General features: G+C 32.3%; 7 protein-coding genes and 1 long non-coding RNA gene across 12 annotated transcripts; 4 read left to right on the top strand and 4 right to left on the bottom strand.

Annotated features, from left to right (window-relative positions):
• Positions 1–2,146: 2,146 nt before the first annotated feature.
• LOC25493485 (probable WRKY transcription factor 15) lies at positions 2,147–3,922 on the top strand. The gene is made up of 3 exons (XM_013601992.3): positions 2,147–2,999; positions 3,135–3,263; positions 3,550–3,922. The coding sequence occupies exons 1-3, from the start codon at positions 2,272–2,274 to the stop codon at positions 3,707–3,709; spliced, it is 1,017 nt and encodes a 338-aa protein (XP_013457446.1). The 5' UTR covers positions 2,147–2,271; the 3' UTR covers positions 3,710–3,922.
• Positions 3,923–9,547: 5,625 nt separating this feature from the next.
• On the top strand, positions 9,548–12,338 carry LOC25493484 (tRNA-dihydrouridine(16/17) synthase [NAD(P)(+)]-like). Its single transcript, XM_013601991.3, has 3 exons — positions 9,548–10,044; positions 10,121–10,227; positions 11,274–12,338. Exons 1-3 carry the CDS (start codon positions 9,682–9,684, stop codon positions 12,016–12,018), a joined length of 1,215 nt encoding a protein of 404 aa, XP_013457445.2. The 5' UTR covers positions 9,548–9,681; the 3' UTR covers positions 12,019–12,338.
• A 331-nt stretch (positions 12,339–12,669) lies between these two features.
• Positions 12,670–18,410, bottom strand: LOC25493482 (probable 2-oxoglutarate-dependent dioxygenase At3g50210). 2 transcript variants are annotated; one of them, XM_039833117.1, is made up of 12 exons: positions 18,197–18,410; positions 17,924–18,039; positions 17,108–17,226; positions 16,949–17,012; positions 16,674–16,741; positions 16,263–16,321; positions 16,032–16,173; positions 15,867–15,886; positions 15,736–15,782; positions 15,463–15,543; positions 15,302–15,391; positions 12,670–12,816 (listed from the first exon to the last, which is right to left on the bottom strand). In XM_039833117.1, the coding sequence occupies exons 1-12, from the start codon at positions 18,228–18,230 to the stop codon at positions 12,685–12,687; spliced, it is 972 nt and encodes a 323-aa protein (XP_039689051.1). In that variant the 5' UTR covers positions 18,231–18,410; the 3' UTR covers positions 12,670–12,684. The 2 variants fall into 2 exon arrangements, with proteins under 2 accessions (XP_039689051.1, XP_024638550.1); XM_024782782.2 differs by lacking the exon at positions 12,670–12,816 and adding an exon at positions 14,804–15,219 and having other exon boundaries at positions 18,197–18,407.
• A 2,003-nt stretch (positions 18,411–20,413) lies between these two features.
• On the bottom strand, positions 20,414–24,381 carry LOC25493481 (caffeoyl-CoA O-methyltransferase). The gene is made up of 5 exons (XM_013601988.3): positions 24,130–24,381; positions 23,477–23,556; positions 22,200–22,344; positions 21,121–21,252; positions 20,414–20,891 (listed from the first exon to the last, which is right to left on the bottom strand). Exons 1-5 carry the CDS (start codon positions 24,223–24,225, stop codon positions 20,598–20,600), a joined length of 747 nt encoding a protein of 248 aa, XP_013457442.1. The 5' UTR covers positions 24,226–24,381; the 3' UTR covers positions 20,414–20,597.
• A 2,652-nt stretch (positions 24,382–27,033) lies between these two features.
• LOC25493480 (protein IRX15-LIKE) lies at positions 27,034–28,605 on the bottom strand. The gene has a single exon (XM_013601986.3). It carries the CDS (start codon positions 28,311–28,313, stop codon positions 27,402–27,404), a length of 912 nt encoding a protein of 303 aa, XP_013457440.1. The 5' UTR covers positions 28,314–28,605; the 3' UTR covers positions 27,034–27,401.
• A 17,260-nt stretch (positions 28,606–45,865) lies between these two features.
• Positions 45,866–49,895, top strand: LOC25493478 (probable inactive receptor kinase At5g67200). The gene is made up of 2 exons (XM_013601984.3): positions 45,866–47,673; positions 48,970–49,895. Exons 1-2 carry the CDS (start codon positions 46,329–46,331, stop codon positions 49,527–49,529), a joined length of 1,905 nt encoding a protein of 634 aa, XP_013457438.1. The 5' UTR covers positions 45,866–46,328; the 3' UTR covers positions 49,530–49,895.
• A 647-nt stretch (positions 49,896–50,542) lies between these two features.
• Positions 50,543–61,178, bottom strand: LOC25493477 (kinesin-like protein KIN-4A). 3 transcript variants are annotated; one of them, XM_024781429.2, is made up of 26 exons: positions 60,606–61,178; positions 59,260–59,406; positions 59,008–59,173; positions 58,541–58,800; positions 57,942–58,129; positions 57,685–57,809; positions 57,402–57,438; positions 56,583–56,674; positions 56,353–56,460; positions 56,148–56,261; positions 55,871–55,964; positions 55,518–55,630; positions 55,050–55,145; positions 54,838–54,951; positions 54,611–54,727; positions 54,435–54,515; positions 53,965–54,036; positions 53,731–53,824; positions 53,618–53,649; positions 53,168–53,265; positions 52,985–53,080; positions 52,653–52,874; positions 52,131–52,293; positions 51,622–51,774; positions 51,241–51,540; positions 50,543–50,915 (listed from the first exon to the last, which is right to left on the bottom strand). In XM_024781429.2, the coding sequence occupies exons 1-25, from the start codon at positions 60,659–60,661 to the stop codon at positions 51,328–51,330; spliced, it is 3,051 nt and encodes a 1,016-aa protein (XP_024637197.1). In that variant the 5' UTR covers positions 60,662–61,178; the 3' UTR covers positions 50,543–50,915; positions 51,241–51,327. The 3 variants fall into 3 exon arrangements, with proteins under 3 accessions (XP_024637197.1, XP_013457437.1, XP_024637196.1); XM_013601983.3 differs by having other exon boundaries at positions 59,008–59,157; positions 60,606–61,177; XM_024781428.2 differs by having other exon boundaries at positions 53,168–53,244; positions 59,008–59,157; positions 60,606–61,176.
• A 442-nt stretch (positions 61,179–61,620) lies between these two features.
• LOC112421212 (uncharacterized) lies at positions 61,621–64,412 on the top strand. 2 transcript variants are annotated; one of them, XR_003011385.2, is made up of 2 exons: positions 61,621–61,828; positions 64,026–64,412. It is a non-coding gene; the product is annotated as an uncharacterized lncRNA (long non-coding RNA). The 2 variants fall into 2 exon arrangements; XR_003011386.2 differs by having other exon boundaries at positions 64,013–64,412.
• Positions 64,413–71,113: the final 6,701 nt, after the last annotated feature.

The following is a 71,113-nucleotide window of genomic DNA, read 5'->3' as shown; positions in this document are numbered from 1 at the left end:
TTGTTGCCAATAGAGTTTCTTACTTTGTAATCTAGAATAAGATGAGAATGACAACAAGAAGAGATTAAGAGCTTGATACCCAAAATTATGTATACTTGTTGGATTGAAATAAGAGAGTAATACCAAGAGTTTCGTAAGTCATTGGAAAAATTTCAAACAACAAAAAATGCAAGTAAATAAATAAATAAATTGCGGTATTGAAAATTTGAAAGAAGAAACAATTTATCAATATAGCGGAGTATACATAGATAAACATATATGGATCGATCTAGCTGGCATAGTAGGCTTTTGTAAGCATTAGTCAAGCCTATCTTAGATTAATAAGTTTTTTAAAAAAATTGAACATGACAGATTTAATAAATAAGTTAGACCGAATTAGGGTTTAGTTAGGCTAAGTCATAGGCCCTTAACGAACGATCTGACTTATTTCCACTCCTAAGTCCAACTATTCCATAAAAAGTGACTCGTTTAAACATTTCATAGAGTAAATAAGTGTAGAAATGAAATTGATAGGATATTTCTCTTACTAAATTACTCCCTCCATCCCATAATAACTGAGTCATTTGTAAAAAAAAATATACTAAAATAATTGAGTCATTTCACTTATTAATACAATACTCTAATTAATTATTTTTTCCCTTTATAACTTTAATTAATAATACTTTCATCACTCTCAATTTAATATATTCCATTTTACATTTATGATAGTAAAGAATGCACGAATAGTGCTTAACAAGAGCACTTAAAATCATTTTCTCTCTCATTCACTTATACATTTTTTTTAATATGTGTGAAATAAGCAAATGACTCAATTAATCCGGAACGGAAGAGTACATTGATCAAGTACCTATGAATTAATCATTACCATCAATCAAAAGTGAAAGATACAAATATCAAAGTGATAAAAATAATATTAATTAAATATTATAATTAAAAAATAATTAGGTTGAATTATAATTTTAGTCTCCATATTTTCACCGTTTTGTGACACTAATCTTCTTATTTTAAAACTTAATAGTTATGATATCTCCTTCAAATATTTTGTCTAAATTACGGTAATATTACTCATTTTAAATCCTTTTTAAAAAAAAATGATTCACTTTAAATGAAGTTTTAAAAAGATTTTCTTACAATTTCATCGATTGATATTTTCTCATCATCATATCATACCGTTCCATTTAAATTATATCACAACATTATCAATATTTTAGTTCAAAAATACGGTAAATGACCAAAACGCTAGGATTTTAAAATAAAATGATAAAATCCACAAAATAGTCAAAATAAGAGGACAAAATTTGCGCTTAAATCAAGTAATTAATATCATATTAAAAATTAAAATGATGATGCATTTTAAGACAAACCTTTTTGCAAATATATCATTCATAATAGGACGAAGCAAATATTTTAGATAAAACAAGCTACTTTAACATGAATTGAGATTTATTCTATTTTATTTTTGTTGACAAGTGAGATTTATTCTATTTATCTACCATTCATTCATAAAAGAGATAATATCATTTAGTAAAATCCATTTTGATTATTGAATCTCTATAATGGTGTCACTAATTTCCCCATTATATCTATCTTTTTCACTAGAGGAATATAGCTAAGACTACTTTAGAATACATTAGTACTAGTTAGAATTTCTTTTTGACTAAAATTCTTTTTAAAAAATTATTAAGAAAACATTTATTTACATAACATAGAGTCATAACAAATCTCGCTAAGAATAATTCATTTTAAGACAAAATATTTTTACAAATAAAACTTTTATAGTAAGACAGAGCAAATATTTTAGACCAAACAAATTACTTTAACAAAAATGAATAGAGATAAACTGGTGATACGATATCAATGAAATTCATTTTAATTAGCGAATCTCTTTAGTTCATATTATGTTTATTTCTTTCTTAAATGATAATAGATGAATGTAATAAATAAAGAGTAAATTTAAGAACACTTGTTACTAGGAACATTTTCTTTTTGACTAAAATTCTTTTTGAAAATAAAATCAAGAAAATTAAGATTTTGAAAATAAAATTAAGAAATTTAAGATTGTTTTTGACTAATATATTTTCCTTGACCAAATATTTTTTTTCAAGAAAACATTTATTTACATAACATAAAGTCATAAACATAACCCCTTTTTCTTTTCTTTGTCAACACACACCCTCTCTCTTTCTACCTCTTTATTCTCACCCGTTTTATTTTCTCTCTCTCATCCTCTTCTTCAACTTCTTCTTCTTCTATGGTCTTGTTGCCACAACAATGGCCGTGGAGCTCATGACAGGCTACAACAGAAACCAATCTTTCACTACCAAAGCAGAAGAAAATGCTGTCCAAGAAGCAGCTTCTGGTTTAGAAAGTGTTGAAAAACTCATAAAACTTCTCTCAGAAGCACGTCACAAATACCAACCTTCTTCATCTTCTTCCTCTTCCTTTTCACCTTCAAACCCTAACAACAATAACAACAACCCTACTATGGATATAGAAAGAGATTGCAAAGCTGTTGCAGACATAGCTGTTTCCAAGTTCAAACGTGTTATTTCACTGCTTGAAAAAACTAGAACTGGTCATGCTCGTTTCAGAAAAGCTCCTTTACCACAACCACAACCACCACCATCACAAACCCTACAATTTCAACCTTCTGAACCAATGATTTTCAACGCTACACCTTTGCAACAGATTCCACCAACTGTTTCTACTACCCTTCACCGTCCTATAATCAAGAGAAATGATTCTTCAAAAACTCTTAATTTTTCATACTCTTCTGCTGGTAATTCTTTCATTTCTTCACTCACTGGCGACGACAACAACAAACAACCGTCGATGTCGTCTCCGGCGGGTGCTTTTCAGATTACAAATCTGTCTCATGTTTCATCTGTTGGTAAGCCACCACTCTCTTCTTCTTCATTGAAAAGGAAGTGTAGCTCTGAAACTTTGGGTTCTGGAAAGTGTGGTAGTTCTTCTAGCCGTTGTCATTGTTCCAAAAAAAGGTATGTGAAATCTTCATATTTCACCTAAACTTTCTTCAAAAGAATCATAACCCTTTATTTATTTTTCCATTTTGTAAATGAAAAATGAGTTTTTTTTAGATGTTTTTTCTGATATTCTAAATTGGGTTGTTACAGTAGGAAAATGAGATTGAAGAGAGTTGTTCGGGTTCCTGCAATTAGCTTGAAGATGGCTGATATTCCACCAGATGATTATTCTTGGAGAAAATATGGTCAGAAACCTATTAAAGGTTCACCTCATCCAAGGTACTTTCAATTCAATTACATCATAAATTGATCTTTTTTTCTTCACCTATGTACGAACCTATTTATTTTATGTATTTGTGCTAGATTAGATTTCTATTTTTGTGCTAGATTTTATATGTATTTATGCTAGACAATAGCTAGATGAGTTGAGTGGACCAAATGTTTATGAATGATTGTAAGATATTTTTTTATTTGACTTTTTTTGTGTAATGGATTTTTTAGTCTATGATGATGAATCTTGTGAGTGAATGATGCTGATTTTGTGTAATTTTTGGAACAATGACAGGGGATACTACAAGTGTAGCAGTGTGAGAGGGTGTCCAGCAAGAAAGCATGTAGAGAGAGCTCTTGATGATGCTTCTATGCTGGTAGTTACCTATGAAGGAGAGCACAATCACTCTCTTTCTGCAGCTGATGCTAGCAATCTCATTTTAGAATCATCATAGTCAATGTTAGTACATTTTCAAAATGGTAGTAAATTGTTGGTTGGTTATGGTTTGTAGAATTAATGATGTTTTACTCAATGTTGAAGGAAATTGGTAGTTGTTTAATTTTAAAGTACAATCCATAAAAAATAGTCAAGATGGTGGATTTGGTAAACGGATTTGAATCTTCAAAGTTAAAGAAAAGAAAGTGGGGTTTTATTTCTTTTTTTCCAATTAGTTTGTTTTTCTCTATTTGTTTACTTTATTATCTTTGGATTCTCCTTGTTGTATTTTAATGCTCAACGGGTTGTTTTTCCTTCTTTGAAATTGTAAAAAGAGTAAAGTGAAAAAACAAAAGCAATGAAAAGGACTTAGTCAAAGAATTGAACAGAAGAGGAGGGACATGTCGTGTACAGGACGGTTGACTAAAAAAGATTGAAAGAGAAAGAGGGGTTGGAAGTTGCTAGTTGGACGGCTAAACGTGTGAATGAAATCAATGAATGAAAGTGGGTGGAGAGTTGGGAAAAGGAAAGGGTTAATTAAAATTTTTTTTTAGAGTGTTAAAAGTCTAACAACGAAACTCACACATTTTAAATATTGAGAAATATTTATCGTAGATTTGATTATGAGCTTGAGGTATCAAATATATATTTCTTGACATTTTACTATTAAGTAGTACTTACTTGCAGTCGATGAGTTTAACTCACTTAGTAAGGAATAATACATAATATATGCAGGGTCAGAGTTTGAATTTGAACACCCTTTTTATTCATCTTTAAGGTGAATATTCTCCCCTCTTTTATTTATAAGAAACATTTGAGTAAATAAAAGTTGGTTTATATAGTTTAAAATACGGGTCAGATATATCCACTTTTGTTGACCAAGATTTATCATATAAATAGGATCGGAGGGAATGAGACGAGAATTAATTAGAGAGTTTGTATTTTTAAATGAAAATATTTTGTTGGACCATTTGGATTCTAGGTAAAAGTTTGGGTATAGGAAATGAGGTGCATTGAAGAGAGGTTGGAAGGTTTTGAATGGCTCTTGTGGGAAAACCGATGGGAAAGTCAAAATGGGTGGGTGTGAGAATTGATAAGTTTTAGCACTGAAAAATGGGTCCTACATTTGTTTGCAAATTTGTTCTTTTGCTTGCTTTGCCTTTGCCTTAACGTCAACTTTGTTCCACACATAGGTCCCTCTTTCTTCATTCATCATTATCTATTTCATTATTTGCACGCATGTGGTATACCTCAATCATGCATATAAAATACTACTAGTATATCAATCTTCTCTCTTGTTTTTTCTTCACGTTGCTTCTGGCAATCCAAGTGATGACAATAGCTAATTTTATCTATGTGATTTGATTTAAGTATGAACACATTTTTATCAATTATGTGAACAAATTCAGAGTAATTCACATTAGCGGCGCCAACACTATAGTATAGTATGAAGTGTTTTGTTGCTTAGTATTTTGCTGAAAAGCTTTAAAGTTGTGTCAACTCTTTTGTACTATAGCTAAACTCCATGTTTTACCTTCTAATTGGCATTTGTTAAAAATGTCAATCCAATAATTGGAATTAAGATGAGAAGAACAGAAGTGGCCTTTTGAAGCAATCAAAAGTTATTGGCATTATCACGAAAGGTCATGATAACACAAATTTAACATAGAGGTAGATTAATTTATTTCTCTTTTTTGAGTGGGTGAGATCGAAAAATTCAGAGTGACTTAATTAAAATTAAGTTTAGGTATCTAATAAAGTGAAATGAAACGAGATTAAGTGTGTTCCTTGGATATCTTATCAATCAAATGACCCAACTCAAGTCAACGTGTTTGGTTTCTTTTTTCTTTTTCTTAGTGAGAGTCGATTGCAAATACACTACTAGACCAAAACAAAAGTGGTTTGGTTCACATAACAAGTTAGTCGAATCAAAATAAAAGAAACAGGTCTCAAGCGAGGATAAAAAAAGAGAGTTGTGTCGCACAATTGACAATCAACATAAAACTTAGTCGAATTCTTATAGAATAGATCCAATACATTATAATGTAAATGTTAGGTCGTTGTCAAGAAACAATATACTGTAAAGATCAACCATAATGTCAAATGAGTAAGAACAGTTGCATCGCTGCTTGAATGCAGTGAAAAATAAGTAATGATTCTTATCACATCTTTATGAACGAATGCCGGTAAATTAGTTAATTCATGAGAGTAGATTTTGTTTTGAAACACGAAACATAGACACTATAACTAAGATAAGGATCAATTTCACGTGCCTACAAGAAACTAAGTGGGAGAATGAAAAGGCGGAAGAATCAGACAATTCGTATTTTAAGCTTTGTTACCCATACAAAATTAAGTTGAGAAATTGGACAGACATTATAGTTTATAAGTGGAAGAAGGATATTGTGGAGGTAAGAAAGATAGGAGATGTCATCACAACCCTTAAATTTGTAGTGAGTAAAGACATAATCAACAATGCTTAATTCAAGAAATACCTCTAGTAGAAAATATTTCTACAACGAGATCTAAATATGTATGCAAGGAGTGTATTGAGAGGTTTTATTGGAAGATAGACTTCACATTTTTATGTGATACAAAAGTACCTACCTACCAAGTTGAAGAGAAAATTTCACCGTGCAACTACTAGAAATGATGTTGTATGAGACGAAGTTTTAGGCAATAATGAATATGAGTATGTTGCATTGGATGTGTGGTCAAAATAAATAGCATAAGATTAGAAATGACAATATTAAAGAGAGTATGGGTAGCACCTAATGTAGAAAAAGATGGTGTGGAAACTTAGCTTACATGGTTGAAGATGGTGTAGAAACTTAGACATGTAGATCATATGAAGGATAGTCAAATTACCAGAGGTAGAAGAAAATCTAGAGAAACTATAAGATAAACTATTAAAAAATATATATAGATTAATGACTTGGGTAGAGATATGATAGAACATTAGGGTGAGACGATTATGCTCCCGTTCAAGGTGAGAAGATAAATTACGGTTCGAAGAACGCTTAAAAAAGATTTTACATTTATCTCGCTCCAAGGAGAGTAGCAAAGCATTTTTAATTTTTGTAGGGGTTAATGTTTTGTTTTGTTTTGTATGAGTAACTAAATAATATATAAATATAAAAATGAAAGTTTATTTATAGTTGGCTCATTATTATAAATTTCAAAAAACATTGAGGTAAAAATATAATATTAAAAGTAAATGGTTCAAAATGAATATTTTAAATACTTGGCACAAATTTGAAATTTTAGGGATCATTTAAAAAAAATTGAAAAAAAATAAATATATGAATATTTTTGAAAATATTTAAACATACAGGGACTAATTTAGATAATTTGGAAAAACTATATGGCCAATTAAAATTCAAATTATTAGTTTTTAGGTAGTAATGAAATTGTCTAAATATGCCTTCTTCAACAAAACATCTCATTCTCTCAAAAAAAAAATAAAAAACTCATAAAATCCTTTCAAGTGCATTTGATCAGCTGAAAACTAAGAGACAACTCCAATTGCATTATGTTTGATTTTAAAATTGGTCATGAAATTAGACAAAAGCATAAATTTTGCCCCTCACAAAATAAGTTTCAATGTTATAGTCTCTTCTATTAAGTATATGCTAACTTTATTTTCCAACTTTGAGGTGAAGTTTATCAGGCGTCAAGTGAACGTGGCTGCTCATACGATTGCTAGGGTAGCATGTTCTTGGCCTAGACGCCATGTTTTTGAGATTTGTCCTCCTTGTATTGAATATTTTTTAATTAATCAGTTAAGTTTGCTTTGGTAAAAAAAAAGTTTCAACGTTGGAGAAACTAATTGAATTGCGATATTTCCATTTTAATGACACGAATATTAAGAAAAATCTACTGTTGTGATCTAATGACTATAGCATTTTGATGTTTCTTATAATGCATTTTATCTCACGGGCACAAAATGCTTTGTTTCCTACATTTCAATGATCAATGTAGACAATCATTATTGTTCTGTATTTTCAACCAATGAATGTCATTATTTGAGGTCGTTCTTTTAAAACTGTAATCATCATATCTTTTCATTTTTCAATGCATTGCTAATTTTAAACGTTTATTGTCGTATTATTTCAATGTGAATTTTGATATAGCGTCATCATAACACTTATTTGACAAGTGTGCGCACACACATTTTTCGATGTAAGATTTTCAACCAAAATATGTACTAGGGATAAAACTATACTCATTGGCATATACTATTACACCTATATTTCCTTTTGGAAAATTTGCTTGTCCCTGTGCATAAGACACTTTGATATTTATTTATTACTTATTTTTCAAATATATTTTTATTAATACTACCATTTTGATTTAGCATGTAAAAAATTATTATTGAATGCATTTATACATAAAGGGAATGTTACATGTAATATTCATGCTTAAATTTGACAAATTAATTGCACTAACATTTTTTTTTTCATATACGTAAAAAGTGTCATTGAGTCTTATAAATAGAGGCAGATGAAGTATTTATCCTATATAAATGACTCGTAAATTGTACGAGTTAATGTTCTAATTTCTATAATACTAAAATAACATTTTAATTTCCTACTTAATCTTCTCCTCTCTCTCTCTCTCTCTCTCTCTCTCTCTCTATCCCTCATCTTTTTTGCTCCTTTATCTTTTGATATATTAATACTCGCATAAAGACATGTATGTGTGTGTGTGTATATATATATTATGAAATAATCAATTAAGAATATTGTAGTATATTTCATGTCAATCATCTTTCAAATATTCAATTCAATCCTCTTCTTTTGAAAATTATCATCAATCTTAGCCAAAATCGTCTCAATATATTGGTGAGTATGAGCCATATTACCTGCCATAGTAATCTTAGCCGAATATAATCAACAAAATGACTCTCTCTGTTCCTAAAAAAAATGTGTATAATAGGAAACGTTCGGGCAAGGTTATGAGTGACTATATTAGCTTGCCCTAATATATGCGAGCATAACTAGCATTAGATAAAAGTAAAGTCCTACAATTAGAGAGTAAACTTCCTAGTTCATTCATATATGAGCTATTATTAAGGACTGCATTCACCACTTGTTGACAATCACTTTCAAATACTACCTGATTCAGGCCAAGGTGAAGATCAATTTGGAGGCCTTGTTGTAGAGCGGTAGCTTCACACTCAGCTCCGATAGTAAGAAAAGAAAATACCATAGAGTTAGCTTGGATAAGATATCCAAGGTTGTCTCGAAAATAGATACCAATACCAAATTTTTCTTCGGCTTCGAAAAGGGCACAATCAACGTTACACTTGATCTAATCTGCATGTGGTTTAGACCAAACTGGAGTAGCAGACTCCACATCATCATTGAGACGACGACACCACATGTAATCGCGAACTGTATCCAGGGCTAGAACACAAGATGCATGAACATTGACAAATTTTTGCTCCATAAACAAGCATTACGCGCACGCCAAATACTTCATAAAATAGCGACAAATCTAGCATGATTGTCCACTTCAAGCGCTCTAAGAATGACAAAGATAATATATGAAAAACTACCGCTTAACATCATGTACAACTCTATCTTGCCCCAAAAGTTTGCCTCTTTCCAACAATCAATAGCAAACTTGCATTGCATAAACATGTGCATTTCATCTTTCATGTCATTATTGCAAACCACACAAGGTGACTCGCAATGGAATCCACGACTTTGCAAGGAAACCGTTTATTTTATTTTTGTGACAAATAGGAAACCGTTTAATTATTTAAGCCTTTATTTTATTTAGAAAAGTTTGGTAAATTGTTTTCTCAATAGTAATTTCTCGCAGTCCTATTTTTTAGGAGCACAAAACGCAAAAGCCGTTTGTAAATCTAAAAAACAAGAAGAAAATATCCCGCAACTTGACTGGTCACTAACTTCAAGTTATCACACACTGTCTGGCGGCGATGGGTTGGTTAACAAAACCCTTAATCATCATTCTGATTCTCTCATGAAACAACCAAAACCCTTCTCTTCCTTCTTCTCTCACTTTCATATCAAATCTTTCGTTCTTCAACCATATTCATCATATTCAGTTATGGCCCAAACCCGAACTTCTCCGGATCCCGAAAACGAACACCCTCCACGTAACCTAACCCTCACCGCAGATGCACGCGTTGAACGCGCGTGGGCTCATTGGACCAAACTGGGTCGACCCAAATTGATTGTTGCTCCGATGGTTGATAATTCGGAGTTACCGTACCGGATGCTGTGTCGGAAGTACGGTGCTCAAGCTGCGTATACTCCAATGTTGCATGGGAGGATTTTCACTGAAGCTGAAAAGTATAGAAATGAAGAATTCACCACTTGCAAGGTATTTTTAATGATTCTACTATTACAACTAGTGTTGTTATTGTAGTTCTATTGTGACCTTGGGAGTTTTTTTTTAGGAGGATCGACCACTTTTTGTTCAATTTTGTGCCAATGATCCTGATATTTTGTTGGAAGCTGCACGGAGAGTTGAGCCTTTTACTGATTACGTTGATATCAATCTTGGGTAATGTTTTGTTTCTTTGCATTGTCTTTGTTATTGATTTCATTCATATCTATTTGTGTTTGCCACGTATGAGTAGAGGAAATGGATTGGATATGGTAGGGAATTAATGAGTGGTTGACTAGAACAAAATTTGTTTCAATCTGTGGTTTTTGTTGTATTAAGTCATGGTTATATAATCATTGGTTTTCTCTGTTGATACACTAGATGGTTATGCAGAGGGCTGTATCTTAGGCAGGGCGAAGAGGGCGACCGCCCTAGGCCCAAAAAAATAAGTACAAAATTTGGGCCCCAACTTTTTTTTAGTTAGGACCCAAATTGTAGGTTCACCAAAATCTCAGAAACAGTCCTGGCTATGTGTGGAACATTGATACCGACATCGGTCACAACACTGACAACAACAACATGTAGACACTGAAAATATATTTCAGAAAATGAAATTGATTGAATTGAGTGTATACATGCCTGTGTCGGACTCCAGACGCACTTTCAATCTAAAATGTTGGTGCTGCATAGGTTGTTATACTATAAATCCTTTGTTATTCTTGGAATAAATTTTTTAAAGCTCTATTTAATGCATACTGTAACATTCTAGTGCATATTATGGGAGATAGTGAATGATCCATGCTATTGAAGTGTGATACATTTGGCAGATAATCTAGTTTCCTCAGCATGTGGTCAAAAGTTTGATCTTATTAAACTGATATGTGTAGAAGAACATCTGTAGACGTTTTTTAGAGAGATCTAAGCCCCTTAATTTGGTCTTTGTACCTTGAGGGATTAGTTTCGGCTAGAGGATACCATGAGTGCGCAAAAAAAGTGTTATACTCCCTCTGTTTCAAATTAAGAGTTATGGTTTCTATACAAATCTTAAGAAAAACAATAAATTGGCTAATGGACATAGTTTAAGTATGATTTTCTTAGGTAAAAAAAGTACTGGAGTGTTTTGGTATTGCTCGACAATGCGAATGATCTAGCCCTTTTGGATGTTACATTTTTGTGATCGTAAGGTTTTGGTGGATTTATTTTCATATTTGGTGATTCTATAGGTGTCCTCAGAGGATTGCTAAAAAGGGAAACTATGGTGCTTTCTTGATGGATAACCTTCCTCTCGTGAAATCTTTAGTGGAAAAGCTGGCTCTCAACCTCGAAGTTCCTGTTTCATGCAAGATCAGACTCTTTCCGAAATTAGAGGACACATTGAAGTATGCTAAAATGCTTGAGGAGGCTGGTTGTTTGCTTTTAGCTGTTCATGGGAGGACGAGGGATGAGAAGGATGGGAGTAAATTTCGAGCAGACTGGAAAGCCATTAAGGCTGTGAAGGAAGCAGTCAGAATCCCAGTTCTCGCCAATGGGAACATAAGGCATATGGATGATGTTAAAGACTGTTTGGAAGCGACTGGTGTAGAAGGTGTGCTTTCTGCCGAGACTCTGCTTGAAAATCCAGCACTCTTTGCCGGATTTCGTACGGAGGAATGGGTGTCCGGCTGTGAAGAAGGAACCTTTGTAGATGGGAAATTGGACCAGGCAGATCTGTTAATAGAGTATTTGAATCTTTGTGAAAAGTACCCTGTGCCATGGAGAATAATACGCTCCCATGTTCATAAATTGTTGGGAGACTGGTTCAGCCTTCAGCCACACATCAGGGAAGATTTTAATAAACAATATAAAGTTACCTTTGAGTATCTTTATGACATGGTGGATCAACTTAGGGAGACAGGTACTAGAATTCCACTTTACCGCAAATCTACAGAGATGGAACCCACAGAAAGTTACACAGATCAACACAACTAGCATCAAATGAACATTCGGTGGTTCAAAGTTAAACTGGGACAGTGAAATATAGTCTACGAACGGCAGACATGGTTCTGCCAAGCAAAGCAAACATATCTACACAGATAATTTCTTTACAATTTTGTAACAATTAGAAAGTAGATTGGTTCAAATCACTGATTTCTTGTGTTGTATTTGACTTCATTCTTATGGCAATTGCCAATTGACAGTGGTGTTGTACACATAACTGTTAAAACAAAGATCTTTTGCTGAGCCGACAAATTTGTGTTTGTCTTCAACATTTCATAGCTTGGATTGGTGCATGTTTTTGACGGTATTAACATATCGATATCATATGATTGCTTGTTGGACTTGATTGGTTTTATTTGTTCTAATTTGTTCATTTCATCATTAGCATTTTATAGTTTGGATTAGCGTTTTATACGTGAAAAGCAGGGTCAAGATTCATAATATATTGGATGATATCGTACAACTGAGTGCCCCACGTCTAGTCTTGAAAATGAAAGTGTTCTCAGGCATAAGTTTTAAGAATGGAGTCGTTAATAATTTGATAGATAATAAACATTTGACTTTAACTAAACATTATTCTTAGTAGATCTGGACATGCAAGCAGGAGCTTATAAACAAGATGCTTAACTTATTGTTCATTTTGAAAGAGAAAAACAGTCACTCGTAAACAAAATTTGTAAGGACCTTCTTGACTAGATGCTCTCCGTAGACAGCTCTTTCAAACTTATAGTCACCATTTGTCCTTGTTTTATGAGTATCTAATGGCTCTACCGCAGCATCAAAGTTTGTCTGTGAATGCAGTAGTGGAAAATGGTATAAGCAACTAAAAAAACTAGTAAAAAAGTCCGATATAAACAAATTAGAGCTAACCTCGTAAAAATATACTACACTGACTCTATATTTCTTGTAACTCTTTTGTAACACTTTCATCATAGTGGATTGGAGGGCTGCTCTCTCCCCCAGATTAGGTCATATTGGACCGAACTGGGTCAACAATCTTGGTGTGTTTGTTCCTTTCTTTCATTGCTTATCTTTATTGTTTTGATTATGCCTGTGGTGTTGCTCTACACTTAGATTTAGGTCTGTTTTTTGTTGTTGTTGTTTGGAGACACTTTATCTATTGATTACCACTTCATTCGCTCCACACATCTTTATTATTCATTGGTGTGATTTTGTCCGAATTCACAACCTCGTGGTTAAATAACGGTGTCACAAATTCAATTCAAGACACATGTGAATACATGATATTTGATGGTTGGTTGCCTTTGTTTGACACACTAGATGCTATGTATAGGACACTGATACCAACATCAGACACAACATTGTCAGTAACACGTAGACATTAGTAATAATTTCAGAAAGTGAGAGTGATTGAATTGAGTGTATACACGCTCGTGTTGGACACCAAGACTTTCAATCTAAAATGTTGGTGCTGCATAGGTTGCTTTACTACAAATCCTTTGTTGTTCTTAGAATGAAAATATTAAAGCTCTATTTAAGGCATATTGTAACATTCAAGTGCAAATTATGGGAGATAGTGAATAATCCATGCAATTAAACTGTGATGCATTTGGCAAATAATCTAGTTCCCTAAGCAAGTGGTCAATAGTTTGAACTTATTAACTGATATGTGTAGAAGAACATCTGTAGAGGTATTGTAGAGAGATGTCATCCCCTTAATTTGGTCTTTGTACCTTGATGGATTAGTTTCGGCTAGAGGATACCATGAGTGCGCAAAAAAGTGTTATACTCCCCCTATTTCAAATTAACAGTCGTTTAAGGTTTGTATACAATTCTTAAGAAAAACAATAAATTGGCTAATGGACATAGTTTAAGTATGATTTTCTTAAGTAAAAAAAGTTCAGGAGTGTTTTGGTATTGCTCGACAATGTGAATGATCTAGCCCTTTTGGATGGTACATTTTTGTGATCGTAAGGTTTTGGTGGATTTATTTTCATATTTTGTGATTCTATAGGTGTCCTCAGCGAATTGCTAAACAAGGAAACTATGGTGCTTTCTTGATGGATAACCTTCCTCTTGTGAAATGTTTAGTGGAAAAACTGGCTCTCAACCTCGAAGTTCCTGTTTCATGCAAGATCAGATTCTTTCCAAAATTAGAGGACACCTTGAAGTATGCTAAAGATGCTTGAGGAGGCTGGTTGTTTGCTTTTAGCTGTTCACGGGAGGATGAGGAACAAGAAGGATGGGCATAAATTTCGAGCGGATTGGAAAACCATCAAGGCTGTGAAGGAAGCAGTCAGAATCCCAGTCCACGCCAATGGGAACATAAGGCATATGGATGATGTTAAAGACTGTTTGAAAGCGACTGGTGTAGAAGGTGTGCTTTCGGCCGAGACTCTGCTAGAAAATCCAGCCCTCTTTGCCGGATTTTGTACGGAGGAATATGTGTCCGGCTGTGCCATGGAGAATAATACGCTCCCATGTTCATAAATTGTTGGGAGACTGGTTCAGCCTTCAGCTACACATCAGGGAAGATTTTAATAAACAATTTAAAGTTACCTTTGATTATCTTTATGACATGGTGCATCAACTTAGGGAGACAGGTACTAGAATTCCACTTTATCACAAATCTACCGAGATCGAACCCACAGAAAGTTACACAGATCAACACAGCTAGCTCCAGACGAACATTCGGTGGTTCAAAGTTAAACCGGGACAGTGAAATATAGTCTGCAAGTGGCAGACATGATTCTGCCAAGCAAAGTAAACATATCTACACAGATAATTTATTTACACTTTTGTAACAATTAGAATGTAGATTGGTTCAAATCACTGATTTCTTTGTGTTGTATTTGACTCATTCTTATGGCAATTGCCAATTAACAGTGGTGTTGTACACATAACTGTTAAAACACAGATTCTTTTGCTTAGCGGACAAATTTGTGTTTGTCTCTGTGTTGTATTTGACGTTAATAATTTGATAGATAATAAACACTTGATTTTGACTTAAAATTATTCTTAGTAGATTTGGACATGCAAGCAGGAGCTTATCAACATACAAGATGCTTAACTTATTATTCACTAGAAAGAGAAAAACAGTCACCCATCAACAAAATTTGTGAGGACCTTCTTGACTAGATGCTCTCCGTAGATGGCTCTTTCAAACTTCTTGTCACCATTTATCGTTGTTTTGTATGTATTCAACGGCTCTACCGCAGCATCAAAGTTTGTCTGTGAATGCAGCAGTGGAAAATGATATAAGCAACTAAAAAAATCCAGTAAAAAAGACTGATACAAACCAATTAGGGCTAACCTCGTAAAAATATACTACACTGACTCTATATTTTGAGGAGTTGTTTATCACCCGATGCAAAGTTGACTCGTACAAACCGTTGGAGTATATCTGCAGTTGCATATCTTCCACACTTAATCAAATGGTCACCAAATCTCAGGTAGTATTCAAGTGTAAGATACCTTAAGCATGTCGCCAATGTTGCACACAAATGTCCCAGGAACTGGAGGTGCGGATATCCACTCGCCAGATAGGTTTCTTACCTGAAACAATTTTACAACATAAATGGGGTTGAAGAAAAAAGTGAAAATACGAAGGAAAAAAAACTAAGGAATCTGACAAAATTAAAAGATTTGCACTGCTCACTAATCGAAATTTTGTAAACAGAACTTTGTGCTTTTAAATATAGTCACAATTAGCCATATATTGCAAGAAAGGACCAATATGTTGCAAACCTGAAGAGCATTTATATCATCATCCTGGTTCAACAAAGTCAATAAACCTGTTGAGCAGCAGCTAAACTCATTAACAAGGACTAAAAATATATTCAAGACTTATCATAATGTAAAGGGTAAGATATATGTACCATAATCTGTGTGAGCTCCACTGGATTTGTTTTGATTGAAAGAAGTGGAAGACCAAAAAGAGAAAAAATGAAAAAGAGGTCAATAATGTAAGGTCTAACAAACATAGGAAAAAAAAAAAAGAGACAAACATTAGATAGCTTCATGTTTTGGATTGATTTCATTACCATCCAATGTCATCACTGGATACACCAGGGTAACCAATTATACGCATCACCCAAAATGGATCACCAGCTCGATCACCTTCAAATTCGTATGGTGATCCACCTAATGCTAAAGCAATTCCGCGCATGATTTTCTTGGCAAGATCTGCTCTAACCAAAAGAACAATATAAGAAAAACAACTTTGGCCAGAGTTTATGCGTTGAAATAGTTAAATAGGGTAGGAGAAAACATGCCTTTGCAGAGGCTAATATATTCCTCCATAAGAAATTTGAACTTTGGAGGATTTTGTGGCCTGTAAAATGAAACAAAAAGTGAAAGAAGATCGAAAGCAAAGGTAAGCCTTGGCATCCATCTAATTGAGTGAATATTCTTTGGACTGGTTTGGATTGACATATTTGAGCATATCTACTAATATAAACACTAATAAAACTGTTTGGGAGAGCTTATATAAACAATTTATTTCCACAAGCTCTCATTTATGAAAACAACTTAATTAAGTTGTTTATCTAAATAGGGCCAATTAACCAGACATTTAGGATTAAAAGCATATCATAATATTCATTTATTCAGCTAAAAATTGAAGGGAGAGTGTGGTTATTTGTGTGGAGGAATGAAGATAAATAGAAACTCCTATTTCTTCATACCACTGGTTGAATCCTTCCATAACTTTGCCAAGATCTCCATACATGCCCTTAGTCACTTCCCTATAGCACTGTTAAAGGAAAATAATGAGAAAATTTATTGCTTGATAGAAACATAAGAAGCAGAATAAATCATTGAACCTGCTATGCTAGGTTCAATTAGAGAAAGAAAATGTACTTAGAAAATCTCATCTTTAATAAAGCATATCTATTATATAATAAGAAACTACTAGGAACATAGACTTCTAATTTAATGTGAAGGAACAATTAAGACTTACATCAATAGCTTCGTGCATATCAGGTGCACCTTCAGTTATATTTTCTCCAATCTTCTCATATCCTCTATAGCAGAAGTTAGCCAGGTATTAGTATAACCATTAACTGATGAGTATGTACTGAAGTGATGCTTATATAGGGATCAATGCAACCAATAAAACCTGAAACCATTAGCCGGAGTCATTTTGATCTTCGCCTTTTCTTCATATGGAAGTTCGAAGAATCTACGCGTTATATCTCGAACCCCTTTAAGAAGACTATCAGGAATGCCATGGCCTTTCTGTCAATCAAGGACCAAAGCGATTGAAATTAATCTTATAACACAAAAGGACAGAGTAGTTGATCAATTTCTTGAGTTGAACTACAGAAGTTGAATCAAAAGAGTGTCCATGACAATGGATTGGCTAAAGTTTCCATAATCTAACTTATCAAATTAACTCAAAGCCTGATTCATTGACTATGTATCAATGCTTTATCTTCATCTACTTTACTCAGTTATTTTTGTGCCATTATTTTTTGTAACCATTTCAATTTTCCAGTACTATTAGTTAGTTATGTATATGAAATTCATAACATCAAATATGTTAGTAAAAGTTGATCTGGACCCACTGTTCCATAAAAACTAACCTCTTTGATATATGTAATTTGATATATGCAATGCAGATTCTTACAAATTTTATCTAATAATTCTAAAACTAATGACCTTTTTGTTTGAGAAATGATATTTGTACAACCAATTTGTGACAACTTTCTCTCTCATACTCACATTATCCTCTTATTCTCTCTTCCTTTTTCTCTCTCCAATGTTTTTAACCAATGAAAAGAGAGAGAAAATAAGTTGTCACCAAAAGTTGTCTCAAATGGTTGTTAAAATATCACTACTCTTTTGTTTCCCTCAATTACAGCAAAAAAGGAAGTGTAAAACCACAAAGTAAAAGTAAACGGTAAAAAAAAAGGTTCAAAGATGGAAGAATTACCACATAAAAGAACCCTGCTTCTGTACAAGCCTTATCCAATTGTGCAACAACATCAAGTACACCAGGATCCTCAGCCATTTTTGGATCATCTGACTTGGCTAAAAGAGGACTAATATCTGCATCAATAAAAAGTCTAATGAATCTTGGATACAAGTTTCCAAAAATAAAAACATAGTAGAAACTTTCATAAGAGAATCCAATTATAAGATGGTTTAGTTCTAGTAATAATATAGTAAACCAAGGTTATGATAAAGTGAGAAAGAGTTGAGTTACCAATTATGGGGATGGAGCTAAAGTCCACAGCCATGGTGGGTGGTGATTATGATAATCACTGGATTCTATAGAAGCTAGTTGAGTGGCCAAGTGTGATTAATGTTGAGGAGTTTTAAAAGGGAAACGAATTGGTGTTTTTGTTTATATTGTTATGTTTTCGACACTTATTCAGGAGGAGAAGGTGCGTGACTCAATTTGTGTCGTGTGATTTCTTATGTTTCATTATTTAGAAAAAGATTGTTTATAGATGATTATGATTAGAGCTGTCAAAACGGGCCGGCCTATTTAGCCCGAATAAATATAGGGCTTAGGCCTAAAATATTGAGCCCGAATTTTAATAGGGCTTTTTAGCCCGGCCCTTAAAAGCCCGGTACCCGTTAGAGCTAGCCCGAATGGGCCGCGGGTAGCCCGTTAGCCCGCATAACAAAAAAAAAATCTATAAATTATATATATTTTTCAAATAATTATTTACTTAGTTGATTATCAAAGTAAAAAACAAAAGTGAAAATTCAATGAATTAATACAAATATAAATGTAATATAAAATTATATTTATTCATTTCGTTATTTATAGTTTTAAAGATCGAATATATAAATATTTATAACCATAACATATCTAACTTATTTAAAATCATTTTCCTCGTCGTTTTAGTTTACGACGTTTGTACGAAAATGTTTACAATTTACTTTTGTGCTAGACATTATTTAAACATATTAGAAATATTATTTATAAAAAAATTATAACAATGTTTTATAGTACTTTTTTAAAATAAAAAAATATATAATTTTTAATACGGGCCGGCCCGTTTAACCCGCGGCCCGTGTAGGACCGAACTCGGGTAGTATATTTCAAGCCCGTTTTGTCAACCGGGCTTTTTGGCCCGACCCGCTAAAGCCCGAAGCCCGCTAGGGCCAGACTGCCCGTTTTGACAGCTCTAATTATGATCAATGAACCTAACATTGTTGTCTGCATAACTGGCATGGGACCTCAGTCCACTAAATATAATATTGACCACAATCGCACTAAAAACAAACATTTTAATTAATTATTAGTTGATTAATTAATAGTAGTTGTTTGTATACTATTCCCTTCTAGTTTGGAACTAGACTTAAACATACAACAACGTTATTGCTGCCCTTGAATTTTACAAAGTTTGAAAGATTAATTTTCATTCATAGTTGCACGGGAATGATTTTTGATTTATGCAAAAAGTGGTTATCATTCTCTCTTTAAGATAAACAAAGTGATTATTTGTAAAAAATATTGTCTCACCTTGTAAAGTGAATTAAAAAATACTATCTTATTCTTTTAAAGTGAATAAGTGAGGTGTTTGAGATTTAAACTCAATTCCTAAATATATTATGCAATATTACCAATTGAACTAAACTTACGTAGACATTCTCATATCAATATCTACCATTTTATATTCATGATAATGGTATATACTCCATAATACTCAATAATACTTGATAATGGTAGCTTAATACAAATATTGTTCCCTCTCTTTCATTTAAATACTTTTTTTCTTTTCCGTTATGTGTGAAATTGTGAGAATTCTTGGCGGGACTATACTACGTACCTTATGATCGAGTTTTGAATTATCAAGACCCCTTTTAATGATAATTTGTGGGTTAACACAAAAAAAAAATCTATTACACCACTTTCACACTCTATGAAAGTATTACAATCTTGCGATTTTACCCCTATAAAAAACAATAACAAATCAACCCCCTAAGTTTACATCCTTTTGCATTTTTGGCCCCCTATACCATTTTGATTAGGTCAATGCATACGTGACACCCATATCACTTTATTCATTAGGCTTAATTGCAATTTTGGCCCCCAAGAAAATAGAAAGTCACACGTGGCACCTCACTTTAAATGATGTGGAATGCATTGACTTTGTCAAAATTGATACGGGGGGCCAAAAGTATAAAAGGGAGTAAACTTAGGGGACTTATTTGTTATTGTTTATTTATAAGGGATCAAAATCGCAAGATTGTGATACTTAGAGAGTCAAAACTGCAATTAAGCCAAATATATCTGCAGCCTCCTACAAATAGCTCTGCTAAAGTTTCTTCTCTCTTCGTGCACTCGTAACTGTGTGGCGACAATTGCTTTCAATAGAGACAAAACCATCGCAAATGGTTTCAACGTCAATGAAACACTTGATAAAGGAGGTCATTAGATTAAAACTATAAACAAACCAAGGGATCCTTTAGAGAGATTGTTTTGTCGGGTCATATCACACATCGTCACAAGAAGAGGGTAAAATGTTATATATATTAAAATCATAACTATTATATTTATGACACACTCCACGAGCTTGTTAATTAAAAATTGAAAAACTCGAAATAAAAATCCAAATCTTGCAAGCACACAAATCATCACCAACTAGAGATTACTTGATGCGGCGACATAGGGTAATCCCATCAGCTATAGATAGCTGACAAATCTCAATTCTTGAATCTTGAGCTAGATGTTTATTGAACTCAATCACATAACCACGTAAATTCCTAATGAAATCCATCATAGGTGCATCAGGTGGAGCTGCCACTGATCCACTCCATAAGGTGTTATCGTAACCGATTAATCCCCCAACCTTAACAAGATCAATCATCCTCACGTGATAGTTTAAGTAGTTATTCTTATCAGCATCCACAAAAACAAAGTCAAACGTCCCTTTGTTATTTTCCTGCAAAATTGATGGACACCAATTCAATTAATTAATCATACTTCCTCCGGTCATATTTATAAGAGATATTTAGATCAGCAAATTTTTATTATAAATAAGATCGAAGGAGTAATACATTTTTATATTCGAAGTTTACTAAACATGCATGGATGAAATTAAATTGGACTTTGTAAAAGAATAGTAATAATTAATAATGAAATAAAGTTGATCAGAAATGAGGCAAACGTACATCTTGAAGGAGTTCATCAAGAAGAGGGAGAGCAAGTCCTTGTCTGAAGTCAATCTTATGAGCCACTCCAGCTTTTTCAATCATGGGCAATCCCAATTCATAGTATTCACGACTCTTATCCAAAGCCAATACCTAATAAATAATCAATCATAAGCTACAAACTACTCCCTCCGTCCCTTAATGTAGGCACGCATCCATTGTCTTTTTCACATTTTTTAAGAAAAGTTGTCAGTGTAATTAATGTATCTGTTTTGTGTGTTAATATTACGAAATTGTCCTTTGTTTGTATGTGTATTAAATTTGACTTTTTATATTTCAAGACAAGATAATATTATTAATTAGGGGTATGTTTAGGAAAAAAATAATAAATACATCTAGTAATTTGAAAAAAGGTTTTATATTTAGAGACAGAAATAAAATCAAATGAATGCTTAGATACATGGACGGAGGGAGTATTTCAACATATCATGTTATATTATAATTAGAGCATTTGTAATGGTGCTTTTATAATTAGAAATGAAGGTGTACTAATTTGTATAGTAATATAAAATGTCATTATTGAATGCATGCAAATGATAAATTAGTAATAATGCTTAACTTCAGTTTTAGTCCACATCTTTTGACAAAACCACAATTATGGTCCTCATATTTTGAATCGCTTACTTTTGTCCACATTTCATAATTTTTGACACCAACTTATGATTTTGACCATCTAATTTAATGATGTGGCAATATATTAGATGACCTGACTTGAAAACGAATGGTTTAATTCTCGAGAGTCTTACGAAGTATGATGTTAATTAAAATGAGTCTTGATCAACATACAAAGTCAAAAGAAGATTAGTTGAACTTGAAATGATAAAAGGTGTTGGGAATGTACAACGTATTGTCACATCATCAAATTAGATGATCAAAGTAAAAAATTAGGCAACGAATTTGAAATGAGGAATCAAAATTGCACGATAAAAAATAGGAGGATCAAGTTACGGTTTTATTTAAATAAGGAACCAAAACTGCAATTAAGTCCAATTATAATTTTAAGTAAATAAGGATAGAGGACTAATAAGGTGGAGCCTTACCTTTCCATCAGAGGGAAGAGCAAGGGCAGTGGAGAGCAGAGAGTAACCAGTGTACACACCAATTTCTAACGTGTTCTTTGCATTGATAAGCTTAACCAACATGCTTATAAGTTGTCCTTCATCACCGGGTATAGCCATATGGTTCCTGTTTCAATATACACATATTGATACAATTTTTATATACCAAAACTAAACCTTTGAGATAACTAAAATTCATTTAAATTATTGGCTTTTCTCGACATAAGCATTGATTAGAGATCAAACCTATCAAATTAGCAAAGAACTCAAGTATATACTACTTACTTGGGCTTGTTAAAAAAACCTAAGTGTCGTACTATGTTGGTATAATATCAAATATATATTACAAGATTCATATTTTAAGAAATATGCTACAATTACTTCAAAATAAAAAGAAATATACTATAAAATTACAATAGATGTTAATAATTTCATAAATTATTACATAATATCATATGTAGAAGTTTATGTTTTATCGTAATCTTAACTTAATTATTATATGAGCAATTATCACTAACACTTTACTCTTCTTTTTAATTAATATATCCACTCCCCCCACTTTAAAAAAGTGAGAACAAGCATTCTATTATGAGAGAAGAAATAGATGAATAACATTCTCATTAATTGATGAATAATGAAGGAGTACAACTTATATAGAAGCTAAGTGGTGTACTATATTACAATGAGGTGTAGCATAGAGTATTAGAACTCTTCTAACTAATTGATAACTAACTAAAGCAAGATAATTTTTTTCTTTTAAGAAGCCAAAATGAAATATTATAACCACCAAGAGCAATTCATCTCGCACAAGACGTGCAAAGAAAATCGCTCCTTAAAAAATACAAAGTCCAGATATCTGTTGCCAACGCTATAAACAAGAAAAAGAAAAAAGAAACATTACTCCATAACACCCATGCAAATCAAAGGGTGCCGTCACCAGTCATTATAACTGAAAGCTGAAGTTAGCCTTTAACCAAGAAAAAGACAAACTAAAGCAAGATAACTTGTTACGCAAGTTATTACACTAACTACTCCTTATTCTCATGTTTCTCTTCATGATGTGTTACATTCCTCAAAATAGCATATATATATATATATATATATATATATATATATATATATATATATATATATAATCTAGACAATTCTTATTTTTATTTTGGATTGACACAGTTTGTTCCAAAAATATTTGTTGGGAATATTTTGCAAGTTTGTTTATTCATTATAAGGAGAGACAAAGAAACAACGTATGATCTTACCGAGGGTGTTTTTCTGTCATCTCACGGAGCTCCTTCAAGCAAGGGTGTTCTCTTGGAAACACACTTGTGTCAAGTATATACTGCACAACCCAAGTATTTTTATTCATAAATATATATATATATATATATATATATATATATATATATATATATATATATATATATATATATGACAAAGCACAATTTAAGTGTAATAATCAAATATAAGAGGCTTATAATTGGAAGAAGAAAAAAAAATTACACACTCCAGTCACTATTATAAGCAAAAATCTATATTTTAGAATGATGTATATGATCTTTATTATAAACCACATACATCATTTAATAAATGAATCTAAAATGTTGATTTTTACCTATAATATTGACCGGAGAATGTATAGTTTATATTTCAACAAGTAAAGATCCAAAACAAGATAAATGAGAAAACAACAATGGAAAGAAAAACCAAAATTAGGGAGGGAAACTTGTAACGGAAAAACATAAAATTTCTCACAAATTTTTTGGTCGCAAAATTTAGTAACAAAATTAGAGAGATTTCACGTTTTCCTTCTCTAAATTTCCCTCACTAATTTTTGCTTTTTAGTAGTGAACAAAGATGTATATGAAATTTTGGTATAAAAAACAGAATTAAATTAAAATAGATGAATAGATACTTGATAAAGTGCATCACTCTGAAGGAGAGTCTTGTGAGCAAGATCTGCGTCTCCGATGAGTTGGTTTTGTTGTTCCTCTCCATTATTGATAGCCATCTCTTGTGTTCTTGTCTTATTTAATGTTTTTTTTTTTACTATGAAAAGCTCTCTTTCGATGATGAAGATTTAAAACTCCAATTTATAGAGAATGTGAGTGTGGTAACATAGACAAATCCTTTCATTTTACTATTGAAAAATGTTCTTACAGCTAGGAAGGTTCTGTAAGAATTAGCTAGAAATAGATTATTTGCCATGAAACTCACCGATATTATTATAGCCCTTGGAACCTTTTTTGGTCAAGGGCATTGTTTGACGTTACTTTTGTAAGCTTGTGTTGTTGTCAACCAATAGCCAGTGTGGCATGGTGCAAAACAAAGTTTTTTATTCAACTACTATGCTATAGAGATTAAAATATTAAATATCATTCAGTGACTGATTTCCATTAAAATTTTGTAAATTACTGAATCAACGTGAGACGCATGCTGTTTGCAGATTAAAAAGATAAAAAGCATGCATGTATTAGTTCATGAAGCACGCGATAAGGATGCAATGGACAAAAAACGAAGGAATATAATAAATATAATAGTCCTGGAGAAATTATGTGCCAAGTAGCTTAGCAGTTAGGACCGTTTACTTTTATTTGTTTACTATTTATAATATTTTGAGTTTGCAAGGAGATTGAAGATACATGTAGGGATAGGAATAGGTCAGACCAGATCAGGTTTAGATAGGCTTAAGTCTGACCTACGAATTTTTTTGCAAGTCTGAGCCTGACCTATGACCTTTCGTATATATAATATAATGACTTTGTGGTAGTTTGTTAACAACAAAAGGCTATAGATGGTGCCAATGAATGTTCGTTCAGTTGGTAAGAAGTTCACTCATCCATGTGTTCAACTCTTGTTGTCGACGTCAGAATTTCTTTACTGGATGATCTGTAAAGCACTCATTAAACCTTGAAGCCTACATAAACTCTGGTGAGCTTTTGAAATTCAACTTTGCTAAACTTTTTTCTATAAAAAGGGCCAAAGATGGCGCATATGTTCCCTTTTCTCTTCTAGAGGTGGTGCTATGTTTAGGCATGACACACAAGCAAAATGTTATCCTAACAAGTGTCCTTACGGTACTAAGCCTACATAAACTCTGGTGAGCTTTTGAAATCCAACTTTGCTAAACTTTTTTCTATAAAAAAGGCCAAAGATGGCGCACATGTTCCCTTTTCTCTTCTAGAGGTGGTGCTATATGTTTAGGCATGACACACAAGCAAAATGTTATCCTAACAAGTGTTCTTACGGTACTTTTAAGGATTAAAAAATGAAATAATTGTTAAAATTTATATAAAAGAAGTTGATTTTTCAATGTTTTAATGTCATAAAGACACTTGTTAACATTTTATATAAGCAAGTTAGATTGGAAATGAAGTATGAGCTCTTCTCTCTATATTGTAAATAAATGCGGTTCGTTGCTAAAAAAGTACTAACCTTACAAAAAGAAGACAATTGGTGACATGGGGTATACATTAATGAATTTAATAAAGAAATATTCATCTCAAAAGTTGTTCATTTAACTTTTAAAAATTAAAATATTTTTTTTATCGATATAAAATTGTTATTTTTAGGTTTCTTAACATGTGTCATTAGAACACAATAACGCCCTACGAACAAACCTTATGAGATTGAATTAAAAAAGAAAAAAGAGGAGAGAAGCTAAACCCCCACGGAGAAAGATAAGATGATGTTGATTTTTAAGCAACCAAAGAAATTGGATTGGTTGAATTTCTTTTATCTATGGGGCAAGTTTACTTAACAAAGCCGTAGCAGTTGAACTTTAAGCAACGTCCTTCCAACTCCAAGTCACCTTAATTCTTTTTTGTTTTTTTTTTCAGGGACAACCAAGCAACCTTAAACTCAAGTGTAGTTGTTGCATTTAGTTGTGGTGGTGGATTTGATGCTATTTTTTAAGAAGATTGCTTTTTAGGCCCCCCAATATCTCTTTAGGCCCCCTAAAAATACAAAAATAATCTTTATAATACATCCGGTAGTTACATACCGGTAGTGCATTTTAAATTTTCACATTTTACACCTTCGGTATGTACATACCAGAGGCACATTTACAAATTTTCGCGTTTATCGCATTATGTTATTTAAATGTACATGTTCTGCTATGTTGGAAAATTCACAAACTTTTGGTAGGGTGCATAAAATTTACAGAAATAAAAGGATCGAACTTTTCATTGAATATGACAGAACTCTAAAAAAATTATGTAGAAACAATACGAGAGAGGAAGAAGCAAGGTTTACCTTCTAAATGATTGCAATTGAGTAAAGATTGACGCCATTTGTTCTATTAATTGTGATGAAAACACAACAAAAATTGGCCAAAAAACGCAAGGTATGGAACAATATTGAAGCTTAGAAAATAACTCTTAAAAAACTGCACCATTTTATACAGATAACAACGTGGGTGGAGTACGATATATATATACCGGAGGTGTAATTGAGAAATCGCAAAATGAATGTTCCTCCAGAACATAACTACCGAATGCGATAAACGTGAAAATTTGTAAATGTGCCTCCGGTATGTACATACCGAAGGTGTAAAATGTGAAAATTTAAAATGCACTACCGGTATGTAACTACCGGATGTATTATAAAGGTTATTTTTGTATTTTTAGGGGGCCTAAAGAGATATTGGAGGGGCCTAAAAAGCAATCTTCATTTTTTAATGGTCATGCTAAAATGTGTTCTCCGTTAAGGGCACGATTTCACAAAGCGAATAATATTTACTGAGAAAAAAATAATTTTTAACTTTTTATATTGTGAAATTAATTTCTTAACTTGGAAAACAAAACACAGTCAATTGAAATTTGAAAGGTTGAATTCATTCATTGAACAAATTACAATTTTCATTGCCTTCGAATGAAAAACAAAAAGAATTATTAATTTTTACAATCTGCAAACCAAGAAACAAACAAAACATAAATGGAGAGTAAAATGGATGATGATAAATACCCAAAACACCATAAGGGTAAAATAACTGATGGTAGATGAATCAATTGTGTGACTAAGACATTTATGAGAAATTTAAATGGAAGAGAAGGAGCAACTAATTAATGCATGTTTGAATTGTCTTTTGTATAGTCACGTCGAGCCACCGTGATTTTGATAAAAACTACATTTTGGACCTCGACAAAATCATGGTGTCATCGCGATTTCTATGATTTCATAGATGCATTAGGTGGATGAAGAAGACCCTTTACAATACTGAACACTGCTCTCATTCATCCTTTCCAAAACATAATGCCCCATACTCTCACTTGCTTCCAACAAATTCTCTTTACACAAAAACTCATTCCCACAAACTTGTTCAACTTCACCAGAAAAATCATGCAAAAACACATGAGTCTTTGGGTTACCACCTTTCTTACTTCTAGCCAACACCCCGGCGGTAAATATCGCCGACATTCTCCCGGGAGCTTCCGGCCAATCCCCACGAGGCCCGTCAACCAATATTACATCCCAATCAACTTCATACACATGGTTTGGAAGATCATTAATTCCAAGTTTGCAATCCGAGAATAAAAGATTCTGCACTGGCTTGCACTCATTTGCTACATGTTCTTTAGCTGAAGCTATAAGCTCTTTCATCTCACTCCTTTTTGTTGTATATTGAACATCATAAGCATCAATCTCAGGGTGTTTTTCTTCTATATATGCAGCATAATACCGATTTTCATCGATGAACACTGTTTTTCCATTATGGTTAAGTGCTTTCCATAGAAGAGTCTCTGGTGTGAGGCCAAAAACAAGCAAGTTACATGGCGATGAACACTTTCGAAGCACGTCGGAGATTGGTTTGAGATCAGAGTATGTCATATGGTATGAGTCGTTGGATTTTGAAGCATAGTGAAGGAGAGTGTTGATAACTGTTGCTGGTAATGGTGCAGAAACAGGAGTGGTAATAACAGAAGAAATTATTGCAGTGTTTGTGGTTGATTCTCTGTCTCTTGTGTAAATGAGTGTTGCAAGGAATGCTAAAGTGAGAATTGATATGAATGCTAGAAGCCATAATCGATTTGAGTTTCCTTGTTTTTGGATATATGGATGGAGAAGAATGAGTTTTGTGTTAGTGTTTGTGTTCTTCATTTTGGAGATAAGAAGAAAAAAAATTAGGTTTAGAATTTAGAATTTAGAATCTCTCACCTTTGTTGGTGGAGTGGAAGAGATTCTGAAATTTGAGAGAATTTGGAAAGAAGGTTAGATTTTAAAGAAGTAAAAGAGAGAAGTGAAGCAATGTGAAGTAAAGAGCAAACAAAAAAATATAAATTATTTAATTGAGGGTGACTTTAGGTTATTATAGTGACATTTCTTCAAAGCTTAAGATTAGACATGAAAACAACGTTGCTAAAATGAAATAGATTAATTTGTGTTACAGTTGAGTTTGGTTTTTCTTAATCTGGTCGGTATTTTATGTCTAATTGGAATGATTACTTCCTTATTTGGATTTGTTTTGTTTTTGAAGGATGGTTAATGTTGAACTAAAATAATGTTTAGGGGGGGGTGGGAAGAGTAGTACGGTGGGGGTGGTTGGAGATGAGATGAATTAGAGAATAGGTGTAGTAGTGACCTAGTAACTAATTACAAGCAAGAAGTCGCTTTTACTTGTTGAATTTAAGATTTTGTTCCTACGTAACCACTCTCTAGTCTCTAGAATATTGGTAATATACTTGGACAAATAGCTACCAATGAAGGAGACAAAGTACCCGCAATGAGTAATAATCTACTTGTAACACATGTTATTATCGTGTAGTATGTAGTTTGTAGTGGATAAGTATATACTAATAATAGTCTAATACAGTGGTAATAAGAAGATTTCAAAGTAGTGAAGACAACGGAACATGGTTTTCTTGCAACTTGGTTTTGTTACAACTTAGAAGCATAAATAAACATTGACCATAAGTCAAAGTAGCAATGTATATGGACTAAGATGGATTCCTCTAACGGGGTATCGGTTAAGCGTCATTTCCCTCAAGCAGTGGCTTCATTGAATTATCATATCTTTTTACAATAGCTACTTTTTTTATTTTTATTTTTTTTATTTTTTTTTATGTATATAGAATAATACTAGAATTATACTCTTTAACATATTTTTCAACAATCTCGTTTTGATTGATTAAAATTTACATGGATCCAATCGAATTTATATGGAATCTCCATAACTAGTTAGGGGTGTGCATAGTTCATGAATCAAACCAAACCGGACCATATTTATAGTTCGGTTTGGTTCATGTTACCACTTTCTTAAAAAACTGGGTTATTTGCAAATTCGGTTCAGTCCAGTTCAAAACAAGTTCTTCAATCTGAACCAGGTTTTAATCTAAACTCGGTTTTTCCATCCTGAACCGTATTTTTCTATTTAAATCCGGTTTTTTTAGGAAGCGTATTTTTTTATGGATTACAACAAGATGATAACGTTTCATTAAGGAGTGGAAAAACTAACATTCGTTTTGAAATTCACGGTGACTCAACTTCAATTTCCGATCTGCAAAAACACTTGTAGTTTAGACTTCAATTTTTTATCAGAGATGATGGCGAAGGATGTGGCGCAGATGGTGATTCTTTAGGGAAGAAGTTGAGATTTGTGAAGAAATTGTAGATTTTGAGAAACCAAGGGATGGGGGTTGGTCAAAGGGGGATTGTTCTTCTCCATCTTGTATTGTAGATTAGTTTGGATTGTGATTGTTCAGATCAGTTTTTACCTTCTCCTGCTCCATCATCTTGTGTTACCATCTTATTTAGAGGATGCATGAAAGGGATGACAAACATTCCCCCTCCTTATCCCTTCATCTTCTTGTATTACAACATTTTGCACTGCATAGAGTTATGCTAATGTAAACATATTATAAAATTCTATTCAATTAATAAATTGTGTTGAATTTATAAATTTTGTTGTAAATTTTATATTATGTCACTTTAATTTGTGTTGTCAAGTTTAAATTGTGTTGTCAAGTTTAAATTTTGTTCTCTATAAATAAAATTGAATCTGCTCTTTATTTTGTTATGATGTTTGGTTAAATTACTATTCAAATTATATAATCCAAAAAGTTCCAAAATACACTTTGAATTATAAAATTTAAACGAAGGTAAAATGGGCAAAATGGAGGACGCACGAGAAAGGTGGAAGGTGGGATAAGTAATTCTTTAAAATAAATACTATTTGAAGTGGCCTTTTCAAAAATTAAGGCTCACTGTTGACAATGCCCTAATTTGTAGGATTTTCTTTTTCTCTACAATTTGTAGGATGTTTTGAATATATACACACACTAAGACCTTAATTTTTACCTGTACATAGTTCAGGTGAAGTAGAACTCATATGATAATTCATTGAAGTCATACCTTAACATAAATAGAGCTCAGGTGAGAGGAAGATACATAGTCGCTGCTTAATTCTATATATATAAAAAAAGGGAGGGATCATATGATAATTCATTGAAGTCATACCTTAACATGAATTTTAGCCTTTTTTTTTTTTTTTACTAATAATTTGGCATGTTTTTGTTTTAACAAAATGAATGAGTAAAGAAAATTGTGTTTAAAAACAAAATTAACTTGTAGTTAACATTAGTTCAAAATAGTAAAAAATTTTTTTTTTATCAAAAACAAGTGGAAATAGACTTGCTAATATACTCATTCATGTTTATAGATGAGAGTAAGTTTTTTTTTTTTGAAGGATATATAGATGAGATTAAGTTAACAGTCTCTATATTATTATTATTATTTTTTTTTAATAAGTCTCTATATTATATAGATGCTGACATACACCCATTTATTTTTTAGAAGTATTTTAAAAGAAAAGAAAAACTAAAAACCGTCAAATTAAACACAAAAAATTAGAATCAAATGTTACAAAATAAGTCATCCATAAAAACTAGTGTATAGGTAATTCCAAATTTATATATATATATATATATATATATATATATATATATATATATATATATATATATATATATATATTATTGACATGAAAATAGTTCTCTAACAAAAAATACTATAGTTTAAATTTTAAATTCCTTAAAAAAAACATATATTAAATTGTACTGCCTCTGTCCCTAAATTCCTAAATATACGACCCTTTAAGAAAGTTGGTATTGTTACTAAATTTATTTGTAATTATTATTATTTTTACAATTATACATCATTTAAAAAAAAGAGTTAGTTTATATTTTTAACATGGTATTTATTGTCAATGAAGAAAATAATGTAAAATAAATAAGGATATGTTGGTAAAAAAAATATTTAATGTAGTTTAAATAATAATAAAGGGTCTTAAAAACAGAAAAAAGGGTCTTAAAAAAAGAAAAAAAATTCCGAAAAAGTTTTATAATCTATATTATATATAAAGAAAACAACCATTTCAGCTCTTTTAAGCTGACTTTTTCTCTTTTCAAAAATGCCCTCAATTTTAAACACATGTAACAAATAGATAAGAATAAATTTATATATTAAAAAAAAATATAACAAACACGATATAAATATATATTTTCTTTTTCATTTAAAAAATGTAACAACATGGTAGTAAGCATGTTGCACAGATTCAACGTTCATGTGCACAAATTTGACATTTTATAAATATGACTTCGTTGTTCTTAGCCATGCTATGCTAGCATGTTCGAAGTTGAAGTAAACTAGGTTTGTGCCTTATTTGAGTTTCATAGTTAACAAATCAAGATTTTCATGGCAATCTCATGATAAAGGCCTTCACTTCTTGAGTGCACGAAAGGTATTTTTTGTACAGTGTGTAGTAAAAAAGGTGTTCATAACACATGCAACGGAATAAAGTTTGGATCTATTTTGCGCATAAATTATAAAATTATAAATTAGATACTAAAAGTGTACCTTTGTATCAATTCTTGAAGCATGAAAATTCTTCAATGATATGAAGACTCTACGTGTATCCACACCGAGACCAATTCTTACTCTCAACCTTTGAGTAGTGGAACTAGAAAAACTAGAGCATATTTCTTGTTGTTGTGGTGTGTTTTTTTATGATCAAATCACTTAAGGTCTATTTATAGATCAAACACACTACTATCAAATAGAATGTGTTGACTCATCTTAATGATTCTTTTAAATTCATATGGTCAATCATTGTAAATGCAATTAACATATGTTAATGTTAATTTACTTAAAAAGAAAGAAAAACGTTTGACTAATATGAAGACATTGACCATCTTTAACTTCATATAATTGTGTATAACACACACATAAAGATCATTTCCATATGTGTACACAATTGACCATATGAATAAATTAAGAATCTCCGACATACAATTTAATTTTTCGTTTATTTCAAAAATAAATAATTATAATATGCTCACATATATTATTTGTATTCTTTGTACTAGCAAAACAATACAATAATATTCCACTTAAAAAATTTATATTTTGATTAATTAAATTCTTCAATTTAATCATCAAATAATAAAGTTATTCTTTAGTAAGAATTAGAACACTCGTTTGTGTATGACCCTGTAGGTTCAATACTAAACTGGTAATAGATTAATCAAATTAATATATTAATCAAGGTAGGCGTCTAGTAACACTCCTTAACGTCCAGGTAGTATGAAGTATTATTTTACTTTCAAGAACCAAATAGAATGACATAATATTTTTCTTCCGTCGTTACAACTCTTGTTAACTCTAGAGCATGGTACAATTGTCAAACTCTAATAAGTTAACATATATGACTTAAGAAACCCATTTCTTCTTTCATTTTAGTTTCCCTGGCCAGGGTTTTGATTTTATCATAGAGTTCAAACTCATTACCAAGAGTTGACGGATCCCATCTTGATTAGTCATTAATTATACAAGTATTTAATCGTATCCAATATCCTTTCAACTAGCACCCTAAGGTATTATGTGTTCAGAATCAAAATACAATAAATAACATGTTAATTACTATGACAATCTCAGGTCGAAGAAAATTATTATATTATTTCTTGAGAACTTTTCTATTGACAATTTGAGGTAATATCGACCATTAGAAATTCTCAGTTGAGTCAGTTCAATGATCACATCTCTATATGCATCATCTATATATGTAATTTAATAAATGAGACTTATTAATCTTTATCCAATAAAGACTATCACATATATATTGATCTATCCAGATTATTGATGTCCTATTCACAACAATCATACGATCAAGAACAATTTAGATTAAAAAATAATAAAAGACTTGTTTCTCATTATCATAATCTCTATCATGATAACAAGTCTATAATTTTAATCAAGGACATTATCAAATTAACTATTTCACTAAACAGTAAACAAGATAATGAATATTTATTAATTCTAAAATTGGTTACATAATTGATTGGATCTTAGGCATCTCCAACAATCTCCCACTTGCACTAGAGCCAATCAGTCATGTATTTCAATCCTATTCCCCACTTGTGCTTGTCAAAGACATTTATGCCAAGTGCCTTGGTGAATGGATCTGCTGCATTCTCTTTTCCATCCACCTTTTCAATCTTGACGTCACCACGTTCAATAATCTCTCTGATTAAGTGATATCTTCGAAGAATGTGTTTCGATTTCTGGTGTGATCTTGGCTCCTTTGCTTGAGCAATCGCTCCATTATTGTCACACAATAATGGTACAGAATCTTTTATCGAAGGGACCACTCCAAGTTCAGATATAAACTTTTTCATCCAAACAGCCTCTTTAGCAGCCTCACTTGCTGCTATATATTCGGCTTCTGTAGTCGAATCTGCTACTGTGGCTTGTTTGGAACTTTTCCAACTTACTGCACCACCATTCAAGGTGAAGACATAACCTGAAATAGATTTACTATCATCTTTATCAGATGCAAAACTTGCATCAGTGGAATCTCCATAGATGAGGAATTGGTCTTTAGTTCTTCTTAAGTACTTAAGAATGGTCTTAACCACTTTCCAATGTTCCTCACCTGGGTTTGCTTGATATCGACTTGTTACACCAAGTGCATAAGCGACATCAGGACGTGTACAAGTCATGGTGTACATGATAGCTCCCACTGCGCTAGCATATGGTACTCTACTCATGCGTTCTCTCTCTTCAGGAGTTTTCGGACAATCCTCCCTACTAAGAGTAACTCCAATTCCTACAGGTAAATACCCTCGTTTGGAATTTTCCATGTTATACCTCCTTAAGATGGTATCAATGTACATAGACTGAGAGAGTCCAAGCAACCTTTTAGATCTATCTCTATAAATCTTTATTCCTAAGATATAGGCTGCTTCACCTAAGTCTTTCATGGAGAACTGCTCAGATAACCAAACCTTTGTACTTTGCATTGCTGGTATATCATTTCCAAAAAATAATATGTCATCGACATATAACACTAAGAAAATGATAGTGCTCCCACTTACCTTTTTGTAAACACAAGGTTCTTCTTCACATTTAACAAAATTGAACTTTTCAATTGTATTGTTAAAACGAATATTCCAACTTCTAGATGCTTGTTTCAATCCATAGATTGACCGTTGCAACTTGCATACTTTGTTATGATCAGACATGGATGTGAACCCTTCAGGTTGTGTCATATACACTTCCTCTTTTAGCTCACCATTAAGGAAAGCGGTTTTTACATCCATTTGCCATATTTCATAATCATAGTATGCTGCTATGGCGAGTAGAATACGAATCGATTTGATCATTGCCACAGGGGAAAAGGTTTCGTCATAATCAATTCCTTCTTTTTGACGATAACCTTTGGCAACAAGACGAGCTTTATAGGTTTCAACCTTTCCATCTGCTCCAATCTTTTTCTTGTAAACCCATTTACAACCAATAGATTTAATATCCTTTGAAGCCTCAACCAAAGTCCAAACTTTGTTGATCCTCATCGATTCCATTTCAGATTCCATAGCACTTTGCCATTTATCACGATCCAAGCTTTGCATAGCCTCTTTATAGCTCTTAGGATCATCATCATTATGATAATCCTCATTCGAAGTTTCATCTTGCACCATTAAATTTAATCTTGCAGGTGCACGATGTTCTCGACTAGATCTTCTAAGAGGCTCTTGCACTGGATTGATTTGTTGTTGAACATGTTCTAAGATTGGTTCATTAACCTGTTCTTGAACTGTAAGTGGTTCTTGAGCTAAAGTAGTCGAGGTTGGTATCCTTGGTGTTAATTTTAAAATATCAACGCAAGGATGTTCAACCTCATTCATACTCTCTTGAGCATTTGGGGTTTCATCATTTTCTTGATCTTCATCAAGCTCTATTTCTTTACCATGGCTACCTTCAGCAAGAAATTCCCTTTCAAGAAAGGTTCCTCCTCTAGCCACAAACACTTTATGATCAGAAGGATGGTAGAAATAATAACCCATTGTTTCTTTTGGATACCCAATGAACCTACACTTACTAGACCTCGCATCAAGTTTATCTGTTTGCAATCTCTTAACATAAGCAGGACAACCCCAAATTCTAATATGTTTTAGATTTGGTTTACGTCCTTTCCATATATCATATGGAGTTGTAGAGACAGATTTTGAAGGCACTTTATTTAGAAGATAAGCAGCAGCTTCCAAAGCATATCCCCATAAATTTAATGGGAGATCAGTGAACCCCATCATAGATCTAACCATATCTAATAAATTTCGATTTCTCCTTTCAGATACACCATTGTGTTGTGGTGTACCTGGAGGTGTCCACTGTGAGAGAATCCCATTCTCTTTTAGATAATCAATGAAATTATTACTAAGATATTCTCCCCCTCTATCAGATCTAAGCATTTTGATGCTTTTACCGGTTTGTTTTTCTACTTCACTGCGAAATCTTTTGAACATTTCAAATGATTCAGATTTATGTTTCATAAGATACAAAAATCCAAACCTAGACATATCATCAGTGAAAGTGATAAAATAAGAATATCCTCCTTTGGCTTGAATTTTCATAAGTCCACAAACATCTGTATGTATTAGCCCTAATAATTCAGAAGCTCTCTCTCCACTTCCAATAAATGGAGATTTAGTCATTTTTCCTTTGAGGCAAGATTCACAGGTTTCATATGATTCATAATCATAATTGTCAAGGTAACCTTCCTTGTGTAACTTGTTAATTCTTTTCTCACTAATGTGACCGAGCCTACAATGCCAAAGGTAAGTTTTATTTAATTGATTATCTCTTCCTCTCTTGGAACCGGAAGAAACATGCAAAATAGAATTATAATTTACATTCGGTAAGACATATATGCCCCGTTGGAGACAACCATTCGCATATAAATCATCATTATGATAAATAGAGCAAATATTATTATTGAAGGTAATACGAAAACCACACTTGTCCAACATAGAAATTGAAATTACATTTGAAATAAATTCTGGAACGTAATAACAATTTTCTAACACTAGCACTCTGCCAGTGGGCATTATTAATGAGACTGATCCTACGGCTACAGCAGCAACATTTGCTCCATTCCCAACTTGAAGGTTCACTTCACCTTTATTCAGCCTTTTGGTTATCCGCAGTCCCTGTAACGTATTACAGATGTTAAAGCTACTACCAGTATCTAATACCCATATTGTAGGATCTGTAACAGTTAAAGAAATCATGAAAACATTTTTCATTAATATCTTACCTTGTTTCTTCAGAGAATCAAGATACTTCTTGCAATTTCTCTTCCAATGCCCCTTCTCCTTACAGTAGAAGCATTCAACATCAACTTGATTGACATTGACCTTTTTGTGCTTGGTTTTGGTCACACCACCAGTAGGTCCAAAAGGTTTCTTTTTTGGATTAAACTTTCCTTTACCCTTTTTCTTAAAGGTCTTACCAACAACCATGACAGCTTCTTTCTTCTTTTCAGAGGTAAATTGATTCTCATAATCAATCAACAAGTTAAGCATCTCATGCAAATCAGAGCCCATCTTGTTCATATTAAAATTCACAACAAATTGTGAAAATGAATCAGGAAGTGATTGCAGAATCAAATCTTGAGAAAGCTCTTTCCCAATATTGCACCCCAACTTCTCAAGTTGTTCGATGAGATCAATCATCTTAAGCACATGGGGTCCAACTTGATCATTTTCACTCAATGAGGACCTGAACAGAGTTTTAGACAACTGATATCTAGCTGTCCTACTTTGACCACCGTACATCTTCTTAAGATGTTCGATAATTTCAGATGGATTCATATCCTCATGTTGCCTCTGAAGGTTAGAACTCATGGAAGCTAGCATGATGCACTTAGTAGTGAGACGTTGCTCCAAGTACTTCTCATAAGTCTTGGTAGCTTCAACATCGGTTGCATCAACCGGTGCAGTCACAACAGGCTTATCAATGATGTCGATTAGTTTTTCGTGCATGAGAACAATTCTCGTGTTACGGTACCAATCATCAAAATTGGGTTCAACCAATTTTCCAGATTCAAGTATTCCACGGAGCGAAAGAGAAGACATACTGTTTTATCATATAAAATGTTTATAATGTGAGAACATTAAAAATAAAAATAAAAATGGGAGATCACTTAAAAGTAATATATAAAACACTTGGTTGTCAAGTCGTTTCTCATATATAAGTTTTAAGTCATGATGTATCATATACAGAAAATAAATATCATACCACATATAAGTTCCTGGTTGTCAGGACAATCATATTAGTGTATATATTTATTATAAATTATAAATTAATTCTATCACTCCTCCGGGTAGTCCAGACGTTAAGTATATAATTAATTTTAAATATACATCATATGCTATAATTAGTCGTTAAATACAAGTTTTCTGGTAGTCAGATCAACTCTTGAATTTTACTACTAATTATATATAATAAAACATTTTTATCATTTATTATAATTAATTATTAATTATAAGTTTCCTGGTAGTCAGGCCATTTCTTATTATTGACAATTAATTATATAATAAAATTGTATCTTATACAAAATTAATACACGATATACTAATATCAATATTATTATTATAATATAACACAGCACATATATATATATACATTCCGGAAAGCATAAGGAAGTTGAAATTCATATAACATATGCAATTAGTTTAGTTTATTTATTTATCATCATATGATATAGAAAACTTACGAAATTGAATATGCACATGTACTGGAAGATTACGAAAATAAATAAATATACATCTCATGTATTTTAATAGATAACAAGCTAGTAATCGCCGTTACATCACAAATTTGTAATTTTAAAATATCAACATATATATTGCTGTAACGATGATTACTTCAAACAAAATAAATTTCAGCTTTGTTAAGGTTCTGAAATTATAATTTAAACGCAAAAGACCCAAGGCTCTGATACCAATTGTAGTAAAAAAGGTGTTCATAACACATGCAACGGAATAAAGTTTGGATCTATTTTGCGCATAAATTATAAAATTATAAATTAGATACTAAAAGTGTACCTTTGTATCAATTCTTGAAGCATGAAAATTCTTCAATGATATGAAGACTCTACGTGTATCCACACCGAGACCAATTCTTACTCTCAACCTTTGAGTAGTGGAACTAGAAAAACTAGAGCATATTTCTTGTTGTTGTGGTGTGTTTTTTATGATCAAATCACTTAAGGTCTATTTATAGATCAAACACACTACTATCAAATAGAATGTGTTGACTCATCTTAATGATTCTTTTAAATTCATATGGTCAATCATTGTAAATGCAATTAACATATGTTAATGTTAATTTACTTAAAAAGAAAGAAAAACGTTTGACTAATATGAAGACATTGACCATCTTTAACTTCATATAATTGTGTATAACACACACATAAAGATCATTTCCATATGTGTACACAATTGACCATATGAATAAATTAAGAATCTCCGACATACAATTTAATTTTTCGTTTATTTCAAAAATAAATAATTATAATATGCTCACATATATTATTTGTATTCTTTGTACTAGCAAAACAATACAATAATATTCCACTTAAAAAATTTATATTTTGATTAATTAAATTCTTCAATTTAATCATCAAATAATAAAGTTATTCTTTAGTAAGAATTAGAACACTCGTTTGTGTGTGACCCTGTAGGTTCAATACTAAACTGGTAATAGATTAATCAAATTAATATATTAATCAAGGTAGGCGTCTAGTAACACTCCTTAACGTCCAGGTAGTATGAAGTATTATTTTACTTTCAAGAACCAAATAGAATGACATAATATTTTTCTTCCGTCGTTACAACTCTTGTTAACTCTAGAGCATGGTACAATTGTCAAACTCTAATAAGTTAACATATATGACTTAAGAAACCCATTTCTTCTTTCATTTTAGTTTCCCTGGCCAGGGTTTTGATTTTATCATAGAGTTCAAACTCATTACCAAGAGTTGACGGATCCCATCTTGATTAGTCATTAATTATACAAGTATTTAATCGTATCCAATATCCTTTCAACTAGCACCCTAAGGTATTATGTGTTCAGAATCAAAATACAATAAATAACATGTTAATTACTATGACAATCTCAGGTCGAAGAAAATTATTATATTATTTCTTGAGAACTTTTCTATTGACAATTTGAGGTAATATCGACCATTAGAAATTCTCAGTTGAGTCAGTTCAATGATCACATCTCTATATGCATCATCTATATATGTAATTTAATAAATGAGACTTATTAATCTTTATCCAATAAAGACTATCACATATATATTGATCTATCCAGATTATTGATGTCCTATTCACAACAATCATACGATCAAGAACAATTTAGATTAAAAAATAATAAAAGACTTGTTTCCCATTATCATAATCTCTATCATGATAACAAGTCTATAATTTTAATCAAGGACATTATCAAATTAACTATTTCACTAAACAGTAAACAAGATAATGAATATTTATTAATTCTAAAATTGGTTACATAATTGATTGGATCTTGGGCATCTCCAACACAGTGTTGTTTTATGAGTCCACTATGCAATACATCAATATTAATATGTCAAGTGATTTAATTTAATTTTTGATACAGAGTATATCAAATGAAGTGATTTATTTATACGTGCTTCAAACTAAATTAATTTTGGTTACCCTGAACAAGTTACACATAATGTCTTGTTTTTGTAGTGATGCTCAACATTATAGCTACTTGCCCATCAAAGACAAGTTTCATATTATGTTTGGTTCCAGGTGTCAAAATTGTTTTTAGATATTTTTTTTTGAAGGAATTGTTTTTAGATATGTAAAATTTATTTTGACATGTATTGATATTTTTAAGTAGAATTAATTTTACCTCTTGAATTGATTATAAATCGAAGTTCGGATTTATAGTTTTAGACTCCAAACGTGATTTTTACACTCGAATTTATTGTTGACTTTTAGGAACAAACACACATAAACAATTCTTAGGCACATTCTATTAAATTGATTTTTCCAAATCTACCACTTTCATAAATTTGATTCTTACAATTTACTCTTTGCCTGTTTTCCTAACCTAACATTTGAGAGAGAGCAACCATTTTGCATTATCTGATAATTTATGGTTAAGAATGGGAACAAAAGTTGGGCAAAAGTTATTATGTGCTCAAAATCACATTATGAATGGTGCTTTGCATTGATAATCATTAATCGTATATAGCCATGTGTGATACAAAGTTTAAACATAGACACACTTCAGAATCAAGACAATTAATTTAGAAATGGTGATTAGTAAAATTAAACTTAAAATTGGAAAGAAGTGAACAATAAAACCAATTACGACTTGGTATTTCTTCATTCTTTCATTGAGAAAATTGATTTTCGCAATGTAGTGAACTATATTTATAAGTGGAAGAAAAAAACATAATAAAAGAGGATGGTTCAAAACTTTAAATCTTTCATAGTAGCTTCAGTTCTGCATAAGTTGTTGAACACATTGAGCATCTGTTTTCTGGAGTAAGAACAACATATACACAATAACATGATGAGGTATATTGCTCACAGTTGTAGCACTCGAGTCGATAGTGTGTGATGTGATTAATTAAAATGTGCTATCAAAGTAGTACATACTTTTTCTGTAGGATTATTTTTTGGTCCTTAATAATACTTTAGGAGCCGAATCCCTTGCCGGCCCACAAGGAAGTTGATTATGAATACATTAGAAGAGTTCTTATTTTTTTTTAAGACAAGCATCATATGTTTCACTTCAACATTAGACTCACTCACATAGCAGAAATATCACTCTTAGAAAGTATTGTGACTGCAAAGAATGAAAATCCAAACAGATACTCTGGTGGTAGCGAATTGTGTTGGTTTTGGATTTCTAAACTGTTAGTATTTTGAATTTCCAAGTCTATTTTGAAAAATAATTGTTATGTATCGAAGTTGTTACTGGATTGAGTCACAACGAGGTCGTTCTCTTACGTTTCGTGACACTGTCTAAAATTGTACAAGATAAACTATTAACCACACTACCTCTAGTATAAAAAAAGCCCAACTACAACCATTGCGCTCTAGAAAATCGTTCGAGACTTACACCCTCAAACATGGCTATTAAGACCACTCGAATTTAATACTGAAACCACTGTTATATGGTATTGAGACCACTCAAATATGGTGTTTCGATCATTCTGAATTTTAACTTCTCCAAAATATCAATATGGTACTACGACCATTCAAATATGGTGTTGCACCATTCTAATATATATTTTTTTAAGAATAAAAAATGGTATATATAATCACACAAACAGAGACGCCTCTCTAGTACAATACATACCAAAGAAGATGCTCAAAATACAGAGTTTCTGTTAAGCAATTACACAATTAAGCAGTCACTCGATACACAAACAAGTTAACGGGTCCGATCATCACTGCTGACAACAAAAAGCAACCATCAGTATGAATAAAACTTAACCTTATCTATAAGCTCCATATTAGGAGTGTGAGAATTATTAAAAAGACTATTGTTACGGTCATTCCACACTAGCCAAACACAAAGAAGCCATTCTAATATCTAACTTCTCCAAGAATCGAAGAAGAATATATTTTAAGATCATTCATAATTTTTTGAAAGGATATTATACCGAAAAATGGACTATGATTTTAAAATATTATTTATTCCAAAGGGACATAAAAATATTGAAGGGACTATGCTCTCAAGACCTTTCTTAATTTCGAAGGGACATTATACCGAATAGGGACTATGGTCTTAAGAACACTCTTGATTTTGAAGGGACAGAAAAAGGAGATGAGGAGAAGAATAGCTCGTTAACACAAGTTAGAGGGAGAACACAAGCTGGAGGGAGAAGAGAGAAAGAGTTCTAGAAACCTCAATAGAACTCTTTGGTGTGATTTTTGAACTGAGGTGAGATTGTATTAACTGTTTTAACTAAAATTGCGACAATAGTTAATCTAATGGATAAGATCAATAGGAAACTTAACCACTAATTAGTTCAAGAACACTTGTGATAAGATAAAAAAGAAACAAATCCACAAAAGTGTAGGAAACAAACTCATTGAATATGAACCAAGGAAAGATAGAAAACTCAATTGAATTCTTATTCTTATCACAACCAACATAAGATAAATTTATGCGAAGTGATATACACGAATAAAAATAATAATTACTATTATTTTTAAAAATAATAATTACGATTATTTTTATCATTATCAAATATTAAAAATTGAGCTTTTCTATCATGTTAAGAAGTTTAAAATAATAGTTTTGTCTCGAAACTTGTGCATTTTATATTAAATATGTAGTTTGTCAATAAATAGTTGTTGTTTTTTAATAAAAACTTACCACTTTTAGTTGATATATCAAACCTAGGTGATTTGTACGATTTCAAATAATGGTACATTAGTTTTTTAAAATTAAAATCCATCCAAATTTAAGGTAAGCATTTAAGCGCAATCTTATCCATTGATCTTTATTAATATCAAGTCAATGGTCCTTGTTAAACTGGTTTAAGATGGGGAAATATATCAATTTCGCCATGCTAAACGTTGCCATAAAAAAAAAATACTTACAAAAATCCAATGAAACATAATTTCTCTATCAAATATACTCAAAAGGTACAATTCTCTCTTTTTGTTAACATTCAACAAAGTGATAAACGGTAAACAAAAACAAAAAGAAGCGATCAACTAGTAAGTTCTAAAAAATAAAAATTAATAAACAAAGTGATTATCATCATTGATAATTGCTAACCCTAAATCACCTGTTTCATTCTGTGAGAGCACTTAATTTTTTTGATTAAAAGGATTTTTATTTTTTTTGCATGTTTATGCTTTTGTTTAAATGACTTCGGTCCAAAATGATCATGATGACACATCCTTTGGTGCATAAAACTAACAGTGACATTGGTGGTGTGAATACTCTTTTTTGGGTCACGTAGTAATCCAAAGTTGGCACATATTGAAATTGTGGAGAAAAAGAGGAACACGCTGGGACCTCCACGTGATAAAAAGGATGGCACATATTTTAAGCACGATCAATTATTGATCTCATGCAGTAATTTGAGTAGAAGAATGTTTCATTGTTCATTCAATAAACTCAATTGAAGTGACAATTTGGCTTTTAGGGAGTTGCACATTTCCACAACAAAGCAATAAACCCATGTGGGTTTCACAAGTTGGGACTGAATTGTTACTCTCATTAACATAAGCATATGATAAAATGAACACTGCAGAACATGTTTGTGGTAGAAAATGAGTTCTACATGACAAGATGCATTTTGGGGAAATTGATTTTGAACAAACTTCATAGGAAGTGTTTGCTCTAGAATTAGCAAGGCAAACTTCAATATAAAGAAAGTGTTACATATAGGAAGCTAAAATAATCTTATGAATTGGACCACATTAAAAAAATTGAGCATGCCACAAAACAGCTCTCAAGCCTTTCAAGTTTCAACCGTCAAACCAGAAGTATGGAGACCAAATAGATGCTCCCAAGGCTTTTAGAGTACAATAAGTGCTAGAAGGAATGTTTTCCAAAACTGGACCAGAGATTGAACAAGTGAGACTTTCGGGCCATGGTTCAATTAGTCGAATCAGATGACTATGAATAAGTAGAAGTACTAAATGTATTTTAAAAACTAGAAATAAGTGAAAGAACGTATATGTTCTATCATATGTAGTTTAATTTGGTTCGATTTGATTCGTATAGAAAGAAACAAAACGGTGGTTATATACCAACTGGCTCTCCATTTACGAGTATAAATTGATATTCCTAGTATCTGATATCCAACTCATCAAAACTAATCATCAAAATATCGAGTTTAAGCATCATCGAATAGATCATAACATTAACTCATTTTAGTGAAACCAATAAACTACAATTGATATCTGAGACTGCTGTGGAGGAGGCTCTGGAAGTGGAAGTTACCTGAGGAGCACAAATCTATGTTGAATACGCATGTAAATGTAGCCACTCCTCAGATTTTCTCTTCTCCAACTACTTGTTCCCTCCCTACTAGGCCACATTATAAGATTGATGTTAATATTGGCCCAGAGAACAATTTATAGGGCATTGGCATTATTGTTAGAGATGCATATGGGTTTGTGTTTATTAGCAGTAGCCATCTGGTCGGTTGATGAATATGGAGGATATTCTCTTAATGTGATTAGAGGGATGCATGGCAACTCAAAGATTATTCTTACTTTGGTTTGTTAATGGTCACATAATTAGTTGTTGTCATTTTTGTATGCTAAATCATGTCAATAGAACCACTAATGTTGACGCGTATCATTTAGCTAAATCTGTTTATCTTTCACTAATTCTATTTGAATTGTGGAAATGGAATGTCCTTTATTTCTTTCTTTGTTGCAACCGATTTAGTTGCTAAATAAAATCTTTAAAAATAGTACTAATGAAATCATTTTTCAAACTTCAAACTTTTGTTTATATGAATCGGATATACTGCGAAGATTAATCTCTTAAACCTGACTGCATTCCCGGATATGTATTCGACCCTAGGATCTCTAATTAAGTTGAAAGAGATTTCTTATCATCGATTGAATTTTCAAACTTCAAACTTTATTATTATGTATCTTTTAACAAAAAATAGTGCTAATAGATAAAGTTTGGTTTTTTTAATTTACAAGGGAGATAAAGTTTGGTTGTTGTTAACCAAATTGTTCAGAAGAACTCGGGTTCGATTCTTGATAGAACAATCATTGGCTAAATTATCCTTACCTTACAACTGAACTCCGAATTATTAGGACTTATTTTCCTCAGAACGGGGGTAACACCAAAAAAAAAAAAAAAAAGTTTGGTTGTTGTTATACTATTAAATTACAGTAGTATGAAATGGCAATTTGGTGATCTTTAATTGAATGTCATGTAAAATACTTTTACCCTAACATTGCATTCTCAATTCTCATCAATGCACTCAAATTTAAAAACAAAGAAGCCTGTAAAGTGCATCAAAAGAGAAACGAAAGAACGAAATCATCATGAAATATAGTTAACAACGTTTAGCACATCAGAAGTAGTTAAATAGTTCTAACCGTACCATTTTGGAGTTGTCATATTCAATCCTGATTCACCAATGCTTCTTCAATAAGACTCCCATTGTTTATTTAAGCTTTTCTTGTGAACAATTTTTTATTACTAATGAGACAAGATAGTGACAATGCACATGTCATTCTTTAGTTTTATGTTCCGGAATTTGGTTGGTGCAATATTTGACATTCAAGATTCAGACTATGGTTTTCGCATTTTGTGCTGTGTACATGCGGCTCACGGGCGTGCAGAGCAGAGTGGGACTTGGAAGTCCAGCACTCAATCTTCAAATTATGCAATATAAATAAATAAAATTGAAGTGACACACTGTGTACACAGTTGAGTTCACATGTATAGAAAGAAAGAAACAAAGTAAAAACCCAAAATAATTTCCACCGTTCCTCACTTTCACAGTTCACTCACGTGAGTGCTACTAGAATTCCAGCTGCTCCGCACTACTTCCTACTACCACCCATTAGCATTAGTAGCACTTTCAACCTTACTCTTCTTTACACTCTTCATTCACACATAGGTCAGGTCACTCGATTCTATCTACACTTTCCTCATTTTTTTACTACTACTACTACTACAAATCATGTTTCTGTTTTCACACCCCCCTCAAAACACTCAAAACCAAACACATTCCGAATCACAAAGAGTACCACCACTACCAGTACCTTACTTTTGCATACACATACACTAAACATGCCTCGTTTAATAACACCCTTCTTCCCTCTCTTCTTTTTCTTCACATTAGCTTCCTCTACCAACTCTACACTATCACAAGACGCAGTATCTTTACTATCGTTTAAACAAAACGCAGACCAAAACAACAAACTACTCTATACAATAAACGAACCTTATGATTACTGCGAATGGCAAGGAGTCAAATGTGCACAAGGCAGAGTAGTACGCTACGTTGTTCAATCGTTAAACCTCACCGGTTTTTTCTCACCAAACACGTTAACCCGGCTCGACCAACTCCGAGTCATGAGCCTCCGTAACAACTCGCTCTCTGGACCTATTCCAGATCTTTCTCCACTTACAAACCTCAAATCACTCTTCCTCGACCGGAATAATTTCTCCGGTTCATTCCCTCCTTCCATTCTCTTCCTCCATAGACTCATCACTCTTTCACTCTCTCATAACAACCTCACTGGTTCACTTCCGGTTCAGTTAACTCTCCTCGACCGTCTTATTATTCTCCGCCTCGACTCTAACTCATTCACCGGTTCTCTTCCTTCTTTTAACCAAACTGATTTAAAAGTTTTTAACATCTCCGCTAATAACCTCACCGGTCCGGTTCCTGTTACGAAAACTCTTTCACGGTTTAAACCGGCTTTGTTTTCAGATAACCCGGGTTTATGTGGTGAGATTATTCATAAACAATGCGGTCATCGTTCTAGATTCTTTGGTGGTTCTTCAAACGCCACCGCGCCGTTGAGTCAAAGCGAGGAATCGCAGGGAATCGTGGTGGTTCCTTCTTCAAAGAGAAACAAAAACCACAAAAAAACCGGTTTGGTTATCGGGTTCATAGTTGCTGGTTTTATATTTCTAGCTGTTTCTACTATTATTGTAATTGCATTGGTTAAAAAGCAGAACACCGGAGAAAAATCAGAGTCACCGGAAAATTTACAGTCTTCTACTTCACCGGCAATGGAGGTATTGGAAGTGAGAACGGAAAATGATACGAAAGTGAAGAAAATGGAAGAAGCGCACAAGAGTGGGAAGTTAGTGTTCTGCTGTGGTGAAGTGCAGGAGTATACACTGGAGCAGCTGATGAGAGCTTCTGCTGAGCTTTTAGGAAGAGGGAATGTGGGGGCGACGTACAAGGCGGTGATGGATTCACGGTTGATTTTGACTGTGAAGAGGTTGGATGCCGAAAAAACTGGTGGGACGAGTGGGGAGGATTTTCAGAAGCATATGGAGATGGTGGGGAGGCTTTGTCATCCCAATTTGGTTCCTTTGAAGGCATTTTTTCAGGCTAAGGGAGAGAGGCTTGTTATCTATGAGTATCAACCTAATGGAAGCCTCTTCAATCTTGTTCATGGTATTTGTTAATTAATTGATTAAATTTTTTAAGCATTTGTGTTTTTATGGTATTTAGTGCACATTTGGTTTTGCAGTAACTAAAATTTATTTTGAATAAATTGATGGGTTGAAGTTAAAATGGTCTATGTTTGTATACATACATTGTTAAAATGAGTTTAAAAATCAATTCTAGTTTAAAAAACTCTGATTACAAGGTGTATAATTGATTCTGACATGTTTGGTTGCTATCGAGTAAAATTGGTTCTGACTCACCATCGCACAACCAAACATACACCGAGCTTACTATTTTTATGGTCCGGGTCATGCTAACTTTTACATGAATGTAAATATGATGATGTTATTTTCTATTTCTGCTGGGTTATTACATTTATGATATTCGAATTTGTACTGTCAAATTGGGTAATTGGGACAATGCAGCGGTGGAAACGGGAGTTGGGTTTGGACTGTGATGAAGCAAGCAATAAATGGAAGAATAGTGTGGGCAAAAGTTGTGGGGCCTGGTGATGGAATTAGAGTTTGATTTTATGGATCATGTGCTGTCTTGCTATTGGTTGTTCTTGATGTGTGATGTCATGTGTTTGGATTGGCCAATTTGTTGTATGTGTGTATGTGCGCTGTTAACTATTGTTTGATTGTTTTTTTAGGTTTAAATGTGTCATTGGTCCCTGCACTTTCATCAAATTTTGGCATTGGTACCTACACTTTTTTTTGTTTGGCGTTGGTCCCTGCACTTTGTAAAAATATCGGTATTGGTCCCTCTGTTAACTTTCTGTTAAAAAAAAAAACACAAAACTATTGGTATTGGTCCCTGCACTTTGGGACCCAGGTTCCTTTTTTTAGGATAACCACAGTTAAGGAATCTTGGTTGATGGATGATGAATGAAAGATCGTAGGGTCTGTATTTGAATTTTATCAAATTGGCTTTAAAGTATATTTCAAAATGTAAGCTAACATATTTCAAAATGTAAGCTAAAGTCAAGCTTGTGACAGGAGATAATTGAATTCAGCTTGCTTTTGATAAGTTGTATGACATTAATACCCACAATCTTAGGGTTGGGTTGCTTTTGGTACTATGTTTGACTATTTAGGCTAAATGTTTTATTGAATTTGAATGTTTGGCATGTTAAGCGGACTACTATGTTTTCCCATTGTTGATTCAAATTTCTTGTTCTTTTTCAGAAAAATCAACTTTAATTTTTATTAATAATCATTATGTTGGCATCAATCAATTTTGATATGGCCCATTTGATGTTTGGTGATTATTTCAAAAAACTAATGTCTGGGGCATGTGCAGGTTCAAGATCGGCTAGAGCGAAGCCCTTGCATTGGACATCATGCTTAAAAATTGCGGAAGATGTAGCCCATGGACTTGCGTATATTCATCAAGTTTCCTCTCTGGTTCATGGCAATTTAAAATCCTCTAACGTCCTTCTTGGCGAGGACTTTGAAGCTTGTGTTACGGACTATTGTTTAGCCTTCCTTACAGATTCTTCATCGACAGAAGATCCTGATTCTGCAGCCTATAAAGCACCAGAGGTTCGAAAATCTAACCGAAGGGCGACTTCAAAGTCTGATGTGTATGCTTTTGGTGTGTTATTGTTGGAGCTTTTGACAGGTAAACATCCTTCCAAACATCCTTTCCTTGCGCCAGCAGATTTGCAAGATTGGGTTAGGGCAATGAGGGACGATGATTTTAGCGAAGATAACCGGCTAGAAATGCTCACCGAGGTTGCCAGTATTTGCAGTGCAACCTCCCCAGAGCAGAGGCCAGCTATGTGGCAAGTCCTTAAGATGATACAAGGAATAAAGGATAGTGTTTCAATGGAGGAGACTGAACTCACTGGACTCTCATAGTTTGTCAAAATCTGAGTAGATTTTATGCAGAGAAACCAACCGCAGCAATTACTGTCAACTCCTCTTGTTGAAGGTTAAACAAATTTTTTCTTGGAGCAACTTGGGGGAGTGACTTGCATGGCAAGTTTAAAGGTTAAACAGTCATTTTCTGAGGGAATCTTAAGAGTTATACAGCAAAGCATGAGGAACCTTTATGGTTTTAATGTCTGCTGTGGTTGGTTAGTGAGCTGTTTTACTAGTTCTATAACACAAGAAAATGAAATTTATATAAATGTATTTGAGCTTAATTCAAATTTTACACGGTCTATATCTGACAAGCAACAAATGTTTGTATTAAAGCATGATGGTTAAGATCATTGTCAGAGACAAATGCGTACAATAAGAGCATGATAAGATCAATTCAAGTAATTCAGGAAACCAGCATTCAAACAAACTCTACACACCTAAAATCAGGTAAGAAACATGATGGAATGACAAAATCCGAGATAGAGAACCTTCAAAAGTTTATCAACAATGTTAAAAACATACTCATAGTAACAATGAAAACTAAAATCATAAAAAGATACATAAACACCAGGTGATAAGAACCCTTTAGCAATAAAAAGCTCTCAACCATCACAAAGAACACCTCGATGAAACATTTATGACTCAAGTAATGGTGGCCTACATCTTTATTACCATCTCGATTAGTATTAGCATAAAATATCCAAACATCATACCCAAAATCCCTCTATAATTTGCACACTTTGATTGCTCATCAAGATCAATATGAAGCAATTACCTTGATTATTTTTCTCAAAAGTTAGATTTTGTTTGTAGGTTATAAAGTTATTAAATGATTTAAAACAATGTCCTCAAGCTTAGTTTGTAAAGCTGAACAAATTTAACACAGAAATTTACAATCTTGCGTGGTTCAAGATTTGTAGTGTTCATGTTTTGAAACCACCAGCATGAGCATTTTTATTACTGTCTTCAAATATTTTGTTCAACCACTCAGCAGTTTCCAGTTTCAGTTAGGGGTGTCAATGTATATATATTCAACAGAAACACTGATTATGAAGACAATCAGATAATATCACAATACACAAGTTATTTTGGGAAATACTTCATCTGTACAACAGCAGTCTCAGTCTATGTCGATCACAATTTACAAAATTTGTTTAAAAGGAAAACTAACTAAACAATGAACAACTTCGTCGTATTCTAGTATATGCAAGAGTGCCGCATTTTCCCTTTTAACCTTCTAAAACCAATTCTTTCCTCTGATATTGTCAATGTCATCATACGCCTATTGTGTGTACAAGCTACCGAAAACCAAGACAACTTTCTTCAACTGCCAAAATTTCCCTGACAAATAACAGGAAACTCGTGCAATTTACATCATGCCTGCATGCAAACTACAAATCGTAAGAATAGTTTCATTATAAACGTACAGCCAGAGTTTCACTTGTGATTGGTTTATCGTTCTTTTGTATCTTTCAGATGAGAAACTTCAGAATATTTGGAATGATGAGAATTGTGCACATCACACATTATGAATCAGTTGGTTTATTCACATATATTCATGCAATTCTTTCTGTTGGGGTACTAAAATAATTATAAAACACATTTGTAGAGCTGAGATGTCTTAGATGTCAAAAACATTTATAAAAAGTTAGAAACTGTAAACTCAATACATAATAGGCATGACAAACAACACGGTAGAGATTACCTGTAATTACCCGAACTCTAGTAAGCCATGCTGAAAAAAAGTGGTCAACATTCAGAGATAGAAATGTCCTTTCATTTGAACTCGTTATCACATTACATTAATCAAAGCTTGTGCTCGAGGTCTTGATCGCATGATTGTTTCATCACTGTGTTTGATCAATTCTGAGAGTTTCCAGGGCTTTTGCCACTTCCATTTAAACTGTAGCAGCCATTGATGATGACTTCTCTTCCACCTCCAAAGTTTTCCGGCTTGTCCTATAGCTGCTAGTCTCTTCATTGACAAATCTCCAATGGGTACCATCTGAAAATAAAATCATTGCTACTTAATTGAAAAACAAAAAGATGAGTATCATCAGAGAAACAGAATGAAGCAAAAATATACCTTTCGTGCGTCATCTAGAAATGTAGATGACTCCCTGACTGACCCATTAACAACTCCAGGGGTGAATTTGAGTTGCTTTGGTGCAGGAAGTGACATTGGGGACAACGGACCACTCATTTCATCCGCAAGGTGTTTCAAGGACCGCGAGCTTTCCTGTAAGTTTCAATTAAAAATATGATGTTATATAAATGAATGGAAGATTAAGTTCAAAACACTATAACTAATTCATGTTAAGAATCTAAGTAATTTATGTACATGATTTGGGTGCAGTTAAGTTACAAGACAGTCATTTCTTCCTCTCCATTAGAAATTCATTATCCTACATACAACTTAATATCTTGTGTCAAAGTACTTTGCAAACACCACCTAGTGGGATAATGTTTTGGTCGTGGTGGTTGTTAAACTAGTTCAAATGATAATCAGTAGCTGACGAGCTGTGTAATGTAGGTGCTGAAACATTTTACTACACAAGCTTATGCCAATTGATGATAAAATGAGTAAAATCTTACCGATGCTGGTGTATTCAATGTGCTGGCAAAAGCTTGTTCCCCAATTTCTCTCTCTTTTACAAGTTCTTTCCTTTGTGCTTCACTTTGTTGTAGTAGTATAACAAACTCATTAAGTTGCTCTTTTAAGTCCTTCAGTTCCGTATTCTTTTCCCACAATTGGCACCTGTTAAAGATGATGCAGATTACCATTGCTTAGAATATGAAACAAAAAGCCTCTGGATTTCCCCCCTAAAAAATGTTACATTTAATGTAGCTAGCTAAAAGTGTCCAGGTAAAACATAAGAGATAATGCACGTTTGACAAAAGTAAATTATCTCAAAAGAAAGGTATCATCATATCAAATATAAACAGCATCCGACAAACTACTTAGATTTTCGCCAGATACTTACCAAATTGTTACTTTTTCATTTAATTACTTAGAAAAGTGCATATTTGTAAAATTACTACCTTGTATACTCTATAGTTAATTATATAAATAAAAACTAGAAAAACTTAATCAGATTCTTGGAAGGCAGGGAGCACCTTGCTTCTGCTGTAGCGTTGAACAAATACTGAAGCACGTTCTTTGCTTCTCCCATTGAGCGTAACTGATTCCAACGTCCACGGCTATTTAATGCACGTTCTCTTTCTTCTGCCTCAGTAAGTTGGGAAGTCATGGCTTTCAAAGCAGCTGAGGACATTAGTAGCATGTTCTCAATAGAAGCTATTCTCGCAACTTTTGCATCTGGTGACATGGATAACAGTCTAACAAATGGGAAACAAAATAAAAAATATATGTTAAGGAAATAATGTTTTACACCAAAACAGCAATAGAAAGACACCCTGGGTCTACAGATTCATGAAAGAAGTTCTACCTTGAATATCGGTTGTTTCCTGTGAGGATACTCTGCCTATCTGAAAATTGATCTGCTTGTTTCAGAAAAGCCAATTCTTCTTCCAGCGAAGCATGACTGAATATAATATTCAAATCATAAATGATAAAAAGAAAATATGTTTTTGGAATATGATTAATCCAAGAAAAAATTGTAATAACATACACTTGGTTTTGTTTATCAAATTCAGCACGAACTTCATGCACATGTACCATCACCTCCAGCTCCTGATCAAGCCACCTCTGGAGGGATTTTTCATTGATCTGGACATACAAGTTAGGTTAAATGGTTTTAGATGTATTTGAAATAGTAAATGAGAAAAGTCAGTTCGGAGGGTGTGATAAGAAGGTCTGAATCATCCTAGTTTTAATGAGTACGATAGGAAATTCAACATGGGTTTTCTACAATGCATATAAACTTCCCAGTCCGATTTAATATTACGTTGAAAGATTACCAAATTCTCAATAGATGCATAAGGATGGCATTGTTTCAATTAACGTTGGTTTAAAGGTAGCAACTGCACACATACCAAGCTAAATTGTTTTATTGAAACATATTTTGTTGTCTCTTATGTTGTCAAATTGCTTAACCTACAAGCTAAGTATAGGTCATTACCTGCCCAGGCTGTAGATGTCCATTTGAATAAGCTGAAACAGACAGATAATAGTTAGTAAACTCAAGTATTTAATAAAATGAAAACATTACCAAATACAAAATTCAAGTTCTACCGGAGTGGTCACGCGGAGAAGATTTGCGGGCTTCCAACAATTCTTTTAGCCTTTTAGTAGCCATTGTTGCTTCCTCTGTCTTTCTATGAAGAACCTGCAAATAAGGTTGAGTGACAGTGGCTGTTATAATTCCTGTTAATGTGAAAATGACAGGTAAAAGAGAACATTATAGGTAGATATATCTTCAAAACAAAATGAGCACAAAAAACAACAAACTTTAAATCTTTAACTTACCATTTTCTGGCGCTGGTTTAGAGCCTCGAGTTTATGTCTTTCATACTCATTCCTTCTTCCCTCTTTTTTCAACTGTTTTACATTATGGCCAACAAGATTAAATAACAGTTGTATCACACAAGCACACAAATAAAGCCAAGTTTCAAGCATAACCACAGCATTAATTTTTAGAGGACAACACAACTGTAGTTGCAAATCTACAAAATTTCTATAGTTCAATAGCCATACAAAAATGTTTTATAATAAAATAACAGATCCAACCATGTAGGAATCACAAAACTAAAAGAAAATAATTGATGCATAAAAAAATATAAAAATTCCAGAGCTTTGAAAGACAAAATGTAGACTTTGAAAGACAGAATCATCCATTCAAGATTGAAGGTACAATATGGAAAATTGCAATGCCTCTGACTTTTTAAACTAGAAAACACAATTATAATGAACATCTAAAAGAAAAACAACCAAACCACCTGGAGTAACTCCTTTTCACGGGAAGCTTTCCATTGTCGAAATTGTTCTGCCTCTTGCTTTATTTTATGCTGCAACTGAACCTGCAATGTATATGAGCACAAATTTCAGATATGTATATTAAAAGTAAAAAAATAAATAATAATAATAATAATAACAACAATATTAATTAGGACACCTTTTGAGCCTTGATATACTGTATCTCAGCTTGCAGTCTTTTGGCAGCTTCTTCACTCTTCTCCTTTTGCTTTAGTAGCTGCACTTGGTTTTCTTGTTTCTTCTTGAGGTCTAAAATCTGAGTTTCAGTATTTAACAAAATAAATATACAAATGAAGCAAAAATTATTTGTCAAAAATGATAACCATGGGAGTTGAGAGAATGACATCAATGTAATTCAAAGTTTACCTGTGCTTCCAATGCTTTCAATTTTTGGCCACGAACATCTTGCGTTTTATGTGCCAGACCATTTGAATTAACTGCAAGATTCTCTACTTCATGCAACAATCGGTCTCTTTCTTGCTGCCATTATTAGTCCAAAATCCGTCACTACACTAAAAATAGAGACCTTTTGCGGGACGCTTGACAGCTATTTAAAATCAAAATATGTTCAGTTATACCTGCACTTTTCTTTTCTCTTCCTCAAGTTCCATAATTTTTTTTCCAAAGTGCAGCCTGAGTGCTTCAGTATCAACTCCCACCAGCTTCATCTCAGTCTGGAAGGAAAAATGGGGATAAATTCAAATACACGGTAGACTAATGTTCACCAACACAGTTGACACCTTAAACACATCACTGTACTACACGCACATATATTCTCTCTGTGGCCTGGTGATCTTAATAAATGGATCAATCAAATAAACAACTAGCACACTTCCAATATCACTACTTTTTCATTTTACCCTTCCTTGATTATTTTCATCGGATAAAAAGATGCCACTAAGGTTGCTTCACAAGTACACATCTCTACCATCAAATTTGAAGTCTGTGGCATAAATGAGTTCTGAGATGTGCATATTAATTAGCTTCGAAGTTATTTTTCTTAGAAGACATTATATATGATGTTAAAACAAATCACAAAATGAAACCTCTTTCTGTTCCAATTGCTTATTTAACTCATGCATCTCTTTATCCATGGTATTTAGCAGTAGTGTATGCTCCAACTCTTTTTCTACTTCATCAGCTTCCCTTGAATCCTCACCTGAAAAAAGAAGGTAAAAGAGAGATGCCCTCGATGTTTAAGACTGAGCCATGCTTATGAGAGTTTCTCTCAGAAAACCCAGACCAACAGAATGGGAAACTTATTCAATGTCTCAAACACGTAATACAACAACCAAATATAAAAAAGGAAGCTCTTTGCTAGGTTTCAAAATTCAATATATCAAAATTCTAAAATTATAAAGTCGACTATGGCTCCAAAAACACAGCGACAAATGTGTACCTGAGATGCTTCCGGCTGTTAGATGGTCAGATAACTCTGAACTCCGAAACCGCCTCTCAAGCCCATCATTTTTCAAGAAATAAGTATGTCCATCCTGGAAAAAGAAAAAAAATGACAGTATAAAGTTTTTAAGGAAGCAGTAGAGACATATCCACAACCATATATAACAATAATGTGCTTTTGAATGAACCTAATTATGTCAATGGTTTTTTGCTTAAACAACAAGAATAAGAAAAAAAGACAGACAGACATTTGAAGACTTTTCCTATTCACATACTGTTTCGTCAATATCACATCTTTCTGCAAAAGAACATCTACTGCGATATTTATGAAGTTCTCGGCAGAGTTCCTCGTTAGTTTCCTCAAGCCAGGCAATCCTTTCCTTAAGAACCTATACGAGAAATGCATAATGCTATATATTAAATTCATTTCATCTCATGACAATCCAAAATGCAAATTTCAGTTAGGAACACGGTAAATACCTGCATTTCATCAACCGAACCTCCTCCTCGAGAACAGAGCTCAGACTGCAAGTACTTTAACTGTTGGCGCATTTGCTGCATCTCATTTGATATCAGATCTCGATTAGCCTGTAAAATTAATTAAAAATTAGATTGTAACATCTGGAATTTGACCAAGAGGAATTACCTCATCTTTCTATGGTAACGAATGGGACAAGAAATTTAAGTTACAAAGAATCATGGAAACTTACAACAGGCTTATTTTGAATGTTTCGTGCACGATTCGCATACTTAAGGGTATTAAGAGTTTCATCAGCATTAATGTCAGCAGGGCTAATGCAAGCTGAAAAAGATGAACCAGTATGTGATTGAAAAAAATGTAGAAATTTTAGTTCAAACTAAGGAAACAATATTGTAAATGTATCTATATCTGGTAATAATTAAATGCCTATTTCAGTTTTGATACACACAGTACAATACTGTAAATTTTAGTTTTGATACGTGCAGTACATTATTTAATTACTATGTCTACAAGAAGAAAAAAACTTATTTCATCAGAGAGTCCAAATCCAGCAAATGTTTTGACATGCATGAAGGATATTCAGTCCAATTTCATCTTGTTTTTAATGGACTTACCTGCTGTTTTGTCAAACTGTTCCTTAACCAACATGTATGTAAAAAAATAAAAAGTTCTCCTAGCCTCCCACAGTGTATTTTTTCAGATGAACAATTTAACCTTTTCTTTACTGTGCTCTTATTATGTCCAAAAACAGTATACAGAATGTCAAGGAAACTATTAGGTTTTCTGCAAATATAGGAAGAAAGATGAAAAGACTGATTTAATTTGGGGAAACATTATGAAGAAACCCTACAAAATTAGTTAACAACTGGCTCATACATTAATAGAAAGAAAAAAAACTTTTCGATCGAATAGGCTGGCTTCAATTGAAAGGAAATGAACTGAAGAACAGAAACACTTCATATTTTCAGTGTATTCAACTCAAGGGGAAACATGAAAACGCTTAAACATTTGTACCAATGAATCAACTTTAGGTAGTAGTAGTAGTTACCTATCATGACTGTTCTGCTGTTTCCACCAAGTGAATCCTGCAAACAATGATGAGTAATACTGGATCAGAAGATTCTTGCAGACTGACATCAAGAAACTAAGAAAGAAATTTTTAGTTCCTAATCTATACGTAAGATCCATTACCGCCTTGTCAGAGTATCAAAACTTGATTCTTATATATAGAGGTTCACGATTAGTAAGTAAATTAAAGATCACACGAATTTTAATAAGAGAATAAGATATTGTGCTTTGTTGATGACATCTAGCCAAAATGTTACTCTAACCTGTAACAGTCGAGTGAGTTTGCTATCTCGATAAGGGACATGAACACCCTCCTTTCGCTTTTTCTCATCTCCCAGTGCACTTATGACATTACCAAGTGCAAGAAGACCTCTATTAATGTGTATACCTTTTGACAAGAAAAAAAGATAATGTCACTAAAATCATTGGTGTTGTCATTATTAATAACCGAAGCACTGAAGCTGAAAATTATTTTGAAACAAATGTATACTATGTATTCGGGTTAATCAGTATTGACAACCTTCTTTTAAACGAACACCATCAGAACCAGTTCTTTTAGCTCGCTCAGATCCAGCTAGATCTACCAAATGGAGCTTTGCTGAAAGATATTCTTCACCCATATCCTCATCCGAAGTGTCATTGCTAGGAGAAGATGAATGAAGTTTGCGCATCTGTTCTAATGTAATTGTGAAGATAGCGTGTGACCGACTGATACAGGCAAAAGGATAACCACAAATTATTGGATTGTAAATTTCAATTCTTGCAAAAACCATAAAAATAAGACTTCTCCATCACTCAAATTTGTTGCGTGAGTCTAGAATCTAATGGAAATTACAGTAAGAAGCTAAAATTGCCCCTATCAAGGATAGCAAGAAGAAATAGTACAAAAAATATCTTCAAGAAAAATCAGTATATAGAAAGAACTCCGGCCAAATTATTGATTATCAATAAAGACAAAAGGAAAGAAAATGCTACACTCTTTAATGAGGTTGGCCCAAGTTATTTTTCCCTCCAATCGAAGTACTTTCATTTAGAAAACATCAACTAATTTTCCAATATGAAGGATGATTTTTCATTCAATGGTTATATATCTGGTAAGTTTAAGAGCTCATTATTTACCTGGATTGGTTGTTCATATTTGTACTTCCTGTCGCCCTATTTAGAGAACCCTGTTCCAAGTAAGAAGCCATCTCCTGTAATGTACTTACAGAAACTTCAGTTGACCCTGCCAGTGTTATAACTCCACTCGACGATTCACGAATTTGTATCGGTGGCTTCCCAGGAATATTTAATTTTCCAGAATGGCCATTAGAGCTAGAGTTATCTGATTTGCCCATAGACACCATATCCAACAAGTCCCTTACCTCTTCCTTCAAAATCTTCATAAACAAATGCACAATTAAGTCCTTGAAAAGAGTTATATTTGTGACAAATTTTCTTTTTTTATATGAAAAGCAATGTAACTATCATAGCTAACCAATTGTTACATAGTTTCAAAATAAAATTCATTTCACATGGAACATCCTAGGATCCGAAATTTTGAAACAAAAACATATTTACATGTTGGAAAGAAGTGTGCAATATACCTCAATGAAGGAAACATGCAACTGAAATTCTGTTTGATGCTTTAGAGTTTCAATCTTGTTGAACAAGGCATTCATAACCTGAGGAATCAACCCAATCCCACTATTGTCATTATAGGCAGTTCCCATCGTATATGTTTTCCCGGATCCTGTCTGCAGCAAATATGTGCTTCAAATAAAAACCATGAATCGAATTGCAAGTATGTGCTTCGAATAAAAAATATGAATTGAATTATCGTTTTCAACTTTGAGTACCTGACCATAAGCAAGTACAGTAGCATTAAACCCTTGGAATAAACCATCAACCAATGGAGCAACGCATTCCTCAAACATTTCAGATGAAGGAGATCCACCATTTCCATAAACATGATCAAAAGTAAAGGAATGAGACCCAATTTGAACCTGATCATTGAAATGCTGTAATCAGATTCTCAAGATATGCAGATTATCAAGGTAATTCTTACCTTTTCAAATATATCATTGAAATATTATAAGAAAATATAAAAGTCCATATTTACATTTCTCAAAATAGGTGAATTCTATTTGAACTTTCACCATGGAATGCATGTAATGTGATAATCACTTTAAGACAGTATATGATCTATGGCAATAATCATTTTATCTTAGTATTGTAACATCGAGGATTTTGATCCAAGATATTACTTAAATATAAGAGTCGATTATTTCATAGCGGAAGAAAAATCCATCTCTACATTTCTAACATGTTAAAGAGAATGTTGCACTTTGTAAGAAATTCATGAAAGTGTTACAAGTATCAGTTTAGTTGAATATGAATAATGTCAAAATGCAATTAGTTTGACGGGAATTCTTGGTCTCAAATTTCCAAAAACATTATGATATGTATAAATTTAAATTCCTAGAACTAAATTATTATGCAGTTGAGAGTAAAATAACAAAAATACAAAAACAACAAAACAGGAAGAAAGTATGTGAAAGGAACGTTGATACAGCATGAAAGAGGAAAATGTGTCACTAACACTGACACACTGACACGAGTCATATGAGTCATGACTCATGACAACGAACATATTCAAAAAATAAGTCATAAATCATTTTTTCCTTAAAAAAAAAAGTCATAAATAATTTTTAATAAACCCGGTCATTATGATATTACTTTCCACCAACAATTGTATTAAACAAATTTTAAAAAAAAAAAAAAACTAAATTTGTAAGACTTTGTTGAACAAGAAAATTTCCAAACATGGAAATTTAACTAATACTACTAGTTTTCTTTAGCAGTGCAAGTGCACGACCTATGAAATTGAATTATGATTATTATCTTTTTTAAAAAGAAATTCATGATTATTAACAGTGCAAATGAGTAATTTAAATAAATTAACATTGTAATAAGGAATCAACCAGAAATAAACATTATGGTAAACGACAATTAATTAATGATAATTAATTAACCCCCACACCTAAAAAACACACTGAACACTCAATTCATTAATGAAGTCATAGCTAAACGACAAACATAATAATAACAACAACATATTAGTAATAATTAATTAAAAATTACTGTAATTAGAAATAAATAAACTAAAGAAAAGGATGAAGAAGAAGAAGAAGAGATTAGTTACCTGAGGTTTAGAAGGGTTAACAGAAACACATTGAGTGCAACCTTGTTGTTTTTCATCAGAAATGAGTGGACGAATGTGAAGAGCAACTTTCACCGAACAATTCTCCGATGATGATGATGATGTTTCCATCGGTTGTTAGAGAGAGGAAGAAGAAGAAGAAGAAGAAGAAAGTTGTTAAGAAACAGAAACAGTGTGAGAATGTTTGTTTGTGTTGTTGATATTGAACAGTTAGAATTAGAATGTAAGAAAGAAAACGATGTAGCAGCAAGAGAGAGAGATTTAACAGCAAGAGAGAGAGTGTGGAGGTTGTTGAGAGAAAATGAAGAAGAAAGATAGAAACAAAAAAAAAAAAAAGTGTGGTTTAAAGGAAGAGTAGCGGAACAGAAAACACTAAGCAACAAACAAGAAGATAGAAAAATAACTAACAACAAACAAAAAAACTATATATTCATTTATCTAAATCACTTTTCTTTTCTTCTCCTTCACTACTTGTATTCTATTGAATCACGCTATCTCTCTCTCTCTCTTTGTGTATATATTGGCTCTGTTTTTTGTTTTTTCATACATACATACCACAACCATACAGATAGCTAGCTCCATAAGAATTTGTATTTTTTTTATTTTCATTATTTATGGCTCTTGTTTTTATTAATTGGGTACTTCTTTTTCTACTCCTCGTGCGTGGCAAGTCCCAATGTACAACTGTCTTACCTTCCTTCTCTGTCAATCTCTTTTCCCTCCATTTATTATTTTACTCATTTATTTAAGATAAAAATAAAAAATCACCACCTCGAAATGCAAAGGGACATTCTATTATATTTTGTTTTATTCGTTAGTATTACATTAAACAAATGAGAAATATGCTAAGAACGCTCTTTCCTTAGTATATTTTAACATTTATTCTTTTATTTGATTAAATTTATATAAGTCTTACGACTTTATGTACAGTATAATTTATTTTTAAAATATGAAACTCAATGAGTTGTATTAATAAAAAAGTGAGTATTGAAAAGAATCTTAAAAAAAAAATGTTCATAACACTCTTCTAAATAAAAAAGAAAAATATGTGATGTATCATTTTTACTTCATCATGTATAATAAATGATTCTATCATACTAGAAAAAACTTTTATAGTTGATTGAAATCTTTTTTTTTTTTGTTGTAACTTTTTCTTATATCGAGAACTAAAGGGAGCACTAACTTTTACTCATCCGTCCATCTATGTAAGTCCTTTTTCCCTTTTTACATTTCTTAAGAAAAATTGTCACTATGATTAATGTGTCTTGTTTTGTGTGTTAATATTATCAAATTGTCTTTTGTTTGTATGTGTATTAAATTTGACTTTTCAAATTTTAAAACAAGTTAGTATTATTAATTAGGTGTATATTTAGAAAAAAAAATAATAAATGCATCTAGTAATTTGAAAAATAATTTACATTTAGGGACAAAAATAAAGTCAAATGGGTGCTTAGATATCAAGTTACTTCTCTATTTTACTACATGTCATTTTGTGATTGGAATTTTAACTTCAAAATTAATTTTATTTTATAAAGAAAATTTCTGTAATGTTCGTCAACATAGACAATAAATTTCTTTTCACAAAAAAAACTAGACAATAAATTTGTCAAGTTCTTTCAAAAAAAAATAAAAATTGTCAACTATGCTAGAAAGAATTGTCACCATATTGATCGATCTATGACCTTGGTCCGCGACAGCTCTTCTCTACCTGCAGTTATTGGGGGACAGTCCTTCACATCTCTTCCTTTAACTCCATTTTTAAGTAGATCCCGTTTCAGCTTTTGATTTTCTCAATAGATCTTCTTATTTTTTTAGTTTTTCTATTGTTGGAGAGTTTATCAAAAAAAATTGGTAGATCTAACTCATTATACAGTACAAAATTAGTTTTCGGATGAAAAATAAAAGTTCTTCCATTGTTAGCTAACATATGTTGGTCAAGTTGATAAAGAATCAACTCAAATTTTATAAGAATTTTTTTTTTAGGAATTATTCTTTTAGGACTCAACTAAAGTTGGTAATTTTTTCTTTTCACATATTCTTTTAGGAAAAAATTCCCCACGTATAAACACTTTAAAAATGGTATATTACTTTCTCAAAATAATAATAATGTCTATTGATATTAATATAATACGAGCATTCATAATGGTGAGTGTTTCATCTATTTAACACTAAATTAAATAGACACCCTTATCATGGAATAAAAATTTGAGGGGTCTTCAAAGTATCGTGATAGTAGAAATCATATCTCTCTTGACTTCTTGTGAGCCTCATTCATAAAATCATAATGAAATAAATAATTTTTGCTCAATTTTAACGATATAATATAATGAGCGGGACTTATTTAATACTCCCTCTGGTCACAAATATAAGAAAAGATTATTTTTTAGGTCCATTGAGTAGTTAATGTATCTGATCTACATTGTAAAGCAGATACATTAACTATTTAATTAACCTAAAAAGAGAATCTTTTCTTATATTTAAGATCGGAGGGAGTAAAAAAATGTCTTGTTAACGAGTGCCCTCAAGGCACTCTTTAAGGATCTTAAATTTAGTATTTTTTTTTAAAAAGGTCAACTATTACAATTTTCAATGCATTGAATACACAACTTTTCATATAAAACTTACTCCCTTCGTCCCTTATTAGATGACCTAGTTGACTCTGACACACATATCAATGCATATTTTTTATCTTTAATTATCTATTTAAAAAAATTATGAAAATTTAATATTTTGAAAATATTCATCGAGACGAATCCAACAACATCTTATATGATATTATTTATCTTTGTATATTAGTATAAAAATATGGTCAAAGTATGTCAGGTCAAAACTGTAAATTGTCAAATAGATCGTTTAATAAGGGGCCGAGAAAATACCATTTAAAGTGCGTAAAGAATGTCATAGGCTCTCGTTAACATTTCAAAAAAAAAAAAAACTGAAATGTGGGGTTGAAGAGAGAGTATCCAGACTGTGGATGCTCTAAGTGCTTGTTTAGATTCATTGTGAATTAGACAAAGAGAAATGATATATTTATCGGGAAAAATCAATCGGTAAAATTACAAACAATATTTGCAAAACTTTGGTGATAGTCATGTTCGCTACAAATGGGAGTGCTCTTTGACAAGAGTTGTGTTATTTGAACATCTATTTATATGACAACATTTGTGATAATCAAAGTTTTACAAAGAAAATGAGAGATTGGCACACAAACCAAAGCAATATAGAGAGAAAGTAACAACATAATGTGAGTATGTAAAAGAAAGTTGTCACAAAAACAATAAAAAAAATAGTTGTTCAAATATCATTTCTCTTTGACAAATTACGGTGACATGTAATTCTATTGGGTAATATTTGCACAAAATGCTACAACACTTAATCTAACCATGCAGTAAATGAGAGCAGTATGTGGAAGAAAAGATGCCAATGAAATGGAAAGTGGTATCTTTGCTTTCTGAGCGAGGACCAGCTGTGGAGTCCCATGAAGCAGAGTCAAGATGCAGCTTTGTACAGAAATTAAGATAGATGACCCTAAAAAGTTAAGGCATGAAAGTTGAAAGAGATAGCAACCACAAACAAACGTAGTATAAAGGCAAGAACCAGCTTTTGGGCCCTCACTCACATGTTCGTTAAAATACATACAGACTTTCCAAAGTTTATATATGTAACCCTCTTGCCTATGGTCCCCTTCTTAATTTCAAGATGCTAGTATAGTTTATAAATACTTGACCAAAAAGAAACCGATATAGATGTACTCCTATAATCTAATTTAATTCATTTCATAATCATGAATATAATTGCAACGAAATGTCCTTTCTTCTAAAACAAAATGTTCTTTATAGAAACATGATTAATAAAAATAAAATATGTTGCTTGACCAAAATATATATATATATATGTTGATGAAAAATAATGTCTAAGTTGGTATACCACAAAGAAAGTCATTTTAAGCGAAAAAAATGTTAAGCTTTGTTCTAGACCGATTAGAAGGTCAATTTCATAGCGACACGTGAACTAAATGTCTACCACACTAAGGCAGAACACTTGGAAGAACACGTCAATAACAATGCACCGCATCACATTTGAGTACACTTTTGTGCAACGATCACCATACCCGTGTCCTCTAACCGCTCCCTAATCACACGCCACATATTTCGGAGACGGTTATTCTCACGTGCACCTATATAAGGGTGACTTAGTTTCACCCTAATGTAAGATGACCTATTTGACAATATACAATATTGACTTAACATACTTTGACTGTATTTTTCTACTAATACACAAAGATAAACATTATAATGTAAGATGTTGTTGGATTCGTCTCGATGAGTATTTTTAAAATATTAAATTTTCATAATTGTTTTTAATAGAGAATGAAAGATATTAAAGATAAAAGATATGCATTGATATATGTGTCAGAGTCAACTGTATCAAGTAATATGAGACGGAGGAGTGTTAAACTTTTCGAAAGTTGGAATATTTATTGGCTAGCCTTTTTTTATTCTTTTTTGGGACTTGTACTTGCAGTTGGATGTTTACCACTTATTTTTCTATTTGTTCATGATGAAGATTTAACTTTTGTACGCGAGAGGGATCCTAAGTTAGGAAGAAAATTAGGTGACCTCCAAAAAAATAGTTGTTATGTACCTCTAATTTCTGATACAAACAAACCTCCAAATATAAGTAAATGATAAAACGAGTTTTTTTTTTATAAAATTAGTTTTGTTTACCAAATTAAGAATAAAATGAGTAATAAATTATGCATTGAAATTAGTTTTGTTGAGATTTAAATGTGACTCAATAATTTATATGTTTTTTTTTGTGAATCAGATATCTCTGCGTGCAACTGTAGTTACTAATCTTTTGATTCTGATAAACTCATAATGGATGACAAAACTCTTTCTCAAAAAATTTAATATTTTTGTATTAGAGCATCCACAATGGGAGACTCTCATTTTTTAGGTCATAAATGAGTCTCATATTGACACATCACTTTTTAATAATTTTTTAACAATGGTACCTAATAGTTACTCAACCACTCCAATGGAGACCCTCTAACAAAAGATCTAATTGGATCTCACCAATATTATTTATTTAATACACTATATTTTAATACACTTTTTAATTATTATTTTAATAAAAAGGTGATGTGGTCCTATTTAAGAATGAGGTCTTAATTTAGACTTAAATCTTTTAAGACCCTCAATTTTTTTTCCACAATGAAGGTACGTATTAAATATCGGGTCTTAAATGTTTAAGACTCTCCCATTATGGATGCTAGTTGAATTCAAACACACTACCCCTCATTAATTATGCAGAAATTTAACAAAATGTGTATATGAATTTTAATCAATGAAAGGAGTGTTTTAAAAAATATAAATCGTTGCTATCAATTTTCATTTTAAGTATTGCTTGGATTTCAATCTTGTAAAATATAAGTCAAGCAAAGCAATCAGCTTCCTTGGTCAACAAGAGTCGGTGAAAATAGTTTGAAAGAGCCGATAATATACTATTAAACAAATAGTTTAGGTGAACCACAGTATAACATGCAAACATTTTTTTGAGGGGATATGACATGCAAACTTAAAAGTGAATCTATTAAAAAAAAGTGAAACGTCATAGTTTATTTCGTAAAAAAAAGGTAGAATTTATTTAGTATGTAATAACAGTGTAAAATTATTTTACACATGCATTTAATGGTTGAAAAGATATGACTTGTGCTCGCCAACAAAATAATAACATATGAATAATTATATTTATCAATTAACGTGATAAGATATCATTAAATATATCTATAAAATAATTTTACAATGTCAGTGTGTTGAAATTCATCTAAAAATATGTATTATAATTAAAAATTATTAAAATTAGAGATTAAATGGTTTTGGGAAAATTACATTCATCTCCTTTGGGTTTCTTTAAGGCTCTGTTGGGGGGGTTTGGAGGGAAGGAGAGAGGAGGATTTGGAAAATAAAGGAATAAAGAAGTGGCAAGAATGTAGGGTTTTGGGAGGGAAGAGTTTTGAGGGGCTTAATTTTTTTCATAATACAATGTCTTTATAATTTGGGATAACTAAAATATTATATTGGAAGAGAGTTTTGGAGAGCTTTAGAGGGTTTGAGTAAATTTTCCAAATCCAATATATATTGTTATAATACTCACAGAAGTAAAAGTATATTAATTATAATTATTTTTTATCATTCACTAAAAAAATATTTTTTCAAAAAAGTTGAATTTTTATTTTATTTTATTTTATCTAATCTCATCCCTCCAAAGTCTTTTCCAAACTAAATGACACACACCCTTTCTAGTTTTTTAATATACAGTGGTTAACTGGCTTGTTAACATAGGAAATTAAGAGGAGTGCATTATATTCATTTGAGACCCCAGCTAACCAAATTTTTCATAATGTTTCGTGATTTTTATTTTTTGCAAACTAGTTCTCTATTGTGATCGGTGTGTGTCTACCTCTCTCCCAATAATTTTCTCAAATCCAGCAATAAATCCTACTCAGTGGAGCTGAACAGGGTTCTCACCAAGAAATATCAAGTTCATTCCTTGTGCAGATTGCTAATAAAAATTCTAACAAATTGAACTATCGATGAAAACCACACAATAATCAATTGTTTCTGACAAAAAATTTGAAATTGAGTGATATCGATTAACATCTTCTGTTGTATCATCTCATCAAGCTCTAGTATTACCGTATCTGTATTAGTTAATTATTCTACTATATTCTACTATATGTACGTATTTAAGATTAGCTCTAGTATCTCATCAAGCTCTAGTATTACCGTATTTGTATGAACTGCAATTTATAGAGAAAATTGCAAAGAATAATTGTACACTTAGTGACACTAACATGCAACATACTTGATAATTATTCTACTATACTTTGTTTGCATTCTTTGACATTCAAATACGTACATATTATCGAAATTCTCTAACCACGGTCGACTATTTTCTCCAACTCTTTTCGAATGTTATATTGCATCGATAATGACAAGTGTCATCTATATGTCAACCAAATACTAAAAAATAAAATCTCAATTTTCTAACATGCTACAACAATCATATAAACTCTTAAAAATATATGATCACTGGACCTCAACTTTAGATTTTGCTGCTAACACATGGTGAAGTCTCGTAAACTCTTAAATTATCTACTACTTACTACTTAGCCATAAGAGGTGAATTTTTAACCACTAAACTATTTAACAAAAAAGAAAACTTAAATATTAGAATCGGTACTTTTTATGCTACGAGTTTTTTTTATGCTACGAGTTGAAATCCAAATTTCTATCTCTTTATCATGTTACTCCTCAACTCTTCACTCTAAACAGATAATCCCCATTTATTTTCTAATTTGATAAATGTAAAACTAAAAAAAAAAACACTAAGCATTTGAAAAATTGTTCACTTTTATAATAGAAAAAAAATATCATGGTTGATTGTCATCATATCGCATGATTTGGTCAGAGAAAAAACGAGTGAATCATCAACTTCGTCCCTCAATTATGCGAAATATCAATTTAATCCGTGAATTTGTTAAATGTCAATCAAGTTAGTCCTTCAGTTCAAACGGAGCGTTAACGGGGTTGACGTGGCCGTTAACCTCTCACATGTCAGACGCCACGTAGGCAGGGACTAATTTGGCCGATAATGACCTAAATTTTCAAGGACTAAGTTGATTGAATTTCAGGAAATTGCTCTTCTTCCCCAACGGCTCTCTTCCTTCTCCAACGACTATTTCTTCCCCAAATATATAAAATTGGAACCCTAATTTTACAATGTGTAATCTACACTCCAAAATCTCCAAATTTTCTTCCAATAATTAAGGGTCACGTTCTTCCCCAAATCAAAAAATTGCAAACCCTAATTTTTTTTAATTGAATCTGAAAACCAAAATCTGCAAAATTCATTCAAGCAAAACTATTGAAATTGAATCTAAAATGATGGGAGGTGGTCATATGGGCAAAAAGAGCTATCAAAGTCAAGCTTCATCTTCATCCTCCATGTTTAATGGTGATGTGAGAGTGCTTGAATGTTGTGTGGGTTGATGAAGCTGAAGAACTAGGTTACTTTAAAAACAATGGAATTTGTGCTGCTCATGGAAGAAAGACAAGAATGATGGAGAAGGTTCAGTCCATGCTTAAGGCTAAGGAAAGTGGCAATGACGAGGTTTGGAGGGCAAGGTTGATGGGAAGTGAGCTTAGGGTGATTAAGTTTATGATAGTTATAATCTGCTTGTTTGAGTTTTGCAACATGCTTATGTATATTTCTAAGGTTGTGTAGAGTTGTAATGATTTTACCATGAAAAGAGGTTGAAGATGAATGAAATGTTGCATATCTGTTATAATTTTACCATCAGATTAGTCCCTGAATTATTTGTGTTACCATCAAATCGATCCCTGAATTATTTTAAAAACCATAAAAAAAGTCCTTAAATTATATTAACAGAAATCAAGTTGATCCTTGAGGCATAAATTTGCAGAACAACATAAAAAAGGCAGTAGATACCAATCAAAATAGTAATAAGTCATAACTAAATGATAAAAACATGAAAACGAAAATCATAAAAACGGAAAAAATATGGGCGAAAACGAACAGAGAAAAAGGAGAAGAAGATGAACGAAGTGAAAATGGATGGAAGAAGAACAGACAGGGACTTAGTTGATGTGTTCTGTATGAAATATGAGGATGTATGGTAATGGCAAACATAGGGGTAAAAAAGGAATTGCAGAAAAATGAAGTTAAAAATGTGAAAATTGAAATTTTTGTATTTTCCATCAATTTAGTCCCTGTACACGTGGCTTTCTTTTTCCCACGTGTACAAGCCAACACAACACATTAACGGACCTTTTGGACGGAGGGACGAAATTGATGGACGTCAAACAAATTCAGGGACTATTTTGATATTTCGTTAAATTTGGGGACGAATTTGGCCGACCCCTGAAAATTCAGGGACGAAATTGATGGTTCACTTGAGAAAAAACTGGTAATTATTTTTTCTTTTCTATCATGTTACTCTAAAAATTGATAGAAAATTATTAAAGTAAATATTTACATAGAAACTTCCCTCCCTCCTTCTTTCTTGTATTATACCATGTGGGACTTTTCATAGTACATGCTCACTTTTTGCAAATTTGTGAAACAAGTAGCTAGATCCAATTAAGAACTACTCCCCAAAATTAAAAGACTTATATCTATTCTAGGACACTTAGTAGAAAATGTCACAAAACGAAAGAATAGCGTATATAGAATCAAGTTAAGTTTTTTTAAATGAAAGAAATTTAGGACGAGATATGACGGTCTATCAAGTTAGTGTTTAGCGGTTACAATTGTTTGACTTACACTTGCCGATGCTGCATATATGAATTGAATATATTCTCTTATAGAATTATAGTATTTATTAACCATTGGGTATATCATTCTTATAAGTGAATAGTGCAGCTGCATGTTAGACGCATAATATCTATAGATAATAATAAAGGGGCACCGGTTAAGGAAATAAATATAGTAACATCCTGTTGGAACTTGTACAATCAACTCATTAAAAATTTAAAAAGTATTTCTATTAATTTTAAACTTTCTATTATTAGTAATAAATATATAACTTTTGTTTTATTTCTTTTATCTTTTAAATTAAAAAATACTAAGTAGTATTGGTATTGGTATATGTAGGCATGACAACAAAACTCATACACGTGGTTACTTGTCCGAACTAAACCCAATTTGATGGGTTTTTTCTGTTTTGATTGGGTTTGGGTTTTCCCTGATTTTAAAACACGTCTATGGAACGGGGTAACGGATATATAGGTACCACCCCAAACCCATGTCCAAACTCATCCCGAATGCATAAAATTGTTTTATGTTGATATGTCATGTTATTTTGTTTGATAACTGTCGTGTTAAAAAACTACCATTTATATTTAAAGAAAAAACTAAATCAATCGTTCTAACAAATGTTAAAGTGAACATATTGTTGGGTTATGCATTACAACATTTCTCTATGGGTTGCAAAAAAACTTATATTTTTTATTAAAAAAAATTATTCAATGCGGAGATCGGGATGAAGCGGGGATACTCGAACCCGTTGGAAATGGGGTTCAATTTCTCATCCCGTTGGATATGGGTAGGGTATTTATGCATTGGTGCTCGATTATTTTCCCTATAAATAAAGTTGTAGGCTTTAACAGTTAATGTGTTGTTAAATTACCAACCATTTATGCCGGAAAAGTGCTTATGTAACATCATATAACATTCCTCAATTTTTTTAATGGAAATTATTGACTAGAAAGATTGACCAGTTAATAAAAACTTATTCCATTTACTAAAATCTCAAAATTCACAATTTTAAAGCAAATGCACGTATTTATTGGATAAAATTTATTTCAATATTTGAACAAAAATAGTTCATAAATTACATTTAAAATTAAAATGTAGTTTTTTCATGATATTTCATGTGCATTGCACGGATTTACATGCTAGTT

The sequence above is a fragment of the Medicago truncatula genome, chromosome 4 (genome assembly GCF_003473485.1).
Source record: "Medicago truncatula cultivar Jemalong A17 chromosome 4, MtrunA17r5.0-ANR, whole genome shotgun sequence".
Lineage (NCBI taxonomy): Eukaryota > Viridiplantae > Streptophyta > Magnoliopsida > Fabales > Fabaceae > Medicago > Medicago truncatula.
The sequence above is the reverse complement of the archived record's forward strand: the minus strand, read 5'-3'. Positions and strand labels throughout refer to the sequence as shown.

What these genes read in the sequence shown, in the direction of transcription:
- LOC25493485 (XM_013601992.3), top strand. Translation starts at nt 2,272, where the DNA reads ATGGCCGTGGAGCTCATGACAGGCTACAACAGAAACCAATCTTTCACT. An exon ending in TGTCATTGTTCCAAAAAAAG is followed by an intron (nt 3,000 to 3,134) that starts GTATGTGAAATC and finishes GGGTTGTTACAG; the next exon opens with TAGGAAAATGAGATTGAAGA. An exon ending in AAAGGTTCACCTCATCCAAG is followed by an intron (nt 3,264 to 3,549) that starts GTACTTTCAATT and finishes GAACAATGACAG; the next exon opens with GGGATACTACAAGTGTAGCA.
- LOC25493484 (XM_013601991.3), top strand. Translation starts at nt 9,682, where the DNA reads ATGAAACAACCAAAACCCTTCTCTTCCTTCTTCTCTCACTTTCATATC. An exon ending in AAGAATTCACCACTTGCAAG is followed by an intron (nt 10,045 to 10,120) that starts GTATTTTTAATG and finishes GTTTTTTTTTAG; the next exon opens with GAGGATCGACCACTTTTTGT. An exon ending in TACGTTGATATCAATCTTGG is followed by an intron (nt 10,228 to 11,273) that starts GTAATGTTTTGT and finishes GTGATTCTATAG; the next exon opens with GTGTCCTCAGAGGATTGCTA.
- LOC25493482 (XM_039833117.1), bottom strand. Translation starts at nt 18,230, where the DNA reads ATGGCTGTGGACTTTAGCTCCATCCCCATAATTG. An exon ending in AAGCAGGGTTCTTTTATGTG is followed by an intron (nt 17,227 to 17,923) that starts GTAATTCTTCCA and finishes CTTGATTGACAG; the next exon opens with AAAGGCCATGGCATTCCTGA. An exon ending in ATGATATAAATGCTCTTCAG is followed by an intron (nt 15,544 to 15,735) that starts GTTTGCAACATA and finishes AAATTGTTTCAG; the next exon opens with GTAAGAAACCTATCTGGCGA.
- LOC25493481 (XM_013601988.3), bottom strand. Translation starts at nt 24,225, where the DNA reads ATGGCTATCAATAATGGAGAGGAACAACAAAACCAACTCATCGGAGAC. An exon ending in AGAGTGATGCACTTTATCAA is followed by an intron (nt 23,557 to 24,129) that starts GTATCTATTCAT and finishes TGGGTTGTGCAG; the next exon opens with TATATACTTGACACAAGTGT. An exon ending in ATGACAGAAAAACACCCTCG is followed by an intron (nt 22,345 to 23,476) that starts GTAAGATCATAC and finishes ATATTGAAACAG; the next exon opens with GAACCATATGGCTATACCCG.
- LOC25493480 (XM_013601986.3), bottom strand. Translation starts at nt 28,313, where the DNA reads ATGAAGAACACAAACACTAACACAAAACTCATTCTTCTCCATCCATAT.
- LOC25493478 (XM_013601984.3), top strand. Translation starts at nt 46,329, where the DNA reads ATGCCTCGTTTAATAACACCCTTCTTCCCTCTCTTCTTTTTCTTCACA. An exon ending in CCTCTTCAATCTTGTTCATG is followed by an intron (nt 47,674 to 48,969) that starts GTATTTGTTAAT and finishes GGGCATGTGCAG; the next exon opens with GTTCAAGATCGGCTAGAGCG.
- LOC25493477 (XM_013601983.3), bottom strand. Translation starts at nt 60,734, where the DNA reads ATGGAAACATCATCATCATCATCGGAGAATTGTTCGGTGAAAGTTGCT. An exon ending in AATATGAACAACCAATCCAG is followed by an intron (nt 58,130 to 58,540) that starts GTAAATAATGAG and finishes TGCCTGTATCAG; the next exon opens with TCGGTCACACGCTATCTTCA. An exon ending in AGCAATTGGAACAGAAAGAG is followed by an intron (nt 55,146 to 55,517) that starts GTTTCATTTTGT and finishes TTTTCCTTCCAG; the next exon opens with ACTGAGATGAAGCTGGTGGG.